The sequence below is a fragment of the Tenrec ecaudatus genome, chromosome 9 (assembly GCF_050624435.1).
Source record: "Tenrec ecaudatus isolate mTenEca1 chromosome 9, mTenEca1.hap1, whole genome shotgun sequence".
In the NCBI taxonomy this organism is placed as follows: domain Eukaryota; kingdom Metazoa; phylum Chordata; class Mammalia; order Afrosoricida; family Tenrecidae; genus Tenrec; species Tenrec ecaudatus.
This window is the reverse complement of record NC_134538.1, coordinates 88,058,382-88,130,470: the sequence shown is the minus strand read 5'-3', so window position 1 is coordinate 88,130,470 and position 72,089 is coordinate 88,058,382. Positions and strand designations below refer to the sequence as shown.

Genomic DNA, 72,089 nt, shown 5'->3' with positions numbered 1-72,089 from the left:
CTTGCCTCTAAGGAGCATTCTGGCTGTACTTCATCAAGCTCATGAAAGGAAGGATTTACAACACACATGACTACATAAGATCAGAAAGTGGGGGACAGTGAAATACTACTCAGAATCACGGACTATCTAAATTGACATGTGATTTTAGAAGGCAAAATGTAATCCATAGGTGTTACCGAAAAAAATTTCTAGGGATGAATGAATAATTCTAGATTGAGATAACAATAATTAATATGAAAGTTGATACAACAGTATAAAATTAATCTATGTTAAAGATTCCAAAACACAAATTATTATTCAATTTCAGTAAAATATATTCAAAGGAAAACTTTTTACATGTCACTCATGGATTTTTTTCTTTGTGTTTCTTTATCTTATTTGTATTCAAAGAAAATACAAATTGTTTGTTATTTCTTTATCTTATTTATATTCAAATAAACTGACATTTTCAAGTCTTGATATGCAATAGCAATAAGTTTGTTAAAGGTGTATTCTAAAATCTTTATATCAGTGTCTAATTAAATAATTTCCAATAAAGCTATTGAAGCGTCTGTGGACTTAAAGGCTTGCCTCCAAACAAGCAGCCATCTAAGAGAGATGTCAACTAAAGACCCATGGGAGAAGGACACCATCATCTGTCATGGACCAGTTATAAATCATATCATTGGAAGTCAAAGGAGGGATTAGTATCAGAGCCTAAATTGTGAGAATCCAGTTTGCAGAAGGCTATGAGTGGCAGTGGGAGTCCAAGTTACATTTGCGGATCTCCAGAGGAAATAAGTCTCCCGTGGTCTCTCTCTATCCATAATTGAGGGATGGGAGGAAAGCGGTTCCTAAACAGAGTGCACTGGAGAGATGAGTATGGAAGATCAAAGGGTTAAACCAGACTTGAACAGTTAAAACTTTGTCAGTTGTTCCCCTTCTGATGCATGCTGGACCTGAGCTGGTGTTTAACATTTTCTGCATTTTTGTTTTGCTTTCCTTTGTGTTTGTTTATATTAGGATTTATCTCAAATATGTTAAGTCATTGGGGGTCGCCCTTTTGAAGTTATGTTACATATTTTTCTGTTTTGGTATATGAAACCCAGGACTGATGAAATATAGGGACAGCAAGTAGAATAAGAGTTTTGGGGGCAAAGGGTGCGGGGGACGGGGCGGGGGGGAGTAAAGGGAGATGATGTCAAGCAATCAAGGAAAGAAAGGAATGCTGGAAAACTGAATGTGGTAGTAAGTGTACAATACTGGTTACATGACTGAAATATGGAATGATATATGTGTTAACTCCCAAATATATATATATACATATATAAATTCACATGGAATGACTAGTGAAGCTATTGGTAAATAGAAATTCCCTGGGTGTATTGGTACATTGTGGTGTTCATGCTGTTTTAAGAATAGATAATAAGTAACTTGGTTGAATGAAATGATAGCCAAGAAAATCATTCTATACCCCACCACAGTTCCCATGCAAGATTTTGGAAAAGTGAAATCTGCCATCATTCATATGCATTTCCTTTTTGAAGAAAGTCCACAGGTTGCCCTGCATTATGCCACAAGAAAAGGAGTAAGTGCTCTCAAGGACAGAGGATCACAGTCGCCCTTGTCATTACCTAGGTCTCTCCCTAGACGACAACCGGCCTCACTGTACACTTACTATACACTGCCTCTGAGCCGTGCGTAAAAGACCGCTCCTTTCACTGCGTAGCACCTCCTAGCGCTGCAAAGCGAGTTTCCTCTAAATATTCCTGATTCACAGTCTCCTTTTCATTTCGCCATTGCGCCCTACTTCCATGTAACACATTTCTATGATGTAAGACTCTTCTTGAAGTGCTCTCTGTAGCCCAACATCAACAACCAAAAGAAGCACCATTCTGTGTGTCTTTTAATGAACACGGTGAGATTATAAACATTGAACATGAGGGAAACTGCACACTCTTTATTTTCCACTTTCCTTACTAAGAGTAAGTTAACAATTTGTTGTTTTCTTTACTAAGAGTCTCTCCTTAAGAGCTAATTAACCATTAAAATAGCATATACATCTGGTACATGCATGGGGCATTTATACTAAATCTGTAAAAGAACTGGATCTCAGCTAGTAATGCTGATGTCATCTGCACCTTTTCTAATGATCTCTGCAGCCTTCTGATGAGCTGGGAGCCTCCCTGCCAATGAGAAGCACTGCTGTGATTAGAACCCAGGCAGCAACATTCAAAATAGAATTGGATGCAGAGACCCGCAGCGCCCTATTCAACGCCATCTTGTTTACACGATTCAAATGGCATTTGGGGGCAATAACAATTTTTAATAAACTCCAGGCAGAATACATTCTAGATGTGGTTCTGTTACAGTTGGATCCCAAAGATTCAAGTCTCAATTCAAGCCCTATCACTTCAATGTAAAAGTGGGGTGCAAAGGGGGTGGGGCAGAGCATGAGCTACTTAAGTTCAGTGAAAGGTTGTTATTGGTAAGTTCAGTTTCAGGGTTCTCATTGGTAACATATCTGATAAAATAGCTATACCTAATAGACTAGGTACTGTGCACAACGAGACATTTCATGGTTCCTCATATGTCTGGTATATCGTCAATGCTTGATAAATGTGTTAGTCTGGGTAAACTAGGGAAACAAATCCACAGCAACTTATTATATATATATAAGAGAGAGTTTTATATAAAAGGTAAGTGTACATTCAGAAAGCATCCCAACCCCATCCAGTCCAAGTCCTTAAGTCTGACTCAGCCCATAAATCCGACACCCTCTACAAAGTCCTCCTCAAACTCAGAAAACATACACAATGATGCCGAATGCATGAGGATCACAGGCCAGTGGGTAGAAAGTCTTTGAATTCAGGGCGGTGTAAGCATCTCAGCGCTGGCAGGGGACTCCACAGGGCTTCTCTGGCACCCAGGGCTGTGTCAGGTCAAGTCCATGTGGCTTCTCCGCAGGGATGTCTCACAGGAAGTGAGCCTTGCCAACTGAGGCAGAGAACTAGCTAAGGCTGCACCCTGGTCCAACCATCAGCGAACAAGAGACAAGAGAACTCAAAAGGCGAGGCTCACCGGACCATTTATCTCTACGCCCTTCAATTAATCCCACATGTGTTCATCGGCCAAGTTGGCACAATCAACCTTAACTGTCTCCAAACACTTTAGTATTTTCTCTTATTAAGATGGCAGGTTATGCAGTTATGTAAACTGGAATTTGGTTGTGGAATCTCTCTCTACTATCATTAGCTGATAGCGAGACCTTAGGGAGCACACCAGTCTTCAGTCTCCTTCATCCTCTATGTCTCCATCGGGACCATTTCAGGAGGCCACCTGCACATCTTAGGTGCTTTAAAAACATGGCTTGTAAGCCGTGCAAGGACACCAGGAGGAGCCCTGGTGGCATCGTGGTGACACACTGGCCTTACATCTGCACAGTCTACACTGCAAAATCGCCTGCTGCTCCCGGGGAAGAGGGAGGGGGACTGGGCTTTCCGGTCCTGTAAAGAGTTACAGTCTTGGAACCTCACAGGGACAGTTCTAACCTGTGCCATAGGGTCACTGTGAGTCAGTATTCATTGAATGGCTTGGGGAGTTTAAAGATAACAAGAGTCCTGGTGGCACACTGGCTGCTCATTGGGATGCAATCCAAAATATAAGCAATTCAGAACCGTCAGCTGCTCTGCAGCTCTGCGGGAGAACAATGGAGCTTGCTATACTCGTACAGAGTCAGTCTCAGAAATTCACAGGGCACTTCTACCCTGCCCTGTAGGGTTGCTATGAGTTGGCAGCGTCTCAGGAAAGGCAACCCTAACATGAAGATCAGCACATGCTTAGGATCACTCTAGGAAGAAGAGCCAAGTATCTGCTGAGAGCCATGATACATGAAGACCATAGGGAAGACCAATATGTGAAAGCAGAAATCCGTTCTTAGTTCTCTATGACTTACATCCGCCCAGGAAGTGCACTCTGTTCTTCCACCCCAAAAGAGGGATGGAAGGAATGTGAAGATGTGACTGACTTTGTGTACAAAGAGCCACTTGAAGCTCGTAAAAGGATGCATATGGAGGGAAGGAAATGGAAAACCCTAATTCAGTTTGGTTTCTGAATCAGATTTCTCAAATGACCTGAATCAGCTCAATGAAAAATCTGTTCATTCAAAATCCTTTTACACCGAGTCAAAAGAGACACGTGAACACAATCTGAGATGTTGGTAAAGACATTCCAAGGCAATAGCAATAGGATGTTGCACTCACCACAGCAATATGTCGATAAATATGGGCAAGCGTGTGGACTGGGAAGACACGCAGTACTTACTCAAGTGTGAAGTCAGCTGGAAATAACAGCATGTGTGTGATTTTCCTCTGCTCACAGCATTCTTCCACTCCTGGGACAATTCCAGTCTTGAGAGTTTACTTTCAAGTCTTTAAATTGCTTCTTTAAATTTAAAAAAGAGATTTCAACTTCTTGTTTTCATTTCCTGGAGAATGAAACATAGTTTGACATGCCACCGATTAATTTTGGAGAGAAAGGTACGGGCAATCAGACGTCTGTACGCGGACTCATGACGCCCTCGTATTAAGCTTCTCTATCCTTTCTTCCCACCAATGTCGTCTTATTCCTGCGTGTTCCACCTGGGGAAGTGCATGTGTGTGGTGGACAAGAATACTGAGGAAAAGGTAGGGCATTGGTATTGAAGAAGTGTTTGGTCTGGCAAAATTCTATCCTGTGAGCTACAACTTTGTTTCTAACATGAAGATACTTTTCAACTACTGTTCTTTCCTCATTTTTCTGAGATCTGCCATTCCAGTTGCAAATGATTCTTGATGCATTTTGACTTCATGTTTGATCAATTTTAGACTGAAGAAGTTGGTAGAATACTTCAGTTTCTTCATCTATAGCTTTAGTGGTTGGCGTGTAAATGTGAATAATAGTTGTATCAACTGGTATATTGACATTATCTATTATATTTCAAGTTAGCAAGTTAGCACGATACTTCCTATTAGATCTTGACATCCTATTATGATAATTAATGTGTCATTCTGGGTATGGGTAAACAGATGATTATTTGATTCAAAATGGCCAATGCCCATCCATTTCAGCTCAGTAATGCCTAGCCTATCAATCACTATGTGTTCTCTCTATTTTTTTTGATTTCTAGTTTTCCTATAGTTATACTTCATATTTTCCATGTTTATTAATGGATATCTGCAGGGATTCCCTTTCATTTTGAGTCATGCACTATACTTCCACATCTACATTGAGGGGGTAGTTCTAAGCCGCTTGTACTTTGCGTGCCTTCCAACCTGACAGGTGCCATGGTGCTTCTGAATTGAACTGCCTCTGGGCATTCGACAATTGGAAACCACCAGCATCTCCGGAGGAGAAAGACTGGGCTTTCCATTGGCAGACACACTTACAGTCTAAGGACCCGATGGGGTCCCTATGACTCAGCACTGACTCCATGGCAGTGACTTTGGCATGGTTTGGGGCTTCACCTTGAGGGGTTCATCCTCCTGCACCATATTTGACAAAGCTCCGCTATTTGTGTGTTTCAGTGGCTAATCCCACAGTAGTGGACATCCTATTTCTTTTTAGTAGTCTGGTGTTAGTCTGAAAGCTCTACTGAAACATGTTCATCACAGGTGGCCCTGCTGGTATTTGGAGAGTAGAGGATACACTATTTGGGGGATTTATTAAAAACCAAACAAAATTCACTGCTATCCAGTCAATGCCGACACATAGCAATGCTTCCAGACAGAACTGGCCCTGTTCTACAATATACCTTCCTATATTGAGCCAATGTACATCATTTAAAAGCAATTTTACTGTTTTGAAGGCTAATTATGTCAACTTTCACTGTTTCTCAGTCGTATGCATACTCAGTGTAAGCACGGGAATTATCTTTTATCAAATAGTAATGTGTAATCAATAATTAAATTTCACATAATTATCACTTAGATTCAGATGAAAGCATATTTCTCAACTTCCAATTATTAGATGGAGAGACAACTACGGGTAATGAATAACTGGAGGTTTTCTTTGGTGGAGAGGCCTGGCAGAAAACACAGAGCTTAGGATTTATTAAAATATATTCATTTTAATTTCCAGAGTTTTTCAAGCATATAGAAGTACAGGAAAGAATGTTTGCCCAAGCGTCCATGTGCAAAAGTAATTAGACAAAGTACATATTAATATTTTACCATATAAGGTACAAAGCTCCACGTAGAAAGTTTTAAAATGCTATGGAGTCCTGATGGTGTAGCGCTTTCAAGTCGCACAGAGATCTGCATGGTCAGCAGTTCAAAACCACAATCAGTTCCGTACAGAAAGATTGGGCTTTCTACTCCCATAAACAGTACCTCTTGCTTACCCACAGGGCATTACTATGGGTCAGCAGTGACTTGATGGCAGTGAAAACGAAGTGACATGGAAATTTTAGATTTCTCAGGTGGGAAATACCTCAGTGCTTGGCTTCGCAGGAGAAAGAATTCACGCTGAAACCTGGCTTGTGATCCAAATGGGTTCTTATAAAAGATGGAAGAAGTTTCAGGATTTATAGTCACTGAACGCGGCACCCTCTTGAGACTGCACACCCGCACGTGGTAGCTGGAGGCCAGAGAAACCGGACAGGAACCAAGGACGAAGGAGGAGACCTGTGGTCTGAAGGTCCAGGTATTTGAGCCCTCTCGCTGGGAGGCGTGGTCCAAGGTATTGGTTGACCCCATTGACTGAATTAAGCCCACTTGGGCCTAGTTTGGGTCATCAAGGTGTATGGCCCAGCTGGCTCGGGTTTGAATTGGCGCATGCCCGGGAGTCTATTGATGGTTAAGGCTGGCTTGATTTTCTTCCAACCTCTTCAACGGGCCTTCAGGCACGGAGGACAACCCTGTCCCTATCCTGCTACCTAACAGAAATAATCATTGCCCCATTACTCACCTGACTGTGGTGACTCATCTGAAATTGCTGTGTATGTTGTCTATCTATGTCTTATATTTGTACTACATATGAATATATGATTACACAGACAATATGTATTGGCCTTGGTAAGTCACTGATATTTATGATAACAAATTGCCTTTCAGCATTAATTACGGTAATCCTTGTGTTCAACAATTACTCTAATGATTAAAAATATATGTGAAAAGAAAGCAGAAAAGATTAAAAATGAAAACAACTTTAAAATGGGTCAAAAGGGAGGTGAATTGATGTGGAATTATATTTTAACTTCACATCTGCCAAAATCAAGTTTGCAGTGCTTTGTGTCTGATATCGAGGCCATTCACACCCCTCAACTGTGGACTGAGGGAGTTCACCTCAGGGTGAATCCACGTGGGGACCCAGCAAACAGATTTTGCCCTTCCACTGTCAGCCACAGCCTTCTGCAAACGGTGTGGCCATTCTTAATATGTCCTGCTTTCTTTTCAGTTCAGCTTTTTCTGCTTTGTGTAGTCATTGTAGTTGGTCCTTTTGTTGGTGTTTTCTCTTCCTGTTTGTGTTTTGTATGGTTTTCGGTACATGAAATCCAGGGTAGGCTAATCTCTGGCCCCAGCTCCTGGATTAGTAAATACCTCCAGGCGCGGCAGTGGGGCTGGAGAGAAACAGGGCTCTAACAACAACGAGTGTGAGAAGGAAATGTTCCGAGATTGATTTTGGTGATGATGGCAAACGTCATTAATGATTAAACAGTTCATTGTGCTATAGGTGAAGTATATGCCAATAAAACTTTTTTTAAAATATGAATGATTATATATTATATAGTCCCTTTTTTATCTTACTTCTTCCCTAAGCTGTACATTCTGTCTTTGTTTTCAGCTTGAAAGTGTTGTCTTTAAGTATATAAATGACCTTCTTGATCATTAACGGATAAAAGGAGTGTGAGTATAAGATTTAATTATGACTGGAAACATTTAAATATCAAATCCCTAGAAGGCAAATGCTATTGCATCTTTTAAATTTAAAAGTGTGCCAGCCTTTGTGTTGCCCATTTGCTTTTGGAAACCAGTGAACGTGGTGTCAAAAAGGCACAAATTAACCCCCCTGGCAGCCACGGTCTGCCTCTGAGTTTGGTTTCTTTGACGTCGGAGCTGCATAGGAACAGTTAAAAGAGAAACAAAAAGTATGGATCTCACAGTCTTCATATGCTCTACAGATAAAGATGAGAAATTAATATAATAAAATCAGAGGGGACATAAATAATGTGAAGCTTTGCACACAAGCTATTACCTATTATTAAAGAATTCAGACAAGTGAGGTTCACCCGGGAAAGGTAGAGAACTCCAAATGCCCTCAGATTCCAGTGTAGTTCAATCTCCAGGCAGACTGCCTCTGCGCTGCCACCCTCCTGTGCACGTCATTTCTTGCCCTCATCTTTTGTGCCTACCAAGCCCTCTGGCTCCTCTCAGGCCAGCGCAGCGTCTTGGCCCTGGCAGGAAATGCCAGTGTACCCCTCCTCCTCCTCAGAAACTGACAATCCTGTGCTAGGAGGCTTGGGTAGCCTCTTAAGTCCCTGCCCTGCCTCTGCAGCTCTTGGACAAATGCCTTCCCTTTGAGGGCAAATTCTTTTGCCCATCGATTTGTTGCATTTTTCACTCTTTAGTCGGTAAAACTCCTCAAGGTAGTTTGCTCCTTATGACATACATTTTCATTCCACGTGCTATGCGACCAAAACATAAGTAATTTAAAAACTCAATGTTTCTCCAGGTTTCTACTGTTGTGCCCAATAAAGTTTATGTTTCCTATTTTACAAGTGGGGGGGGAGATTAATTCAAAAATAGGAAAGTTAAAGGGGCCAATAAAAGTGCTAGATCAACACTAGGAGCACTACCATGGGAGCCAAAATATCAAACCTATAGGAATATGCATCTGGAAAACCCTGCAGCCATTTATTTATTGCTCCAGTAATGTTACTTCTCTGTTTTCTTAACTCAACTCAACTTTTCACCAACCTGAACACCTGTGTCTTTTTTGTCCACCGCAGTGGGAAGGTTGGGAAATCATTGAGAATCCCCCAAGAGAAAGGCCATGCACTGGTGGTCTCTGAATCAGAGGTAGAGCTTATGTTGTCAGAAATGGTATTCTAAACATTTAAGGATTAGGGAGGCACTGACCAATAATGACCCTGAACGTTATATGACAATAATAAGGCATCTTCAAGATAATCCCAAGGCAAACTCAATGGAGGATGAAAGATAATCAGAAATTGTCCTGCGAGACCCCGACATTGCTAGCAACATAATACAATGGCCCTTCCAGTCATCTGAACACCCAGGATCGTGTCAGAGATGTAGTCCCTTCCCTTATTGGAACTTATATCCATTGTGATGCCCTAGACGACACCAGCATCATTCCTTCCTCACTGACACATAGCTTGATCCAGTTGCAAAAACCCTGGTCTTAGTCGTGTCTTTTAAGCAGATGAGTATTTTAGTCTATTAGGCAGGGTTTCTTCAACTAGGTTAGCACCCTTCGTTCAATAATTCCAGAAAAGTTCATTAAGCTCCAAATAAGGTCCAGGAGCTATTTTTAATTTTTTTTTTACTGAATAAATATAAGGGGTCCCCCCTTCCAAAAACCAAATCTTTTTATGATATGTACTTAAATTATTTTACAAAACAATCTTATCCCCTTCACTCTCCATTACACTTAATGTATTTGTCAAATCTGCAATTCCATTCTTGGGAACATTTTCAAACCCATTCGTTTGGATGGCTGACAGCACGTCCCTCATTTCGTTTCTTCACCTCTTCAAATTGCTGTCTTTTCAAGTCCCTCTTCATTTGTGGAAACAAAGTGAAGTGAGGTCAGGTGAGTCAGGTGTGTGGGACAAGAGAGGCATGCTGCTTTTTGCCAAAAACTGGCACACTGCGATGGCTGCATGAGCAGATGCATTGTGATGGTGGCCGCATATCAGGCCTTTATGCTGCATGCTGTTATGCTATCTTTTCAGAACCTCTAAGTAAAAAGCTTGATTAGCAGTCTGACCTACTGGAATGAACTCCAAATTCACTGTCCCCCTCACATCAGTGGAGCTTTTATCCAGTTTTTAATAACATGAATAAATAAGTGAATTAATGCAGACAGCCACTTTGTCCACTAATCCCTATGGAATCTTCAGGATGATCACAAAGCAATCTCAACGGAGAATGAAAGGTCATCAGAAATTGTGCAAATTTTTCTCAAATTATTCTCAAAATGAAAAAATTTAACACAGAAGACAGGAAAGGCAGAATACCCCTCGCAGTTTTTTAAAAAATAGGAGTGCAGGGAAGGGTCATTTTTACTCATGAGATCACTATAATGATTCATGGCAAAGATTCAGGAACTGTCACTACCAGAGAGGAAAAGGAGGTCACAGAAATCAAATGCCATTAGTTCATAATTGTGGCACATATAGATCTCTTTGGTTCTTTCATAAAAATTTGCCTAAATCTTACATACGCAAACTCACAGTGATTGCAAACCTGCTGATTTGCTATAACTTAACACCATGCCTACATGGTTTATGTTAGAAACTGGTCACACTACTTCTCAGAGGTGTGCAGTTGCAAATGGTTCTCATAATGCAGAGATTCTTGGCCACCGGTGAAGGTACATCTGGGACTGCAATCCTTTAATCTAATACAAACAGATGGAGGTAAGTTACTAGCCTACCAACACCCATTTCCTGAGCTGTACGAAACACACACACCACACACACACACACACATACATACACACACATACACACACATACACATACACACACATACACACACATACACACATACACACACATACACACACATACACACACACATACACACACATACACATACACACACACACACACATACAATTACAAAACCCACTTCCATCTAGTCTACTTGGCCTCATAGTGACCCTAAGATTATTTGTGGTGAAACAATACAACTCTGTTGACCACACACACACACACACACACACACACACACACACACACATACACACACACAATTAAAAAACAGTAATCTTATTCACTCATATTGGAACTTGCTTTTAAACATGAACTTCTTGAAGACAGGAATTTGGGTCTTTCACATTCACTTGACACCTATAAAGTATGATGTAACTTCTCTAAATAAACGACTGCGTGAGTGAATGTATTATGGGCAGATTTCGCCAATCGTGTTGGGTCATTTCTGAGTAAATGTTTGAAAAGGAGCTGGGTAAACCACTGTGAATGTGGTATATTCAGGGGTGAATCTGAAAAGCCCTCATCTAAAATGAAAAGAAGAACATGAGACGTGTAGCCTGAAAAGAAAATGTGTGAAAGTCAAGGGAAGGACAGCTGTCTCCAGGAGATGCGTGGAGGAAGCTTACATGGAAGAGGCTTTGGCAGAGCTGTGGAAGGCTTCTCCCACTGACAGAAAGATCCATCAAACTATGTCTCATGTATAACTTGATGCCCAGCATTGGGGCTCAAAGAAGACATTCAATCAGTCTTTACTCAGTGAATAAATATGGTACAAATGGAAGATTTGGGCGCATGTTTAGGAAAACTCATAAAAGAGAAACATTCCAAATGAAATGGTCTGCTATTGTGAATAGAGAGTTTTTTCAATACGTAGCTTGTTGAAATAAAATCTAGATGACCATTAGATGAGTTTCTTCCAATTATAGGGCATTCTGATGTATGCATTGACGTTCAATGGGTTACCGAGTATTAGCTGGGTCCGATGGTTTTGCTCATTAAACCTGAGATAACTTCACCTGATACTCATACAAATTGCTTGAGTTGCTAGGCTTGTCAACCATGCTGGAAATCTTGCTGTTGATCCGGTGGGGGGGAGGGGCGGCAGAAAAGAGGCAATGATAGTTGCGTTTAACCCGTCATCGCTACCAACAGGAAGACGTGGTGACAACAACGCAATATTTAAGCAAGTGCCTTATTCACCTCAGTAAATAAAACACCGCTAATAAATAAGAGGACACTTTTGTTCATGAAGTGAGACTGATAATAAAATTAGAGCAATAAATACTTTAAAAACAGACTGCATTACATGTTTACCCTTCACTACATATGTTGGCTGGTTGACGGGAGATGCTACATAATCATATATAACCATGTTATTTTACAATAATTCATTCACAGATAAGATTCATTAATCTATGGTTTTATATGTTTTAGTATTTTAAGGAGAACTATTATGCCAATCCATCTTGCTCTAGAGATTTTTATAATTATATCATTAAATATTCAGAATAGATTTGTTTTTCAAAATATCCATTATTAAATGCTCACTATTTTTTTCTAAATAGAGGAGTCATGTTGCCAAAGTCATAAATTTACAACTAACTATAATTGGTTTTCTCTTAAGGTCTGTTCCTGCACTAAGAACTTAATCATAGAAATTACTTCCACTTGAGCACTGTTTAGTTAAATTTGTAGTCTTTCTCGGACTTTTTTAAACACTGGAGTGCTTTGAAAATACAATCATTTTTATTAATGTAAGAGTCCTGCCCGTAAACTTGCGTTCATTCTGTTGAGTCAGGACTTACTGATAGATGCCTGAATTTACCCAGAGCTTTAAATGTTGTTTTCCAAGTGTCCTTTGACACCAAGGAATCAAGGAGTGCATTAATGTGGTTGTGAGTATAATATTTAATAAGAAACCTTGTGTAGGATTTTAAAAACTTTCCATTTGAAGGTGGGTTTTTTTTTTTGTTTTGCTTCTGAATAATACAGAAGGTATCACTGAACAAATAAAGCTAAGAAAGTAGGAGAGCTGGTTGATTGTACGAGTTTCTCTGCATTCCCAGAACTTAGGGAAAAAATGAAATTTAAGAAGTAGGGAGTCAGGAAAAAAGAAAACTTTTTGAGTCTGGTGTTTTTTGTGTTTCTACATACAAGAGTTGAAATCAACTGTCAAATCTGCTTAAGTATAATATGAAAAAGGACAATTATGGTTAGCACAGCATGTCTGTTTTTATGCCGCAAAGCCACAGAAGAGCAACAGTGACATGGCACTAACAAGGGGCCTAACTACTCTTCACGTTTGACATAATGTTTTGTAAATCCTTTAAGATAGAAAACAGAATTGTTTTAAATGGCTCTCCATGTAAATTTAACCACTCCCAACCAGTTCCTTTTTTCTGCCCTGTCTATATTGATAGGATGAATGTCCTGCTTTTCTCAATGGAAAATAATTTAAGAATGGAAAGCTTTTCTTTTTTTCCTCTCTTCTCATGTCTCACATAGTACTGCTTTTGCTTTAGACGGGGTTCTGTTTGCTAATGAAAATGAAGAAGAGGAAGAGGTAAAAAGGAGGATGAATGTAAGCAGGAAGAGAAAAAATAGAGACAGACAGTAACTGAAGTGCACTCATTAAAGCAATCAACTAAATTGAGTTGGATCATTTGGTGTCTGAATTAGCATGTTAACCTACTGCTATCAAGTCATTTATGAGTCGGTGGTGGACTAGGATCAGAGGGGGACAGATTTGGGGCGTCCACTACCATCCATAGCCGTCTGCAAGCTGGCTGGTCAGAATTTAGCTCTGATATGGTTCTTTTCTCCAGATTCAAATATTATTGCTAACTCATCTTGGATCCCTGGTGGCATAGCGGTTAAAAGCGGAGCCATGATCCAAACAGTTCAAACCCACCAGCAGTGCCTTGGGAGAAAGACTGGGCATTCTACTCCCAATAACAGTTGCAGTCTCCAAAACTCAAAGGGGAGTCACTATGAATCAGCAGTGACTCAATGGCAGTGAGTTTGTTTTTTGGTTTTGGACCACATATACTGGTGTGTTTTTCTATCTGAACTTAGCTGATGCCTCACTTAGATGGCTGCTTGTTTGAAGACAAGCTTTAAAGACCCCACACATCATTCTTTCTGATAGTTGGGTACCATCGGATTTCTTCATCACACATCAATACAGCACCCATATCTTCAGTGATCTCCTAATGGGGGTGAGTATTGAGTGGAGCCGTGTCTTATGAACTAATTGTTAAGGTTACGGTTATAAGTGTGAGCTCCAATCCATTCGTATATCTATGCTTTATTTCTGTCTCCACTTCACTTGAAAGACATACTAGAAATCATTATAAATTATCCCCAGGGGGCATCTGGCAATTCTGTTGCTGGTATTATTAATTTAGCGAGTGGCATAGGCTATGCCAGCTTTCCAGACCTCATTACATTACTTGTTGATTTGCGCACATTAAACATTTAAGGGACTGCACACTATCTACGTGAACAATGATGGCTGGGGATAGGGCACAATGTTCAATAGCACCTACACACAAATGCAGAATCATGCCTGAAAGACCAACTCGTGTCTCACAAAAGCAACTCACTGCCATCGAGTCAATTCTGACTTAAAGTGACTCTAAAGGACAGGGTTGAAGCTTCTGACACTGTTAACTCTAAGGGAGTTGAACACCTGGTCTTTCTCCCATGGAGCATCTGGTGGCTTCAAACTACTGATCTGTGGTTAGCAGCCCAATGAATAACCACGATGCCATCAAGATGCCTAAAGCCACCAACAGAGAAAATGAAAGCAGCCAATAGAAGTAGTCACAGGCCACCAGTCATTGGGCACCATCAGAGCAAGAGACCCGAATGAAAGTCCAACCCCAAATCAGTAGTATAGCCATGATTCTCTTTACCTATAAAAATAGCCCATGCCCCTGCCTTACCACAGGGCTACTAAGGAGACTATTTGATCTACATACAAAACGCCTACTCATGATTTAAGGTCTTATCCTCCCCTGTTGTGGCTTTAAAAAAAAATTTAACATGGACTTTTTGTGTTCTGCACTTTGGTTGACCATCCAAGTTTGCCTGAGTCTTTCCTGATCTTAACCCACATCTCAGGAAATAGCTCTATCCTGGGCCAAGCTTAAAACCTATTGCCCCAAATTGGACTGAGTGCAAACACGCAATGGGGCAAAGTTTGAACCTTCTCTCTGAAGTAGTAGCTCGTAGTTGGAGGATTTGGGGAGCATGCTAAGCCTCTTCTCTCTAGTCCCTGTTCAACATGAACTATTTGGCTTCTTAGAAGTCCAGGAGGTCCTGCCTTCCTTCCTTCCTTCTTCACTGGACTCTAAGCCACACACCTCGGGTTTTCTGTTCAGTGTCTCTTCCTGTTCCTCTGGTAGGCAGGGTGCCTGCGAAGAAAAATCTAGCAACTTCCCCAAACAACAACCATTGAACAGTGTGGAGTACTGTCCTCCTTTGATACACAGAGTTGCTGGGAGTCACAATCAGCACAACGGGGTTGTGTGTGTGTTTGCGTATGCATTATACACGCTAAAACCCTTCTCTTAGCTCCAAGGAACACAGCTTTTCTAGCTTGTCTGAGGTAAAGGATATGTTAGTGACAGAGTCCCCACAGCATAGCTCAGACATCTCTTCTCTTACACTGTCTCCAGTCTGCTCATTCTGTGGCTCTGAGATGTTACTCCATCCTCAGACACCTGTGTTTGACTTGTGCTAGAGATATATGGGAGAAGGCAAGAAAATAACGAATTGAAGGATGATTTTAAATGTTTTAAAACAAAGTAGTTAAGTTCCTTAGCTCTCAAAATAAACCGAATGGCTGCCTAGCTTAGACACACCGAGGAAACGAAGTGGTGGGAATAGGGCTCCCGTTAGAGTGGTCCCTAAGAGCTCGCATGGGCAGGGCTCTAGGGAGAGTGGATTAATTACTTAAAGCAGGTGTGGGGCTCCCACACGAGAACTGAATCCTTATCCCTAAATGCACATCAGCAAGCAAAACAGGAGAAAACCGTAGAACGATCGCTCCAAGGGCAAAAGAAGTGCTTTCGGTATTTCTATTTTTTTAATCATTTCATTGGGGCTCATACAACTCTTACCACAACGCATACACACATCAATTGTTTAAAGCACATTTGTACATTCATTGCCCGCATCATTCTCCAAACCCGGGCCAAGGTTTTGCTGTCCACTTAAGCCCCTGGCATCAGTTCCTCATTTCCCCCCTTCCCTCCCTGAGCCCCTCCCTCATGAACCCTTGATAATTTATAAATTATTACTTTGTCATATCTTACGCAGTCCAACGTCTCCCTTCCCTCACTTTTCTTTTCTCCGTCCCCCAGGGAGGAGGTTATATGGAGATCCTTGTAATCGGTTCCCTTTTTCAAAACCACCCTCCCTCCACCCTCCCAGTATCGCCACTCTCACCACTGGTCCTGAAGGGATCATCTGTCCTAGATTCCCTGTGTTTCCAGTTCCTATCTGTACCAGTGTACATCCTCTGGTCCAGCCAGATTTGTAAGGTCAAATTGGGATCATGATAGTTGGGGAGGGGCTGCGAGGAAGCATTTAGGAACTAGAGGGAAGTTGTATATTTCATTATTCCTACACTGCACCTTGACTGGCTTGTCTCTTCCCTGCAACCCTTCTGTAAGGGGATGTCCAGTTGCCTACAGATGGGCTTTGGGTCTCTACTCCGCACTCACCATCATTTACAATTTTATGATTTTTTGTTCTTTGATGCCTGATACCTGATCCCTTCGACACCTCGTGGTCACACAGGCTGGTGTGCGTCTTGCATGTGGGCTTTGTTGCTTCTGAGCTAGATGGTTGCTTGTTTACCTTCAAACCTTTAAGACCCCAGACGCTGTATCTTTTGATACCATCTGTGAAAACCTGGAAACCTCAGAGAGAGCTCTAGGAACACGCATGGAACACGCACTTTCCCTTCTTGCTCTCACCATTAGCCTTTATCAGAAACTCTCCTTTACTCCATTCAACCCTGAAAGCCATGACGGTGTGATAGTCCTTCGCGAAGAGCATTCTCCAATACAGAATGCATTGTGAATTTTTCTGAACCTGCATGACCAGGAACCAGGAAGGGGTGCCCTAAAGCCTGGAACTGCTCTGGGAAGAGCCGAGCTGTCGTAGTGCTCATGTTCCCACTAAGCAAGTATCCAGCAACTCGTTCTGAGTCAGTGCACTCAGTGGCATTGCCTAGGAAGGGCTGTCTCTGGTCACACTGAATTTTTTCTTAAAAACAGTTTCGCTTGAACCTCGCTTTTTGTAATGGCTGATTTAAGAGAACAGCTGATGTTGTGAAATGTTGTTTCCTGCTGAGGAAAAATGCAGCAGAAACTTGTGATGTTGAACACAGCTTACAGGGACTGCACTATGGGAAAAACCAAAGTGTGTGTGTGTGGTTTTCATGTTTCAAAAAAGGTGAAATGGCGCTTGATGACAAATATCATTCTGGACATCTGTCAACTACCCAAATAGAGGGAAAGGTTGACTCCTAGTTCAGTTGGAGTTCATTCCACCAGGTCAGACTGTTATCCGGCTTTCTATTTAGAGGTTCTGAAAAGGTTGCACAACAGTGTGTGACAAAAAAGGCCTCATTTGTGGCAGATGGGAGACTGGTTTTGCCACCACATCAATGCACCTGCTAATGCAGGCATCTCAGTATGCCAGTTTGGGGCTAAAAACAACAACAACAACAAAAACCAGCATGCCTCTCTTGCCCCTTGCACCTGACTCACATGACCTTGCTGTGTGTGACTTCTTTTTGCTTCCGTGAATGAAGAGGGACATGAAAGAACAGCACTTTGACAACTTAGAAGAGGTGAAGAAAAACAATGGCGGTGCTGTCAGCCATCCCAACAGATGTGTTTGTAAAATGGTTCCAAAAATGGAATTGCAATTTGACAAATGCATTCAGGGTAATGGAGAGTACTTTAAATGTGATAAGGTTGTAAAAGAAATTTAAATACATAGCTCTGAAAATAAAATCTGGGTTCTTGGGGGGTATCCCTCATACATATCGACAGGGGTAAGGCATATGAGCTCTTAAGAATAGTCCTGGTGAATTGTATTATATAAGAATTATAGCTCATTCGAATTGTTATATAAAAAAGAACAAACATACTACCTGTATCCCTTTCATTTTTCCCTTCTTTTCACTGATAGCTTAATATTTTTAAAACTTACTTGCTCATTATTCCTCTTCTACTTTTCCCTTGGGGGAAGTTTAGAGGTTATTGCTGATTCAAAAGAGGAGATAAACTCCCTCAATAGATGTCAACTGAGTGATAAAGGTAAAAATGTCATTTGCCTTGGACCTGCCTTTGCAACTTCATTCAGCGAATCTTGCAAGGTGTTTGCTCCGAGTGTCTTCCACTGACAGGCCATGCCATTCATTCTTGCTTTTCCATTAGGGAATCAGGAATTCCTTCTTGATCTCCTAATCCACTTCTTTCGAGCAACAGATAAAGTGCATGGAGAAGGATATGGGGCAGTGCTTGAGAGTGAGGAACAAGAGGACGTCCCCTGACCCTGGGAGTCCGGTGCTTCACAGCCTCCCTCCAACCTTAGTCCATCTGCTTTGTCATCATCAACTTATAGAGCCGTATGTCTAAGCAAAAAACAAACTCAATCTCATGAAGTCAATGCTGACTCACAGAGACTGTACAACTACCCTGTGAGTTTCTTGACTGTAACTGTTTAGAGCAGTAGAAAATCCCACCTTTCTCCTCCGGAGCAGCAGGTGGTTTTAAACTCCTAACCTTCTGAATTGCAGCCCAACACATAGCCATTATGCCACTAGCACACCTGTAAAGGTGTATGTCGAGGATAGATATTGTTTGTGCAGTTCCACGTATTTAGCCTTTGGTTTAGTGCACAACTGTGTAGACGCAGGTCCAGTACGGTCTCCTAAAGATCTACATTTGGAGAAAGATTTCCTGGTAGAGGAAATAATTCTGAAGTTCATTTCATTTCAATAATGCTTTTGGCCTCCCTTTCCCAGAACAGATTCTAGGTTCACTTCATGTCCAGTAACTTCCAAAGTCTCAGGCATTGCAGTCTAGGCAGGATACTAGGGATGAAAAGGATAATCCAGGCTCGGACAAACAGAGGAACACTGCCTTTAGTGCTTGGCTGAGGGATACATGTAATGGTTACACTGGCCCCGTCAGAGTTGCTCTTCTTGAGAGGAAAGGATCTTTTACCCTCCCTTATTAGTCCTGCAAAGCAGAACCACCAAGAGCGCTGTATTTGTTCTTAGGCATTGGTGAATCATTTCCAACCCATACAATAGAACTAAACACTCCCCGGTTCTGTGCATCCTCATAATTATTATGTCGAGCTGATTGTTTAAGCTATCGTGTCAATCCATCTTGTTCGGGGACATCTTTCTTGCCGACCAGATACTTAACCAAGTATGATGTCCTTTCGGGGGCCTGTTCCCAACCATTAAGATGTCCAAAGTAGATGAGACGAAGCCATGGATCCTCTCGTCTAAGGATCCTTCGGATGTTACTTATTCCAAGACAGATGTGCTTGCTTCCCTGGAGTCTACAGAAAGATGCAGGGCATCGATTCACTTGTGAGAGCTGGTAAACGTAGAGACCGGTCTCTTCTCTCTTTGTTGTAGCTACTAATGTCATCGGGAACGTGGAGGACAGAAAAGATAGGTGTGGAGTGGCCGTGTTCAGGAGCAGGAACGTGAGTTTGTCAGTTACTCACCCCTATGCGTGCGGTGGTGGAGGGCATTCCTGCCTGACCCCAAACGTCTCATCTCTTACCCTGGGTGGCATGCACGAGAGCTGGTGCTCCAGCTACAGCCGTTTGAAGAAGCAGAAGGGCGAGATCACTCACGGGAGAACGGAAGTTGCAGTCAGGCAGCCGCTGCCCCGCAACAAGGAATCGTGAGCAACAGCAGGCTCTGGCCTGCACCTTTCACAAGGAACTGGGGCAACCACGACACGTGGCCTTTTCACATCTTCCACTGCCATCTCTGCTGTCCAACTCTAACCAAAACACATTCACTTTAGAGAATTCTGAGAAAGATAGGCTATCTTACACTGCCAAATCGAAAAGCCTGGTGGGAAAATGTGAGGCCGGCACTGCTTGTCAGCACCTTGATCCCATGCAAGGAGACCCCCCCGACTGCTGAGCCACTTGGTGGGGCCCCAGACTGGAATTCGTGTATTCGAAAGCAGGGATGAAGAGCAAACAAACTGATCACATCTACAACACCGGTCCCTGGAATGCCCGGAGCTCTCCGTTGGGAGAGACAATGCGTTCTTTATGCTCAAGCCAGTTTGAAATTGGTTCGGTGACACTAATCCAGAAAGGCAGATGCATGATAATAGTTAGTGCTGTATGCAAGCTCTGGCAGCGAGAGTCTAGCTGCAGTTTCCTAGTAATTTTAATGAGCAGTCTTAAGAAGCAGGAAAATCTGTCCTAAAGGCTGCCAAACAACTGTTAGTTGGTATATTATTATTGTTCAGATCAAAAGAATGAGTGAAATATATTCTCTACGTTAAAAAAAAAGTCCCAGCACAAAGACCGAAGACAAAAGGTTCACTTTTTTTTACACAAATCAATGAATTTCATCGGAAAAGCTGGTAGTTGGAACCCATGCAGAGCACCTCAGAAGCAGAGCCTGGGGATCCGCTGACAGAAGCTCTCAGGCCTGGGAACCAGGCGGGGCGTCGTTGTATTCTGCATGCTGGAATCAACCCAACAGCAACTAACAACAAAATGGACCAGCCCTTTCTCTTGCTCCCTTTGACATGCCACCCCCCCACCTCCTGCTTTTCACCGTGGGGGAGGGGTCCGGTAAGCACAGAACATATGGTCCTGAGAGTGAATGAGGGCTTTTCTTGGTTTCTGTCTTCCCTGTAGAATGAATTTTTCTACTCAGCTAAGAAGTGGGTGTTAGCTAATTCAATGGTTCAGTTTAAGCTAATATATTTAGAGTCAATATTACAACAGATTGGCAAATCCAAAATTCTGCTTAACGGAGTGAGCTTGACTGAACCAAATTAAGTCAAATCAGTAATTTCATTATGATTAAGTTGATTTGACTTAATCTGGTTCAGTCAAGCTCACTCATGACTTGTTTTTTGATTTTTCAACTACTGATCATATTTCCACGACTACATTAGATACTCTGGTACATTCCATGGTTTAGCAACAGCATTTAAAGTCTCCTTTCAGGCACAGAATCACAGTCAAAGTATCTTTAAGAATAGAAAAGGATGGCATAGTGGTTATGCATTGGGCTACTACCAGCAAGGTCATTAGTTCAAAACCACTGGCAAAGAAAGACTGGGCTTTCTATTCATATGAAGAGTTACAGTCTTGGAAAATCATAGGGACAGTTGTACCCTGTCCTGTAGGTCACTGTGAGTTGGCATCCACTCAAAGGCACTGAGTTATGAGTTAGAACAGGTTGTCTAGAGAAGCAAATCCATGGATGCTCATCTACTTATCTTAAAAAGTGTTATTATCAAGAAGTAATTATATATCAAGAAGACATCTCAGCACAGTACAACTCAAGTCCATAATTCAGATACTAGTCCATAAACCCCTCTTCCGACTCAAGTAGCAGCAGGCAGGTGGCACAGAAAAGTGACCCAGGACGGTGCATGCAGAGTCAAATGGATCCAAGATCAGTGGGAAGATGGTAGGGCACTGGTAGCTTTTAGAGTCGGGCAACCCACATGGGGTGCCCTCCGGTGGCAGACACCAGCCTCAGGGAAATCCCAGTGAAGAGGAAGGTGAAGTGTGTGTGTGTTAGGGTGTTAAGAAACAAATTCATAGACACCCCCATGTGGCTAAGAAAGATGTTTATATGCAAGAGCAATTGAATATTGAGAAAACATCCCAGACCAGTCCAGATCAAGTCATAAGTCTGATATTTGCCCCTATGTCCCATACCAATCTATAAAATCCTCTTCAGACTCACAGAAAACATGCAATGATGCTGTATGCAGGAAGATCACAGGCCAGTGGATGGAAAGCCCTGTGGATCCAGTGGTGGTAGAGGCATCTCAGCGCTGGCAGGGTTCTCCACGTGGCTTCTCCAGCTCCAGGTTTTGGCTGCATTAGTGTCACTCCATCAGGCTCTTTGTCAATAATGTCTCCCAGGGAGTGAGCACGTGTCCTGCCTCCAGGGAGCTAGTCATCTCCTTAGTGCCTCCAAATGAGGTCATCAAGCTGCGACCTGATTGGCCAGCTAAACTCCACCCCTTCACTCCTAGTCTCAAATTAACAACAGATTATGTAACTACCACAAAGTGGTTGAAGGGCAGTTCCAAATGGCCACAGTTGATTGACAGGGGTGTCTAGTTGAGAGAAAATCATCCAGCTACCACAGCATAGATTTACCTAATCTTCCAGTGATAAGGTTGCACACACTAATGTCAAAGTGAGGGTGTTCAGCTCTTTGCCTCTTCTGTCATCATCCTTTAAGTATAAAACTATCATATTGGTAAAAAGAATATCTGATTACCTTATTACCAGATGATTATAATGATTTTGTAATTTTACAGTGAAAATAAGATATAAAAACAGTTGGTATGGATTGCATAGGTTAAAAATAGTTTATGTTAAACTTACTACAACACCAGTGTTTGCTCTAGAATTTTCTCTTTGGAATTACCAGTTTCTATCTAGTATGAACCTCTCCATTTCACGGGGTCAAATGTAAATTAACTCCATTATCCAAAATTGAAAGACCATTTATTATGTTAAAAACCCTCTGAATTTACCTAAATGGGAACATCAGTGTAACACATACATGCAAAAGTCGCAAGGTCTTACAGCACTCCGTGAAATCTTGATACTGAATAAAATAATATAGTAGATGTTAGAGATGCAGAAATCCAAGTTTCTTGTGTTATGTGGTAAAGTTCAATCTTCTCCTATGGTTCAGTAAATATATAAGCAAAGAATGACGAAATAAACCTTTTCTCCCTCAGCACATGCATGGATCTACCTCAGGAAGACAGTAGCATGCAACCTTAGAAAGTTCACTCTGTGACCTGTACGTTTGGGTGTGCCAGACAGCATGGGAGTGAAGCGTGGAGGTACAGACAGGGGAAATGGTGCACACCTAAAGCAAAAGGAGGTCTGTCTTAACGAGAAAGCCTCCAGTAACATAAGCTTTCATTATTGTCCTCTCCTTTATATTACCTCATGCATCCCTTCAGCATTAAACATTTACAGAAAATACCATTTAGAATAGCATAAAATGAAAACTCATGTCTTCCTTCAGATAACTTCCAATTGTTACATCGTATGGTTTTGACTGTATTTTCTTGATTATATGTTCATATTGCATATTCAAACCTAGTTAGTAGCAAAGACATTTCTAACTCCACTGCTATCTATAGGGATACTGTATTCTATTTTTTCCCTAAAACTCTGATCATCCCATAGTTGTCTAAAGCTCCATGCAGCCTTTTAGACCTTACAAGGCTTGTTATGTCATGGCTGGTACCTGCAGCGAATGACACGCAAGTGAAAACAGGTCCTGAGTTGGCTTTCACATAAAGGCTGTAGTCAAAGGAAGTAGAGGACCGGAGACTTACAGAAAAATTGACATTGTAAAGGGACCGCCAGACTCCCCAGACTCGAATCTCCCCTCATGCATCATTAGTCAGAACGCCCGAGGCACAACTGAAAGGGCCGTCTGTGCTTTAACCACTTTTGAGAACACTTCCAGAAGTTTTCGACAAATGGCCTCTGACGCTTTTACTGATGTCACGGATAGGTTTAAAATGCTCTGTTGAATTCCTTTGACTTGGTGCTGGTAAGCTATCAACTGCTAAAGCCAATTTATCATGACCAAATTAATCTTTTCTGATTGTCCAAACCCACTATCGGGGAAAATACAAGATTTCAAAAATAGAACTGATGTATTAAGTTATTAGATTGAAATTCTTGCAGAAGGATTTGTTACAAATTTACAAAATGCATTTAAACTGTTGCTTTATCTTGAAATACAGAAATTGTGCTTTTCAAACTAATCCTGAAATTTCTGGACCACCATCACCACATCCGATGTGGTACAAATCTAAAGCGCTTGATTAATCTTACTGCTCTAAGCAGCCAAAATCTCTGTCTTCTCTGATTGGGGAGCCTGGGAAAACTCGGTTATTTGTTCCTTCTGCTCCTTGCCCTAAATTCTTTGATTTGCTGACTTATTCATAAGATTCCAAAAGTACTCTAAGGAAAGAAACATCCCCACTCAAAACAATTGTGTTCTAAACTTCCAAATTGTGGGTTTCTCTCTGAATGTGTTTTCCACTAAAAATAAACCCTGTCCTTGAATGTGTGTACATAGCTCTTGAGCAGGCTCTGTTCTCGGATCATCAAATATAAATATTGAAAGCCTTAAAGGCTGTTCTTAAACTTTTATTCAAATTACCCTTGCCAGTACACCAAATACCCCTGGGATGGTGTATTAAAAGCTCTAAAAAGATTCTGCTTTTACTTTTTAGCCAAATGGACATGTTTTATTCAGGATCCTGAAACGAAATCTTTATTCAGCTCCTCTTTGTTACTTTTGAGGGCGTGTCTCTCCTTCCCACATTCAAGCACTTGTAATGGCCTTAGGTGGATCCTTCCCACCTCTGGGCCCAGCCTGCTGGCTCCCTGGCCTACGACTGAGTTTCCCTCCTTCCCAAGGGCTTCCATGCAATGAAGAGACACCTCTTCCACCCACTCCAGACGAGCGAGCATGCCAAACATGCCTTTGGGGTCATTTCTTCTCCGAGGAGGAAGAATTACCGGGCTGTCCTCCCGCTGATGCTACCCCCCACTGTCAGCCCCCAGTCTTGCCGCCCCAGTGCCCTGGTTCTTAATCAAAGGACCCTTCTTTAGCAGCTGATAATAATGCCGTCCTGTAACATTTACCTTAAACAAACCAACAAACATTTTTACTAAGACTGGGATGACGATTTACAGAGCAGAAGGACCTTTCTGTTTAACAATTTTTATACCTTTTGTTTCATGTCATGATGGTAATCCCAACAATGAAAGTAGATTTTCCTACTTCTTCCCCGTGTTTCCTAGTTCCATTTCTCCTTCTTTCAGAACCTTCTGAACTTTGCCCTTGGGGAAATGCTGCCCTTAATATCTCAATTCGTTCATTGTTCTAAGTTGTAGTATTCCATTAGTGTTGTGGTTCCCCTTCAGTAGAATTGTCTACTACGTGGCTGAAAATTGAGCCATGGGAGTAAGTTCATTTTCAGACCTGAAAAGTGGCAAAGGGCGGTAGCCTTAGGTACCCATCAGTCTCTATCTAATCATTCAGACCAGTCTCTTATATGATTTTGAGTTTTGTTACCTATTTCACACTCGGATTCAATGAAGAGTTTCTTTTTATAAAAATATCATTTTATTGGGGGTTCATGCAACTCATCACAATCCATACATCCATCCATTGTGTCAAGCATATTTGTAAATTTGTTGCCATCATCATTGTCAAAGCATCTTCTTTCTACGTGAGCCCTTGGTATCAGCTCCTCGATGCAGGGCCTTCTCATGTGTTCCCTTTCAGAGCAGTTAGTTGGTGGTGGCCGGGCACCATCTAGTCCTTCCAGTCTCTGGGTCATGTGATCCACTAAACAATAGTTCCGAGGCTCTTATGCAACTCCTGTTTTCATCATTCTTCTTTCTTCCAGACAGGGAAAGGTTAACAATTGAAGTTTAGTTGGCCATTCCTGAGCACTTAAGACCCCAGTGACACTTCATCAATGTAGGATGCAGAACATTGTCTGTGTGGACTGTGTTCTGCCAATTGAATTAGATGTCCCCTAAGACTATGGCCCTGAGTCCCCAGGCCCTGCAACTCAGTATGTCAGGTGTTTGGTTATGTCTAAGCAAGTTTCATTACTCGACCACCTACATGCTTTACCACACCCATAGATATACTTGTAACAAAGGCAAATACCTATGTACAAGTACCCTTTGTTAAACCTACATATATTCATGGGCATACACCCACTCTAACCTCCCATTGCCATCCAAGCTGCATGCCTATCCATGCATCTTCTTATATATAACCTTCTTACAGGAGTACGTACTTAACCATATTTACCTCAGATACCTTTAATTCTTACCCTCCTCCCAATGTCTTCTCTAGAACTGTCATTTTTATCAACCTCCTTCTTATTGTATGTTACCTTCCCCTTTGCCCAAGTTAGCACCTGTCTACCCTATAGCCAGTAATTTACTCTCTTTTAAAAATATCAGTCATTATCACTAATTCCTAATAAAGTGTGTTAGTTCCAGGTTGAATAGAGAAACAAATTCAGAGACACTCATAGGTGTGTATAAGAGATAACTTTAAATCAAAGAGTAATTGTATATTAAGAAAACATCCTAGCCCAGTCTAGATCAAGTCCATGAGTCTGATATTAGCCCATATGTCCCATACTAGTCCATAAATTCCTCTTTAGACTCACTCAGCCCTACCAGCGCTCTGGCTGTGTCATCAGCTTGACTCCCTGTGGCTTATCAACAGGAATGTGCAGCAGAGAGAGAGCATGTCCACCTCCAGGGAGGAAGAGGAAACAATTCCCAGAATCCTCATGAGAAGGCCACACCCACAAGAAGGGATTACTAGACTGTGACCTGATTGACAGGCTAAACTCCACCCCTTTATTCATAATATCCTCAAGTTGATGTGTGATTATGTAACTACCACATACAGTCAGGATTCATGTTGTTTTTTGACATATTGATTTCAACTACCTATGACTTCTATCTTCGTTAGTCACCGATGCACATGTGGATCTGTCAATTTAATACTTAAATGAACCACTGCCCCAAAGTTAGACGCACCAGCAAACGACAAGAGGAATGAACATGCCAGCAGGCACAGGTCACCTCTTTGTGTGCCTGGACAGCAATTAGCATTTATATCGACATGGATTCCTATCCAATCTTTTTCACTTCTAAAGGCTTATAAAGCTTGTCACTATAACCCATCCCCTCCTCTTTCTCTCTGTCACACACACTCACACAGCCTACTGATTTCAGATGTTGACAAATCCATGCTTTGTTTTCTATTAATAACTCTTGGCATTAAAGATCTCCAAGAGTTAAAGAAACACTCTGCCTTATGATCCTGCAGGTAAAAACAAAATAAATCAAAGTTCTGCAGGATTAGACAGGCCCCAAGATGCTAAAGGAGGCTGGTGGAAACATCAGGCCCATGTATGCAGACGGCAGATTTTAGGTAATAAGTCATATTTTCCTTCTGGCAGTCTTTTAAGAGATGGTGAAAAAAGAGCAGCAGCATTCAATTAAGTGAAATGGCTATAGTTTCCCTATGACTCCTGTCTTTGTTGGTGCTGCTTTACCAGAAGGACCACAAGTGGTTGGCTTTAACCAACAGACATTTATTTTCTCACTGTTAAGTAGACCAGAATGCCAAAGTCAGGGACTAGGAGAAACTGGATCTCGGGGGAGGCTTCATGTGGTTGGATATCTCTCTTTTCCCACTTAGGCTTCTAGCTTGTGGTTTAATCTCTTTTCAAAAAAGAAAGAGACTCAAAATATACCCTACACTACTCCTGTTACATGAATATAACAAAGACAACCTTATCCCAAATGAGATGAGGACCACAGGTAGTGAGATTAGCATGTGCAACACATATTTGGGTGGGGAGAAGGCATAATTCAATCTCTAACAAGTTCTAAAACGCATTAAAACTTTTTGTTTGCTATTCAGCTATATGATAGATTGTAGGGAACTGCATGCCTCCCCACCCTGGATTTAAGCCATGAATTTACTCTCAGTTTCCTGCCATACAAACTGCCCTGAGGTTTTACTGCCCTTTGTCTCAATTCCGCCAGAGGGTGGCTGCCTTGACCCTTGCTAGGATTGGTGCTCTTTCACTAACAGCTGCTATGCTCATTGGTCAATACCTGACTGAAGGCATCTCCCCCCAGGCTCACCAGGAATGCTTCATTAGCATACTTACCTGTTTGATCAGTTGCCCGCCATTTCTTCCTTATTTAGAGATGCACGACTATTGGCTACCTCAGCTGTACCTTATTTTACATGTGACTTAATGGTGCCAGCCCTTCACTGGCTATTTAAACCTCTGCTCTCAACTCAATAAATAAGGCGTGATCAGATTCCTGTCTTGCCTCCATATCTCCGCACCCTTGCCCATCTTCATTCCCAGTCCCTCTTTCAGGTCCACGTTGTTGATGTCCCCCTGGTCGGGACAATAGATAAACAATTAAATAAATAGAAACACATTATGCCAATCCAAAGTATACTTCATCTGACCTGTATACCCTTGGACCTCCTCTCTAGTCTTGTGTTTATGGGAAAAATGGAAATAATACTCGGTAATTCTGATGAAGGATAAAAGCTATCAGGCCAGGTTGACTAGAGAAACAAATCTAGTGACACTCATATATGTATAAGGAAAAGCTTTATATCAAGAGTAATTATATATCAAGAAAACATCCCAGCCCAATCCAAGTCAAGTCCATAAATCCAATGCTAGTCCATAAATCCGTCTTCAGACTCACATAGCAACATGCCAGTGACACAGGATGCAGGAAGCCCGCAGGCTGGTGGGTGCATAATCATGTGGATCCGGGGTTGGTTGAAAACATGCAGGACTCCAGCAGCCCTCCTGGTGGCCAGTAAGCAGGAAGGTGAAGGCAGAGGGAGACACCAGCCTCCAGAGAGCTACAGATCTCTCAAAGCTCCAAGTGAGGTCATCAAGCTGCAACCTGATTGACAGGCAAAACTCCACTCCTACACTTTTATACCTCTTCAAATTAACATGAAATTATGTAACTGCCATAGGTATAAAAAACCCCATGCAGCCCTTAAGTGTATTTGTGCTTGTAGGTCTATGCTCCCCTGTGCCCTATCTATCTGCAAAAAACTCCAGTCATTCCCAGAGAACTTCTCATGTATTTGATGAGAAAAACAAACTCTCTGCCAGGGTTGATTCTAATTCATAGTGACCCTATAGAACAGGGTACTCTCCAGGGGAGCAGAAAGCCTCATCTTTCTCCCTGGGAGGCAACTGGTGAATTTAAACTACTGACCTGTGGTCAGTGGCCCAATATATAACCCGTTTTGCCAGCCGGGCTCTTCACAGGCACCGTGTCATGTAGTTATTCCAATAAGCAAATAGTTTAAATAAAGGACATTGAAGTAACTTTGACAGAGGGTTTTCCTTTCATCCATCAACAACAATGTAGTCCAATGGTTGTACATGAAGCATACACAAAAATGCATTAAAGTTTCCCCCTATAAAACTTTCACTTGGATATTGTTTCAGACTGAGCTTCCACATGATAAACGAAACTAGTATAATACTTTTCAGAGGCCAGTGCTCTGTCTTTCTTAGACACACACATGCATTGTCCCCTTCCTACCTTTCCTTGTCTTCAAATCACCCACACACACACCTGCCATTTCTATACTTCCTCAGAAGCTGAGAATGCAGTTGCTCTCAGAGTCTCTAAAGAATTGACGAGTATTAATGCTCCAGTTAAATCCCGCCACTGCTTGGTCACAGGGTTTCTCATTCTGTCCAAAGCTGATTGAAGGTCTTGTAACAGGTCTCTGTAGCTGCTTCCATAGCGAGCACTCCAAGTATACAGAAAGTCATAGGCTGGTTTCCACATCATCTGAATAGGAAAAGAAAATTAAACCAAAGTTGTGTGGGAGCAGAGCGAAGAGATTTATTTCAAGATAAAAATGGCCCTCCAGACTTAAAAGAAAATAGAACACCAATTGTACAGGACTTATTATATCATCAATCTTTTAGTAACATTTCTTTTGTTATTTATAATTCATCTATTTTAACATTCTTTTATTATTGCCCTGCAGTTCTAAAACTAGACCCCTTAAAATTATGATTATAAATAGACACTCTCCCACCCATTGGTCTATCATTTATTATTTAAACATTGCTGTTGTTATGAAATGAAATATAAGTCATTGTTCAATAATATTTCATAGTAACAATGTAATTGAAATAAACTTTTCACTCTGATAAACTTTTAAGGCTAGAATAATATTTCTTTTCAAGCTATGTGCCTGTGAAGATGTCTATGACTGTCATGCGGTGTGGTAAAATGGCACATGGTCTACTTAACACTTAGTAGTTGTCTTCAAGCACATCTATAAACAAGGAAAAGATTAGCTTCATGATCATGCCGGGGGAAGCAACAAATAGTGCTCTAATTAAAAATACTTTAATAATATATTTTCTGACCAAATGAAATTTCACTGTTCAACTTCTTCATTATGCTCTCCCTAAGCATCTAACCATAAAAATGACATCATTGTTTCCATAGAAATAGATGTACGTCAAAGGGGAACTTCACATACAAGCTGTATGTAATGGTAACCAAGGCAACCAGGCTCCAAGAGAGAGAGCCAAAGACAAACCAAATAAGAGACAAATTTTAGAACACACACACACACACCTCAAAAGGAATTTTCTCAAGGGAAAAGACCACACACACACACACACACACACACACACACACACACACACAGAACTATCTAAGTATAATTGGAATATAAACATTATTTGCTACTTTTCTGAGAATTCAATTATGATTCTATCATTTGCAAATTGTAGAAACACAGACTGAGCTAAAGAATATGCAGCGCTACCTACTTAAAAATAGAATCTCCACGAACAGTCCTATCACATAAAATAGAGACTAAGGATATAATTTATCACCTTTTCCCTACAACATTACAATTGAAGTTAAACATAAAGGATAAAATGCATATGTAAATAGTTTCTAAACCAGTCTAGACAAAAGGCTAAGTAGTCAGCTCAAAAGAAGATTTGATGCTTTGGTCCAACTTGTCATTTGTGAATAGTCATAAACACCTATATCGAGACCTCTCTTGGCAAAGCTAGATTCCACCAGATACAGAACTGAAGGAGATACAACGACATCACACCATGGTTCTTTTTTCAGCAACAGAAATCATTTGACATCTTTCTATATAGACTTTATCCTTAGCAATTGGATCCATAGAGAATTTGAGAATCTATCACGGAGAGAATATGAATGTAAAGGAGTCTCTTTTTCTATAGACTTGTAAACAAAGGCAAGTCGCACAGCAGTGGATTGAGAAGCATTCAGAGAAGCACTTTGTGAGACTCCATCCTGCCTGTCCCAATCTGATGGAAAGCAGCGCCACATGCATATGCTATCCTACAGAGAGTGAGTCTAGATATCTGTAAAAATATTACATCCTCTAGTCTATGTTGCAGTTACATCAAAGACTGAGGTACTACTAGATGGCACAGTACTCTCCCTTTTCATAGACTGTTGAACACAGTGGTGTTTGCAGTTAGAAGCTTCTAAGACCTTGTCTGAAGTCCTTAGAGAAGTGAATCTGATCAAAGAAGCATTTGAAGATATTTTATGACGAACAACAATTGAGAAATGTTCAATACCTATGTGATTTTATGCTACATTGGCATCAAGTGTTGCAGAAACCAGACCTCTCCTAAGAATCACAGTCACACACACACAAATTGTGCACTGCTCATAAAAATACTTTCCTAGAATCCTGCTCAAAATGAGAAAAATACTGAACAGAGTTCCTGGAGTCAGAAAGAATGGAAGAACCTCTGAAATGATTGCCCTGGTATATTTTTTTTAAAACATAAACCAGAAATGTCCTCTGAATATTTAAAAGATGAAATTATAGTTTTGTATAACAGGTAACAAATATGACTTGTGCAATATATTTTCTTAAGAACTTTTCTTTTCTGGGACAGCTAGTGAATTTGAACTTCAGTCTTTGCAGTTAGCAGCCCGAGATGCATTCCCAAGGCAACACCTTTCACAATTGAAATATAGTCCTAAATTCACTTTCATTACTTCAGTATTTCTTATTATCTTATATCATTCTATTTTTTCTTCCTTAGCAAGTGACCATGAAAAGATAGTAGAAGTAGCTTGCATCAATTGGTAAACTCTAGACGGATGGAGCCTGAATAGAGCTATTGGGTAAGCATTAGCCTGCGAACCGCTCTGTGGGAGAAAGATCGGGTACCCTGCTCTCTCTGAGATTTATGACCTCGCAAACACTTCCTCGGGTCATGATGAGTAGCAGCTCCCATGACTTCAGTGGGTAGGTATAAGGAAATATGCTCCAGAATTGGGTGGCATTAAGGCCACAATGGATTTTAAATACTGCCATAACATAAAGTGAAAATGGAGTCATTTTCTCTGGAAATGTTTGAAGACATAAGATAGAATAAACAATTTTCTTTCCAGGATGGCTTAAGGAAAATTCTCCAGAAGCTAGAAAGGAGTTGAGAACTGCCAAGATCTCTCTCGGGTTCATGTTGTCTATCTGGTCAACTTTTTAAAAATAGTTGCGCTGCTCTTGCTTGATGTTATGATTAAGACAAGCTATGCAGAAGCTCTAGCGTTATGCATTGCCCAATTGAAAGGAAAACATCCTCCAAAGGGCTTATTTTTCTTGAATTATTCTTAACCACTAAACAATCTGTCTTCTAATCTCCATTCACAAATGTCTGAAACACTGACATGCCGTCACTCATGTAGTGTTGTGGATTCATTCCTTGAACAGGAAACAGGAGGCCTCTAAAATATAAAGTTGTTCATTTCTCACTTGTGTGTCTGGGTCTTTTTCCATATAAAGGGCAGCATCCATAAGGGCAGCATGTAATCCACCAAATTGAAATTCTCCAAAGTCCCAGCATTGATGTGAAAGTAATATTACTTTGGTTCATCTTCTTGATATTAGATGATGAAGTAAAATGGAAGGGAGCCATGACAGTAATAAATGTGATGCCAAGAGAAATGAAAAAAGAAATAAAGTTTTCCAAATTTAGACTGCTTATTCCCAGAAGTCAATAAGACTCATTAGATAATGCACCAGATAATGAGCTGCAACATGCAGAAAAGCTGTTCAGGTTTGACTGTCATTATATGTCTTATTTTAGTTCATGATATGAATAGCATAATGAATCCAATTGATTTAATTACCTTTGCATAATTACATCTTGATACATTAAAAGATTAATAATTTAAAGAATTAATTCTCCACCTACTTTCCTCAAAAAAAGTATAAGAGGAACATTTTACTTTAAGCAGCATTTGATGAAGTAGTACCAAGGCCAATATACTTTAGTCATGATTATTATGTAGGGCCTATCTTTAGTTACACTTGTGGGCGACCTTACTGTGCCAGTGATGGGTAGCAATATAACTGCTATTGAAGATGAGGCTGTTGCTATCTTCAGGGAGAGGGAGGCTATCACGGGCTCTTATGTATTTGGAAGGGGATGGTGCTTACTTAGATGGGAAGGTTTTCTAGGAAAAGTCTGTCTGGGCATAGTCAGCTCTATTTGCTCTGGAAATAATCACTGCAAGTTACAAACGAGCCGAACGAAGATAGACAATGCATCTCTTGTTCTGCTATCTATTCAGAATTGCCTATGCCAGAGAAAATCCTGTTAGTCACACGATTCTTCCTGATTTTTAATTAAAAGGACACCAGTTGCCTCCTCACCATCCATTGCTCCTGAATCCTACCTCCATGCTAGTCCTCCCAATCCCAACCATGTATCAGTGAAGACATCTGAATGTTGAACTTGACAAAAAAAAATATCACACTTCTTCAATCCATCCTTTCAATGTAAATGCTAACAAAAAATAGAGAAATAATACAATGGTAAGAGTTTAGGATTTGAAAGCACATGTAGTGGGTCCAAATTCAGACCCTGTATTTATTTAATCCAGATATTCTTGGTTACTGTAGAGTACCTCTCTGGATCCATATTCCCCACCTCATTCTACAAAATAGTCTGGGCATTGTACATTATATCAGCACCCGTGATACTGAAGGAGAATATCCAAACTGTATCCACGGCATTGGAGCAAATCAACACTTCAGGGATTGACAGAATAACACGATGATTCGTCGACCAGTTGCAATACCAGAAGGAGAGAGCTGGCAGCAGGCACTAGTTTATGTCAAGACTGTGTGGAATACATCTGGGACAACTGAATGGAAGAGGTCCATCTTTATGCCCATTCTGAATGAAATTGATACAGCAGAATGTGAAAATCACCACACAGTGATACTAACAGCTCAGGTAGCTAACAGTATGCTTAAAATAACAAACAAGCAAAAAATATTACAGCAGGGATTTCCAGCTGAATTCCAAAGAGGGCATTGTAAGACAGATATCATTGGTGATGTGAGATAGATCTTTTCTGAAAGTGTGGAATACAATCAAGACATTTACCTATGTTTTACTGACTATGCAAAAGATAACATTGTGAAGAAAAGGATCCCAGAATATTTAATGCTTACGTGGAACCTATACTTAGGCCAAGAAGCAATTGTTTGAACACAATACGGGGAATTTTTATGGTTTACAATCAGGAAAGGTTGTATCCTTTTACCATATTTACTCAACAAATACTTATTCAGAGAAACTGTACTCGATGTAGAAGAATCAGACACCAGAACTAGAGGGAGACTCATTAACAACCTGTGACACGCAGATGACACAGCCTTGCTTGTTGAAACCAAAGACAGACTTGAAGGACTTACTAATGTAGATCAAAGACTATCCCTTCAGTATGAATTCAGCTAAATATAGGAAAAGAAAAAGACAATGGAATCAATATGCAACATTACAAAAAACATAGAAAAGCCTAAAATTGTCACGAACTTCATTTTGCATGCATGCATGGGTTGCCCAATGCCCACGTGGCAGCAGTCGGGAAACACGGTGCTGGGTTCCATGGAGCACATCTGCTACAAGAGGCATCTTCGCTGTGCTAACAGGCAGAAGTCTCAGCTGGAGGACGGAGGTGTACTGGTCAAGCCAGAGTGTTTTCTTTTTTTTTTTTTAATTTTAACAATTTATTAGGGGCTCATACAACTCCCATCACAGTTCATACATATACATACATCAACTGTACAAAGCACATCCGTACAGTCCTTGCCCTAATCATTTTTCTTCTCTTTTCTTTCTTTACATTTTATTAGGGACTCATACAACTCCCATCACCATCCATACACATACATACATCAATTGTATAAAGCACATCCATACATTCGCTGCCCCAATCATTCTCAAGGCATTTGCTCTCCACCCAAGCCCCCCGCATCAGGTCCTCCCTTTCTTTTCCCCTCCCTCTCCTTTCCCCCCTCCCTCATGTGCCCTTGGTAATTTATACCTCGTTATTTTGTCGTATCTTGCCCTATCCGGAGTCTCCCTTCCCCCCTTCTCTGCTGTCCCTCTCCCAGGGAAGAGGTCACATGTGGATCCTTGTAATCAGTTCCCCCTTTCCAACCCACTCACCCTCCACTCTCCCAGCATCGCCCCTCACACCCTTGGTCCTGAAGGTATCATCCACCCTGGATTCCCTGTACCTCCAGCCCTCATATGTACCAGTGTACAGCCTCTATCCTATCCAGCCCTGCAAGGTAGAATTCGGATCATGGTAGTTGGGGGGAGGAAGCATCCAGGATCTGGGGGAAAGCTGTGTTCTTCATCGGTACTACCTCGCACCCTAATTAACCCATCTCCTCTCCCAAACCCCTCTATGAGGGGATCTCCATTGGCCGACACTTGGGCCTTGGGTCTCCACTCTGCACTTCCCCCTTCATTCAATATGGTATATATATACATATACATATACACATATATACACATACATACACACACTTATATCGTTGTTGTTTTTTTTTTTGCATGATGCCTTATACCTGGTCCCTTGGCACCTCGTGATCGCACTGGCCGGTGTGCTTCTTCCATGTGGGCTTTTTTGCTTCTGAGCTTGATGGCCGCTTGTTCACCTTCAAGCCTTTAAGACCCCAGACACTATCTCTTTTGATAGCCGGGCACCATCAGAAGCCAGAATGTTTTCAATGGCTTCGTATGCACACGTAAGCGGAAAACTGAATAAGGAAGGCAGAAGAATAGATGCCTTTGAATTTTGGTGTTGTGAAGAATATTGAAAATACCACGAAGTGCCAGACACAAACAAATACGTAAATAAATCTGTCATGGAAGAAGTCTAGTTAGAATGCTCCTTCAAGTTGAGGATGACAAGAGTTCATCTCCTGTCTTTAGGACACGTTACCAAGAGTCCAGTCCATGGAGAAGAAGAGCAAACAGAGTAAAGTAGAAGGCGGCGACAACGAGGAAGATGTTCAACAAGATGGACTGACACAGGGGCTGCAACAATGGACTCGAACAGAGCATTGACCCCAGGTGTTTTGTTCTGTTGTACACAATGCCAATGTGAATTGAAATGGATGCAATGGCACCTACCAACAACAATTGCGTACCTCGTGCCAAAATATATTTCCAATTACACAACAGAATACATAGGAAGATTTCCACTACCAACCTCAAACAAAAAATCTCACTGCCAACCAGTCAACTCTGAATCACAGTGACCCTACAGGACTGGGTAGACTCTTTACGCGAGTAGAAAACAGCAACTTTCCCCGGGCAGCAGCTGGGGTTTCAAACTTCCGACCTTAAGCTTAGCAGCCCAACATATAACCCACTAAAACCACCAGGGCGCCTCAGTTAATGCTGGTCAGTGTGATGCTTGTGCTTTCTGTTAAAAATAGGTTACAACCGTCAAACATCAAATAAAAGAACCTTAGTCACCCGGATCTTAATCTAAGACTCTTTCACTACCATATTGATGCAAACTTATTTTATTATTAATCAGTTTGATTACATACTGGTTCATCTCTTAAACTTAGCTGGACTTTAATGTTTCTGTGTTGTTTTTGTTTGTTGTTGTATGCTTTCTACACTATAAACCATGCTAGAGAAAGTCTAAATTCCGACTCAAACATTATTGTATCTCGATCCATTGACACAGTGGCTACAACAATGGGTTCAAAAAGACAAGAACCGTGAGGGCGGCTCCGGCCCAGGCAGCATTTAGTTCTGTGGTGCATAGAGTTGCTGTGAGCCAGAACTGACTTCCGGCACCTCACAGCAAAGCCACCCTCAAAGATATTGATAATTTATCTAAATTATACATCAAAACATAATGTACACAGTAATTAAATATCTAAATATGTACTCTAATGTAATAACTATTTTTATCAATTTTAGTATGCTATTGGGACACATGATTTGGAATTAAAGCAAAGATCTTGGGAATCAATGTGCTGCCTCAGGAAGGGTAATTGTCTTGCTTTCTTCAATCATGCCAAAAAATGTGAATATGCTGTCAAATTAAACATTTCAGAAATTAGTAATCTAGTCTAGTACAAAGTCACAACCATCAAGTTAATACTGACTCACTGTGACCCTATAGGACAGGACAGAATGGCCCCTGTGAGTTTCCAAAACTGTAAATCTTTACAGGAGTAGAAAGTCTCATCTTTCTCCTGCAGGTGGTTTTGAACTGCTGATCTTGCAGTTAGTAGCCCAACTCATAACCATGAATATCATGGTCTACCAATATAAAGTAGACTATGATCATTTAAATATGATACATCTATGCTGCACAATGAAGATTTGAATACTTTTTTCTATATGTTTTACCATAGGTAGGTATATTTCCTCGTGATACATATTTTTTCTTTCTTTAGGAAACTGTATATAAACTTCTTACTGCTTACTGCAAAAGAACAGCCACCTACAGGTCTAATATCAAGGCTAGAACTAAAGCAGGCCCAGATACATCAATGGACAATGAGGCAGCCCATTAGAGAGAATTCAGGAGTTGTCACGTGAGACTGGAAAGCCTGACAGTCCCAGAGCATTTCTTTGACCTTCACACCGGAAATCTTTCAAAGGAAATAAATGCTGATAAGCTAGTGAGCAAGTGCTGATCTATCAAGACTTTTTCCTTCAATGTTTTCCATAGATTACTAGTTTCTCAGAAAACAGGCTTTGAAATCATGAGCATCTGCTCCCTTAACTACATTCTTCCTACAGTTTTCCTGAATCATATGAGAAAAATGTCACTCTACACTTACCCCCCACTTATCACCTCTCTCATTAGCCAACATTTCACAGGTACAGAAACAGTAAAATATCTACTATTTGACTTTTGCACATTAATGATCCGTCTGGCAATAATGAATGCCAAGACATGAAACAAGAGTAATGTTGGCTGTAATGCCTACAGCTAAGTGTCAACTTTTTAAGCCATGATTCTTAACGGCATGGAAGTTATACAATGCTGCACTCGTCCTCCATTTTCATGTTATCCCCAATTTCGCATGAAGGCCTGGTCTTTGGAACCTAACGATGTTGCTAAGTGAGGAGTGGGCGCATTCTAGTGATTTTTCTTTGATCACTCCATGTCATTCAGCTGCCAAATGATCTCTTCCTCCTCTTCCTTAACAAAGTAATATTTAATTTGTATTTGGGGATTGACAGTGTGTAAAGCAGTGTGCCAAATAGTTTATTCATTTACATGATCTCAGTGAATCCTGTGAACATCCAATCAGCCAGATACTTTTATTGGTCTCATGTTACATATATATATATCTCCACCTCATTGCCATCCAGGTAATTCTGACTCATAGAAACTTGCTCAAGGGAACCTGGCTAATAAATAGAGAAGAATTGGAACAGGAGTGAGGACAGGGTTCTTAGTGTCTATGTGTGGCAGTCATTAAAAACTTTCCTTTATCAACCCCCACGTACACCTCCAAACATCTCTCTCAAAAAATATTAGCATAAACCATCTCCGCCGGTCCACACCTTCTCATCAATATTATCCAGCAATCGCTGATGTCAAGAAGCACCGACATCTCTTCCTCGTCCTCTCAAATCAGGGAAATGTTGATCATCCTGGAGGACTAGAAAGTGCCCCTTAACTGCTTTTGTCAACTTTGAATTTTCTTCCCTTTTGTTAATTTTGAGAAGGCTCATTAGCATGCTAACTTGGTTAGAATTATGTGTAAATACATACAAACAGAAGCGTTTCTTATAAAAAAGAAACCTAGATTCAAATCGTAATTCTGTTGCTTAATAACCATATAATTCTGCATAACTTGCACAAATACATTCACCTCATTTGCTGATCTGTTAAAAGTTCTAATGGGTTTGTAGAAATAAAAGGTGCTATAATGAACACGCTCTCACATAGCTGACACTCAGAAAAATACTGAATAAGTGACAAAATGTACTGTCATCTTTCGGCCTTGGGGTGCCCAGGCTCTCAGTTGCTAACAGAAAGGCACACAGGGTAAACCCACTGGTGACTCCAGGGTGGAAGGTGTGGCAAGCTGCTGCCACGCAGAGGTATGCAAGCCCTGGGGCTCAGCGCTATTCTGTCCTGTGCACTCACTCATTTGGGATCAACTCAATGGCCATAGGGATTTTAAAAATTATGATTTAATCAATATGTTTCATTTATTTTAGAAATTAACCGTATGTTTGTCTAAAATGTTGTAAGTTTCAGATATGAACAATTTGTCCCCACCACCAGGAAAATGAAAATTAATCTTCAGAGGGAACCAATGCTAACAACAACCACAAATCTCATCTTCGGCTTGATTTCTATCTTAGTAGCTAATCATTGTGGCAAACTGGGAAACCTTGAAAAGCTCCTCTGTGTGTGTGAACGAATACCAAACACTGAAGCCAAGGATACACAGCAAAGATACCACACAGTTTTTAAAAATCTTACAGAATCATGTACGAGTGTAAGAAGAATAACATTTCCTATTAGAGGATTACCTACTTTCTCATCTTGAATCTGGATTTACAAGAGTGGCCTGAACCCTAGAGCTGCCATGCAGAAAAATGAGCAGGAACAAACGTTGCTGCTAGAACACTACAAAAAAAGACAATGTAATCTCAATGGTTGAGTATTCATTTAAAAATTAAAATATCTTGTCAATCCTAACTTTCTACAGGGCAGTGGTTGGGATTAGGGATGTTAACTTCACTGGGCTTCTGTGAAGACAATAGCCATTTGGGCCATGGCCGGGTCTGCTAGGAAATCAGCCTCAGGCAGCCCAGAAGGCCTGGGGAGAGGTGGAGTCCAGCAGCTCGCATAGATAGAAGGTAACTTGAAAAGGGAAATAAGGAAACTTTAGTGTCTTCAATGAATAGGTGGCCTTCTAGAATAAGGAAAAAGCATCATCCTTAGTGGTAGGTAGTGACCCTAATGGGAGACAATAGCTAGAGAAATTGTTATGCATGATAATCATTTCCAAAAGACTACAGGAAGCCCATTCTGCTTAGGTCCATGTGTGTCATAATACCAGGGTCCCTGGGTGGCGCAAACAATTGTGCTCTCAACTATTAACAAAAGGTTGGTTTGGGGCCTTGGTAATACAGTGGTCAAGTGTTGGGCTATAATCTGAATGGTCAGCAGTTCAAAACCACCAGCTGCTCTGCAAGACTGCCTATTTCCATAGAGAGTTAGAGCCTGAGAACTCACAGGGGGTGTTGAGTCAGCATGGACTCCGTGGCAGTGAATAGAGAGAGACACAGACCTGAAGTCTGCTTTGGAAAGCTCTTGAAACCCATAGGGAGCAGTTCCTCTCCGCACTGGGGGCACCGTGAATAGGAATCAACTCCACAGCAACTAAGTGATAAACGTGTCCTCGCGCCGACATTCCCAGGGTGTCTCCTTGTCAAGTGTGAGGTTTAGGAGATGGTTGGTTCTTCTCTTCTAATAATTTACTGATCCCTGTTACTAATTTGATACTATGCACATCGCTGTGTTAATAAACAATGAATTTTCACTACCTGTCATAGGAAAACATTTGCAATGATCACATTTCATAATGTGTAAGTGCAATTTTTTCTTTCAAAAGATATGCTCCAAAAATTTTTCTTGCTTATAATCAGATTTTAATCTTCATTTTTATATGTCAATGTCATTTACAAATTTGAATGGTATTTTTAAAATTTTAATTTGGGAAGATTTTTTTAAATTTATTTCAGGAAATGCCATTGTCAGAAACATCCAAAGAGAGACCTTTTCTTCTCTTTAGAAAATAATTTCTTACAATAGTCAAAATTATTCTAGAAAACAATGGTGAACCATACTATTAGTATTGTCTATATTTTAATTAGCTTGAGCCTTGGTCAGCATGTTGAGGCTGATCACACCTCCTTGAACAGATGCCAATTTGGATTTTTTTTTCAGGGTAGAAATAGGGTATTATGGTCAATATTCAGGTTCTTGAGCCAAAACAAGAATTATGTTTCAAATAGGCTTCCATGACTCTCTAGCTATATTCATTTAAGCAAGTTATTTAGCATCTCTGGGTCTCAGCTAACACTCTCTGCCCAACAGGTTTTTGTTGAAAGGATTAGATAAGTTAATTTTAGTACAAATTTTGGATTCCTGCCTGACCCAGAGCCAATGCCAAATCACTGTCTGTTAGACACAATAAAAATAGAGCAAAGGGAGGGAAGAGAAGTTGAAAGGATAGAGAATGAGTGAAAGAGCCTGATTGCAGGCATTGGCACAAGTTCAGGGAAATGTCTGTTGTGTACCCCCTCGGAGGAAAGCAAGCTAATGGAAACAAAAGCAGCATGGGAACCACTGGGCCATGTTATCTGCCTGTCTCCATTCCAGTTCCCTCCTCCTCACCGCCCACCAGGAGCTAAAGCCAATGGGTTTTGAAGTCAGCTCCTTGACTTGTGTGTAAGTTGATCCTATTTCACAATCGTCTGCTTCTGAGGGGGCACAATTTTACTCCCGAATTATAGGAATGAAAACTAGTGTACCTTTTTCTTTAGCTTAAATGGTCCCCCAATAAAAATTTCTGTAGGTTGTATGGAAGAGACATTTAGACCCAACATACGATGGATCCTTCTTCGGTATTTCATAGCCTGCATCAGAAGGGTAACTTCATATTAATCACAAGAAATCAAACTCTGGCCCCTTGAAAGACACCCGGGGGCTTTATTTTATGCTTCTGAGAGTTTCTTGGCCTCAGGGGTGGATTTAGTCATTTGTGATGGGGACTGGGCAGTTGTAAGTAATGGAAAAGCAGGCTGCTTACTGGCCTCCATCAAGATTTAGGGAGAGGAAAACTACAAATAACCACAATGAGAGAGAAACCAGATGCTTAAACAAGCTGACCAAATACGTAACTCTTTGATCACTCTCTCAACAAAACCTTTTTTGAAAAGCAGAGCCTATGAAGAAAAGCAAAAGTATGGAGTTTCATTAGAGAACTTTTTGATCAGTTTACTGAAATATCTGAATATAAGAGCATATCCCTGAAAATATATATAGATTCTTTATGAAGGTCTGTCATCTTTCAGCTCACTTTTTATACATTTGAGTTAATGGTGAGTACCCTGCCCTCTATTTTACGTCATGCTGACTTGTGTTTTACCGTGCATGTCTAAGCTTAGGGAGGTGAACCTATTCTGTAGGGTCATTATGCATGGGGATCCATTTTCTGGATTCTAGAAAATGAAGGCTAAGATTTCCAGTGACTTGATTTGACTTAATATTCTTCATTGAGCTGTTATCTTGTCCTGCAGAAGGTTGCCTCAAGAAAGATAACAGTTCTGAAAATAGGAATGTCAAGTTCAATGGTGGAGAAAGAAAGGAAACCCACTGCCATCAAATCAATGCACAGTATTATATATATATTGTTTCTAAGATATAAATCTTTAAGGGATCTCATCTTTGGTCCAAGGAGTCACAGGTTTTAAACTGCCATCCTTGTGTTTAATAGTCCGAGGCTTATCCAACAAATGGAATCCACTTCTTCCCAAGTCATCTAGGTGGAGAGATTTCCGGCAGATGACATACCTTGAAAAGGCCTGTGCTCATTTGAGAGAAAGGTAAAGACTACATTGCAGGATGTCTCAAAGTCATTGCCATTAGGTCAATGCCAACTTGTGGTAACTCTATGTAACAGGACAGAAGTGGCGTGTGAGTTTGGGAGACTAACTCTTTATGGGAATAGAAAGCTCTGTCTTTCTCTCACAGAGCAGCTAGTGGTTTTGAACTTCTGACTTTGCAGTTCACAGCCAAATGCATAACCACTATGCCACTTGTGGTCCTCGCTGGAATAGTTTTTAAGTTTGAAATGGGGTCACCTTTTTGTATGGTGATCTAAAGAAAATATCTAATTAACTTTTGCCTAAAAGTATAGATTTATTTTAAGATCAATAAAAGATTTAAAGTTAATATTTTGTATTAAGAGCTATTATTTAGTACTGCACATGATGTCTGTAATTCTTACTGTAAGTAAAACTGGAAGAGAATAATGATGCTGTGAGGTATCTCTAGCTCCCATCTCCACTCCCTCTTGATTGTTTAGGCTTCCTGGAACCCACGACTTTGTCTTAACTTGAGCCCCATCTCTTCCTTTCAAAACTTACATTTCAATGACCTCTATCTTTACAGTCATACCTACTAACTAGCTACCTTGCTGATGTTATCAGTGTATTCACATGTAGCCTCATACTACAAACCTAAAGGTACTTTGAAGGGGGTCAAGGTCTTTGAAGAGTGGTAGGTGCTTATCTCAATCCGTGGGTTCACAGAAATCCGCTTTGGTGCGTGAGTGGATCCTCAAGTGTTCCATATACTTACATGTGAAGCTGGTTACATCTGCTTTATTTGATCTGTGAGCTGACTATCAAATGAGACAAGTGAACATCTTACCTCAACAGCAACTTCGCCAGTTTTCCCACGGTGAGGAACTTCATAGGCCTCCATCTGTTGCTTTGTGAGTCTTACTAACTTGTCAGCTAGCTCCCTCCAGCCTTTCCCAAGCTTGACGGCAGAAGTAAGAATCACAGCCTCTTGGATGAGACGAGCTACTAAGCTTTGGCAATCCATCTTCAACAGAGCCTACAATGAATGATTTTTTTAAAGGCATGTAAGTATTAAGAGAGTCTAAAGCTCGATTCTATAAATTCAAATGTTCATATGTATATCCTAGAGAGAGGCCCCTTTCTTGCCTCTTTTGTTCCTTTCGATTTTGTAAAACCAAACAGTTGACTTCAGTTTTAACAAATCAAGCACAGCAGACCTGGCCAGATCACAATGAGGGGAGGTGTGGAAGCAACTTTGTGGTTAACTAATCATGGCCAAATCTAACCTCACTAAGCCAAACTCATTAAACGAATGAGCTTCTTAATGTGTTGATTATAAAAAGAAGTTTTACTAGACATTTCCCAAAATAATCATTATTCCTGAATTGTTTTCACTGTCTCTGACTTATCAATCCAGGAATGATTACTCATTCGATAAAAGATAATTTCTCATCTTACCAAATGATTGGTCATGAGATTTCTGCAAGTAGTGGACACAGTGTTCCAGGGAAACATTTTTTTTCTCATCAAAATATGATTTAAAACATCTGAGATCTACGTCCTTTGCACAAAGATGAGACATTCCTGCAGATTTGAATGAAGCATTCATTTCTACAATTTTAAAAATGCATCTCTTCCTCTATACTATTAGTGAAAGTATATTAAATTGAACTACAAGGTGCTACAAATAAAGCACTTTGTGTTATCCAATGCAAAATCATCGGCTTCTTTCTTCCTTAATAAGGCATCTGAGCTGTCACTCACCAAGCATGTGACAAGCACAACTGAGTTTCTCTTTTCCCATGAATAACATATCAAAATCGTGCATGTGTATATTGTCTGTGTTTAAAGAAGGAAATAAATATGTTTGATAACCTCTCATAATTTACTGGTTGCTATACGCTCATCTGCTAACATTGGACAGTAGAGAAGAGTGACTGAGGAAGTAACGAAATGGAGAGGTGCCCAGAAGAGTGTTTGTTCCCACGGAGGCTTATGAAGGGGTTTCAAAAAGTTCAGGAGAAAACTCCATTATCTTTTCATTTCATTTTCCTAGGAACACATAATGAGGCCTACATGGAATCTACAGTTAAGATTACATAGACTATACTGATTTAGCAAGACTCTAAATCACCATCTACTACTACTAATTGGTAAATTACTATTTTCTTATACTAAGTTAGGGGATGTTTTACCTATACTTACTCCATTTTCTTGTTTTAGATAAAGGAAATCTGCATGTTAAGTCACAAAATCTGAGTGAAAAATCCAACTCTTCAAGTATAAAAGCTTAAGTGAGCCACAAAATACTTCTATGTACTAATTTATAGAATGGATACAATGATAATAACTCCTAACCTAAGCCTCTGTGACCATGATGAGTCGGTAGAATCAATTGCTAAAGTGCTTTAAAGTCGAAGGTTTTTTCCTATTGTCAAGCGCATAAGGACAGCCAGTGTCAATGTCTAGGGATGGTTACATTTAGACCCCACAGTCTCTGATACCCTTCCTCCCCCCTTCAAGCCACCTGAAGTAAATACATGGCCTAAGAGAAATGCATACTTCCTGTGAAAGGTAATATCAAGGGTAGAGCACCATTGCCCATTCTTTATTGCCTCTGGTCAACTAGCCTGAACTAAGCCCCTTCCACACAGAGATCCAGACCCCTCCACTGAGGCATGGAGTGAGTTGTTCAGCTGTCTTAGGACGCCCCCCTTGAATCAGTTCTTTCACCACCACTGTCTATTTAGCCACCCACAGCATTCTATCAATTATTGTATCCCAACTTCCCTTAGCCATGATCAATCTGAACCATTAAAAACCATTTGGCCAATTAACTTTTTTTAGGCCACTAAGTGAAATAAGGAAGCAGTTTTATTTCTCAAACCCATATATGAGTAGGATTCTTGGAGGTATAGTAGGGATACATTTGACTACAGCCTGCGGAGTCAGCAGTTTGAAACCACCAGTGGCACCTCTAAAGACGAGGCATTCTGTTCCTATAAAATGCTACAGATTCTACAACTCATAGGGCAGTTCTATCCTGTGGACTATGAATTGACATCGACTCAATGGGAGTGAGTTTGTTTTTTTGGTATTTTATAGGTACGTACGTGAACATGAACTCTGTAAGATAATAAGATTACAACAAAGATTGTATAACATCTACCCAGTTGGCGATGACACTGAATGGCCAGTAGGAAGTGAGACTCTAGCATGATAGTCTTGTAGTCTCAGACATTAACTCTGAAAGACACACGTGCATTTTTGTGAATGCTTATTAGCTTGGAGTCTCATCCTAAAGCTATCCACTTAACCGGATGTTGGAGCCATTGCATTGCTTTCATGGTTGGTTCCACTTTTAGTAACTCTGTGGGACAGATCGAAACTCCCTTCTGGTTTTCTAGGCTGTCATCTTTACAGTAGCAGGTGCCCGGTCTTTGCTTCCGTGCAACCTCTGGTGAGTTCCTGCCACAGCCTTTGGGTTAACAGTCAAGTGTTCAACTGTGGTACTAGCAGGGCTCCCTCAATGTCCTTTAGCCTCACAGGATTATTGAATAAAATGCCCACTTATTGCTTAGTTATCTTAATAAATGTTAATACCCTAGACTGAATCCGTCCCCATAATTTCCTTTGATTAAAACTTTCTTCTTCCATATGATCTTGCCCAGGCTCACACAAACATGCTACACACACACGCATGCGCAAATGCAGTCATACAGGTAAACTTAAATTTGTGTCAGGAAGACAGAGGTTTTTGAAGACAGAACCTTTCCAAATCTCATGACGGCGACAAATTTCACAAACTTGAACAAATTACTCAAACTCAGTTTCCCCTCTGTGTACGATGAAGGTACTAGTTTTACTTACTTAGTACTAAGGCAGACAGTAATCAAAGAAGTCCCAGCACAGGGAGGGGTGGCACACATGTGCCCACCATGAGATTGTCAGCTCTCATGTTTACTAGGGATTAACTAACATTGAAGTTATTTTCATAAATATGTCCTAGATGATTTGGGATTTTGTTTTGTTTTGGAAAATATATATTGGTTTTTATACTTTAAAATAAAAAACAATTGTTTACCTTTTTTGTAACTCTCCACTAATGTTACCCCATGTTGAGAAAAACTGACCCTACAAATCTTACTAAAATATTAGGCATAAGAGGAGAATCAGGGTATCTTATTCTGGAGCATGATGCATTCAAACAGAAGAAAAACATTTATTTGTTAAAAGAAAAGACAAAGATTATATTTTAAAAGACCACTGAAAAGTAAACCTATAATAATGGCCAAGTAAATTGTCTTTGTTTGCTGCTATATATTTAAGTTATTGAAACTAATTTCAAGAAGAAGAGATCTTTTAACTATGATATCCTGCACAAATTAAAAATTTCCTTTTCCTGTTCAAGATGATTGGGCTAATTCCTAAAAAAAAAAAATCCACAAATACAAGAAACCAAGAATATGATTTTGTCAGAAAAACTGTATGTTTGCTTTGAAGTAGCTTCCATTTCTTTGAGATTGTTTGTTTTTAAGTTGTGTCCTGTATATGTTAATAAACAATGCCAAATTAATAGACATTTATTCCTTATGGTAAATAAATTACCATGAGAAACCAATACTTACCACAATAAGCTCATATAGAAATTTCCTCGTATTTTTATCTGAATGACAATCTTCCTTAAGCTTCTCTACAATGTAAGAAACTTTGTCTGCTTCTTTCTCTGCTTGCATCTGATCAAAATCTTCCAGTGCCCGACGTGAGTAGCCCAGGATATCAGCTAAAACTTGCCCGTCATAAACTTTTTCTGACACCAAGGTCAATACCACCGAGTAGACATAAGTCAGTGTTTTGAAAGGCAGAGAGATCTGTTCGAGGAGATTTCTACATGTGAATACACTATCTGACATGCAGATGACTTGCTCCTTGGAAATCACCTTGACGTTTTTGCAGTGTACAAGTCCGACCTTACCTCTCAGGACGCCCACATACCAATCTTTCACTTTGGAATGCCCAAGGGCTTTTATCTTAGTCTCTCCCAGAAGAGCTATTGTGTCCCCTTTGAAATATTCATGCAAGTAGTCGATCTTGCTTTGTCTTAATACTGTTTTCAGGGTGACCCCATAACTGGTAAAGTTCAGTTTTTTATCCTGAAATGTAGGGTATTTGACAAGCAGGGCTGATGCTAATGGAGCCAACTTGACTTCTTTCTCCACCAACTGGGCTGGCAAATGGGAGCACTTCTTTAGGTTTGGGGCCGGATCCGGCGTCGTGATAGAGAACTGTGCAACTGGTCTACCATTGGGGGGCTCCACTTGAACACTGAAAGCAAACCAGTGTATATCTCCAGGGTCAGCTAACGAAAACAAAACCTGTCGGTGGATGGCTTTACAAGTCTGTAACTCTTTCTGTTTAATTTCCCTCCTTGCGTCTTCTACCTTGACTTCAAAATCAGCGTCGCATGAAAACACAGAGATACTTAAATCTTGGGGCTTGTCAAGTAAAAACGAATGCTTTCCCCAGAGCTGAAACACAACTGGAGACATGTTTTTCCCACCCCTCTTAAGATCGGAAATTGTGAGCTTGTCTGGCATATAGCTGTGGCCACAAATTGTGAAAATGGCAGTGAAGTGGGGATGGATATATTTGGGTCCATAAATTCCAATCGAGGTGGTTTTGTGGATATAATCCCAAATGGTGACCGCTGGTGACTGAACTTCTTTGACTTGGGCAGCAACCACAAAATACATCACCTTGCTCAAGTCCGCTAATTTCACTTGGATGGTGTCTTTATAAAGGTAGCCGTGGGTCAGCACCTTGAAAGGCCCTTCTCTGGCCCGGCTGTGCAAACACACCACTTCCGTCATGACTTGGCTGAAAGGATCCGCCCTCACTTTGGCTGCAATATTCATCTCCAGCAAAATGGCCTCGGTTGTGTTAAGGTTGCCTAGCATGATTTCCAGCAGCGGACTCGCTGTGCAGGAGTGGTCGTGGTTGAGCGTTTGGGGGGGGTCGAGGAACACTCGGAGTGATACCTCCTGGAACTCCCCCACAGCTACATGCCCTTGGGGCACATGCACTGTAATATTGGATCCGGGCAATTGTACTGACCCTCCTTGGTGATCTAATTTACAAAAAACGATGGTGTCTGCAGCTTGCGTTTGGGCCCATCCAGGGCTCTGACTGGTTAAATTCAAATCCAGGCAGGACCGCGCCAGCTGGCGTTGACTCAACCACGCCATTCTGTAAGCCTCGCGGTCATTCCGAAGCCATTCCAAGTCCTGGAGCAGGATCTGCTCAGAGTCCAGTGCACGCTCAGAGACACGCACCCTGTCATCCAAAATGCCCAACAGTTCTGAGACACTTTTAGATCTTCCAGATTTCCTCGAGTCAGGCTGCTCGCATAAGTGATGCACCTCGAGTTCATCACCAGAGGAATCCGGAGAAGTGCCCGTTTCTATGTCTCTGTGGAAAAGGAAGGGATCCTCTTTCAAGATGGAGAGATGACCACTCTTCTTATTTCTCAGCTGCGTGATGTCATCCAAAAATGGGTTGGAAGCGGCCAGTTCCTTCCAGAATGGATTCGTGGATTTGGAAGCATCCTGGCCACGAAGGGTTACAGCATCTGGCCAATTGGGAAGCGCAGGATGGTCTTGACATTCTTGTCAGAGAAACAGGACAAAGGAAAACAAAGGTGAGATGGCACTCCCAGATACTCTCAAGTCTAATTTGAATCATAGAGTCAAAAGCTCACCGTAACTTTTCTTTTACTTTGTAGTTCCAATCAAATAACTACTACATAGCTAATGACAAATACGATTGCATTTGCATGAAGTGACAAAAGGAACATTGTTGTACCATGTTTTGAATAAATGTAATGTTATTGTAGCTTAAAACGTAATCATCACTTTAAAACTAAACAAATAAATGCACCCTAGGTGGGCAATAAGGAGTTTCTCGTATTTTCTTGAGATTGAACTAGAACAACATGCACTTATATCATTTAAAAATACTTCAGTTTTGCATAAGCATAGAATTATTCTGAGCAAACAGAATAATTCAATTATAGATTTTTCGAAACATAGAATAGTTGATCTCACTATATCTAGATTATGCCTTTAACTTTTCTTTTCAGATAACATTCAATATGTGCAAACCTCAGGCACATGTTAACAACCAAAATGTTCTTGTTAACTATAAATGAAATAAAAGAATCATTATGCATTCTTTAGATTATTTCCTAATAATTCTGCATTGACAGATTTTAATATGAGCCTGAAAAATAAATTCATTATTGCAAGCTCTCCATATCTCAATCAATTGCTACAAGCAGTAAACTCAATGTGATCTGAGTATTTTAAGGATTAGCACCCAACATACATATATACATACATATTTATATCGAACCCATATTTTATATGAATAAGGATATATTTTTACAATTAGTAAGAATTTCCATATGTTGCACAATACATGGAATGCATGCTTTTTTTATGGTTAAAGGAACTCATAGTTGACTTTTGCTCAGTAAATATTGGTAGTGAATCTTTGGATGTTGTGAAGTCGATGCTGCTCTAGAGGAAATAGAAGCGTATGTGACCACCTAAGTAATCAGGTGTCCGACAGAAGTTCCCATGTTCACTGTCAGATATTTTTGTTCACTATATGTAGGACTGAACTCTTGATTCTACATAGCGTGTATTGAATATTTTAACACACATTAAAAAAAAATAACATTTCTCTTATTTCCTCACTCTTAAATCTAGTTCTATTCAAATGTCCTAAAAGTTATTTTTCTCCAAGGATCAACTCAGTTCTTACATGCTCTGTGAAGATTTTGTAGGCCAGTCCAACCACTGGATACCTGGTTGATCTCAGACGTCTTTTATATATCTTCTCAAGGAAGATGTCACTGATTTACTCATGAAATTTTGCACCTTCTGATATTTTTCGTACTCTGTTGGCTATTTTATTTCATCCTGCCTGTCTCCACAGTGACACATATTTCTATGAAAGGGTTGGGATTTTGTCATGCCTTTAATAATCTGTAGCACTTTTCATATTGAGACCTTTAATCATTACCAGTTATGAATTTGCTTTTCCATTATAAAAATACAGACATTATAAATTCCTATACCTGTAAGATTGCAACTTTTTGAGAATGTCCGAGTTTCCATATCAACCAAATTTCCCTCAGATCTACTCAATGAAATTCCTCTTGACCAAAAATGGGCTCTTTCACTGGCTGTCATTTTTTTCCACCTATAAAACAAGTGTATATATTTGTTAAGTATAAATATAGAGGTGTCAGAGAAAACAAACTTAAAGTAGAGTGCATATTCACATGAAAAAAATTTTATGTAAAATACTGAGTTTCTCTAATTATAGTAGGATGCTCGATTAGATATTTTAAATATGTATTAGCACTCCACTGAAAAAAACATTCCAATCCTAAATTTATATCAACAAGCACACTTAGATAAATTAATTACTGATCCCATAGCAAAATAACAAGTGACAATTCCGCAGGAAAAGAAGAAAAAATAGTAAGTTGAAACTCGGTGCATAGGCATTCTGTGATTAGAAGTCTTCGCATCACAAAATGGAAAATGTCCCCAATTTGTATATTCAAAGTAATCCCAAATCACAACAGGTATATGTGTGTGTTATAAGCTCAGCAGTTTTACAATTTATAACTAAGAGCAAAGGGTTAATATTTGGACAATTCAGAAGACGAGCATAATGGGAGTGAACGGGTGCGTGCCTCAACCAGGTAGACTGACAGAGTGGCGTCCACTGTGGCCTCACGGGTAGCATGATTATCAGGATACGCGGGCCCGGCAGCGCTCCAGGCGGTTGCACTGAGGGTCACTCTGAGTGCGAACCAAGTTGACAACACGGAGCGGCAACTACCAGTAAGGCAGTGTAGACTAGGAGCAGATTTCGACAAAATACCGGGACGGATATCTGAAACACAGACCCATTCTCACATGATAACTTGACACATGACAGGGGTGAAAAGTGGAAAAGAGTGATCAGGGAATTAACCGGCATAGGGCAATTGGCTTGCACTGCGTTACAAAAATTACATAGAAACTAATATGGTCCCCGTACAAAAATCAACTTCAAGAAATTTAACACCTAAAAATGAAAAGCAAAACATCAAAGCTTGAGAACCTACCAAATCCTTCTTCTGATTCCTTGAAATAAAGAGTTTCTAAGCAAGGCATATGCAAATGGAACCATAAAAAATAAAAATAATGAGACATCAATGAACATCTTTTACAAAATGGAAACCAACCAACCAAACAAACAAAAATCTCACTGAGATACAGTTGATTCCAACACATAGTGACTCTTTAGGAGAGGTTAGAACTACCCCCTGGGGTTTCTGAAATTGTAAATGTTTATACGCCCAGAAAGCCTCATCTTTCACCTATAAAAATACAAATCATAAACTAGAAGATATATTTCTGTTACATAATATATATATGTATATTCCACAACACTTTGAAGACTCTCACAAATCATTAAGTAAAATGCAAACAATTCAATGGGAAACAATTTCAAAAATCTGAACAATCAATTCTCAGAAAAGGAAACAAAATAGACTCCTAAACATGTAACATTTTCCTTAATAATCAGAGAAAGACAAACAGAATAACATGCGACACATTACCACCCAACAAATTTGCAACCATTTACAATTCTAGCAACAAGAGTTCTTGGCCAAGATGTAAAATCCTATACACATCTAGTGTGTATCTAGCAAAGGAAAATCATATACACTGCTATTGTGTATCCGGAAAAGGAAAACCCTATACACTGCTAGTGTGTCTCTAGCAAAGGAAAACCCTATACACTGCTACTGTGTACCTAGCAAAGGAAAACCCTATACACTCCTAGCACAAGTGTAAAATTGTACTGATTCTGAAATCCACTCAGTATTATCTAGGGCCAATAAAAATTAGGAAACCCTGATTGAGACACAAATGATTCAGTAGCCTCAGCAATAGACTCCCACATACTAATTAATAATCATGAAGGCAGTACAGAACCAGGCAATGTCTCCTATGTGGCATATAAAATTGTCAGAAGAAGGGGCCATCCCCACCCCAGGGACTAAGTGCGATGCTCCTGCCTTTGAATTGGAATGGATTGCAACTCAAAGAAACCCCATAGGGGAAAATATAGCTGCTCCACAGGATTTCCAAGGCTGTACATCTTTATGGAAGCATCTTTCTTCCCCGACAGTAGGTTCAAATCTCCAAACTTTCACGCAGTAAGCAGACTAGTACTTAACAGCTACACCACTGGGGCTCTGCACTTACAACCTGGCACCCCAAATACCAATCCCAGTATTTTCCTTAGTAAAAATTGACACATATGTATCAGGAGAAAAGTGCCCTGGTAGCATACTAGGTTACATGCTGGGCTGCTAACTACAAGGTCATCAGTTTGAAACCAGCAGCTGCTCTCCAGGAGAAATGATGCTAGAGTCCTGTATATCCAGTTTCAGAGACTCACAGGCTGTTCTACTCTGTCCTACAAGGTCAGCTTTAACTTGATGACATTGATTTTTAGTGGGGGGGTGGGATTGGTTTTGTTTTTAGTATGAGGGGATATAAACCTAAATGCCTATCTATCTATCTATCTATCTATCTATCTATCTATCTATCTATGCACACACGCATATATGTATGCCATATATATGTGTGCCATATATATGTATATATACACACATATATGGAATCAACCAAAATATTACAAACCATAATAATAGGTAATTTATGGTACTTAATATAATTTAATATAACTATGTGAAACAATGGAACATAATGCAAATATGAAAGCCGATCAATTGCAACTAAAATCACCTACATGCACTTGTAAGGATCCCATTGCTGAGGCTCAAAATTCTTGACAAGTATTAGCTCTCTTAGCTTTCATCTAAACATAGTAGATCAGGTTTTGAAATTAGATTTTGCAGAGTATGAAACCACATCTCTGCAGTAAGACACAGCTTACTGAACAAAGCAAACGAGTGGTGAAAAACTGGCCTCAAATTATGACTTGCGCATGTTCCACTTACCCCACACAGCCTGGAACTCAGGACACCACACAGCCCACCCAGGCTGAAGGCTCCAGTGGCATATGCTGAAATGGTCCCTCCTTCCAGTGGGCATTCCCGGGGCTGTTAATGCTGTGGAGCAATCACACCCTCTTTGCCTTTGTTTTGTTTTTTTTCATACTCTTCTTCCAAATCCTTGACATATTTTTTGGCCAAGTTAATTTTTTTTTAAAAAACCCACCTCTTTTTCTAATATAAGAAAAGAAAGGAAGGAGAAGAGGTGGAAGGAAAGGGAATTAGAGGACAGGAGAGTGAAAAAAATCAGTTTTCCAAACATGATTTTAAAAATGCATTAACTAGCTCATCAGGCTGATTAGGATAAAATCCTATTAAAAAAATAAATGGTAATAATAAGAATTTCTTCCCTGATAGGAAAGCCCATAGAAAGGTAGGGTGAAACCCTCAATTATGCAATATGCAAAATACACTCGACCTCAAGTTTCCTGGTCGGTCTTCAAAATCCCGTTGTTGATTTTACCAAACATAATGTCCAAAATTAAAAGTCCTTAGCATGCATACTACAGGTAGCCACATCTTTGAGGTAGGAAATCAGAGCTTAAGTCCTTCAGCAAAATTCAGCAAATCAAATTAGAATTTTAAAAAATGCTTAAACGAAAAAGTATTTTCCAAACAAGCAAAGTAGAGTTGACAAGGAAACCCAACATAGCCAACGGTCGACATGAGCTCTTTAATGGCTTGTGGGACACAGAACAGAAAGAAACAACTTATACCTCAGGAGTCCTTCGAGGCCAATAACTCCTGATGTGAAAAACAATTATAACCATGTGAAATGTAGTGAGACATCCTCAGCCACATAAAACCAGGGAGTAGAAAGTATTCCGTGCCTGGTTGGGATAAACTATTAACTCTACTGTTAACCCAAGATTGGAAGTTGCAGTCCACCAGAGAGTGCTTCTGGTAAGGCGTGGTGATTCACTGTCAAAAAATCCAACCCCGGAGTACGGTCTGCTTGGAATGTTTTGTAGATTAACCATTTGTCCCCATCATTTCACATGTCTTCACTGTCCTTTAGGGCAGTGAGTCTGAACTTCAACAATTCTGAAGTCACCTTGAGTGTTTGGTAAAAGAATCCAGTTTGCTGATCAGACCTTCAGGGCTGCTGATGCAGACAGTCTGCGGATAAGCCCTCAAATCTGCATTTCTCTAAGTTGCTAGGTGAAGCTGACCCCAGTTCTAGGGAGTACATTGTGAGAACCCATTTTGAAAACCACCACATTATGGTCCCTTTGGGCCAAAGCGTTCTCTCTCACACCCCTGGACCCCTATGTACAAACAGATCGCATTCCTTTCCATCTCGCTGTGCGCGCGCGCACACACACACACACACACACACACACACACACACACACACACACACTACACAGTATGACCTCCCCGATCAGGATTCCTTTAACAAACATGAGAGAAGGTGCTTTGGGGTGTAGGGGACGGCGGGACTGGAAGGAGGAAGACGCTGCTCTGTGAAGGGCAGAGCTGGTTTACACAGGTGCAAGTCGCAGGCGCCGCATTTGTCATCTCTCGGTGTGTTCTTCCAAGAAACCCCATAGTCAACAGGAATGTCTGTGCAGTAACTGGAATTTTAAAACTTCATGTGCAGAAGCAACATGAGTCACTTTGTTGGAATGAATACATGGGAAAAGAGTAGGCTACGACCCACTTAATTTGGGGCATCGCCTTCTCAAAATGCCTTTTTCAAAACTTATGAATTCTGCATCATTCATTATGTGTTCCTCAAAGGGCTGATGAACAAAGAGTTTCTCTTCCATTGTGCTCCTGTATGAAAGAGGCCCTTTGTAAGGGGGAGAATTTCAAGGTGCACAGAAGGTTTCTTTGAGGGTCTGGGTGTGTGTGGGAAGGGTGGGGGTGGAGACACGGGGGGGGGGCAAGGAGGAGGTTTTGTAAAAGAATAATCAGAGAAGCAATATTTTAAATAATTATAACTTTCAAATACATTTCCTTATGTTGTCTTTATTAGTCATTGTACTAATTGTTAGCAGCCAGTATGTTCCAAGTGTTTTTTTTCTTCCTCCCAATGGATTCTTGAATACCTGAGACGTTCGATAAGTTTTCACGCTGTGTGTTGTACCACACTTAACTCTTGGGCTCTGCCGTCTGAGAACACTTTCATGGATAGTATAACCCATGTAAGCCCCAAACTAAACCAAACCGTTTCTGCGGAGTTGATTTCGACTCACAGCGATGCCCCGTGTGTCAGAAGAGAACTTCATTTCTCAGGGGTGTCAATGGTTGGATGTTCAGATATGCATCATCCCCTTCCTTGTGAGGAGCCTCTGGCTGGACTCAAACCGCCAAGGTTCAGCTAGCGGCCGCATGTCCCATGAACTTTGCATCAGCCAGGGACTCCAAATGGGCCCTGTTGGGGCTTGCTGGCGCTGAAGTCACTTTAGACTCACAGCAACCTGTGCAATGGAATGCGTGTGACACAGCAGAATGCCCGATGCCCGGAGTTCTCTAGGCGATTTTCTTCATGAGAGTAGGTTGGTAAGCTTTCCCCCTCATAGCCACTGGGGGGCTGGATTCCCCAACCTTTCAGTCAGCAACTGAGAGTTTAACCACTGCACCACCAGGGCTCTTTTGAGAATTCGCATGAATCACAGCAAATGCTAAAAGGTCAGAATCCTTTAGGGGTGGGCAGACTTCCCTCCAAAAAGGCTAATCCTGCGTATATTACATTGCAATTATAACTGGCATCACAGGTCTGAGTGGCTCATTAATGAACCACACTCAGCAGGTAATACTGCGCTTCTGGGAGCGCCATATGGCCATACAAGATGTTAGTCTTAGGACTCTCATCAGTAGTGTGTGTGTGTAGGTCCGACCACCACTTGTTTGAGGCTTACCCGAGATCACTAGAGACAAATATTTAGTCAAATGGCTCCACAGGCTTTTCTAGGGAGAATGGCTGGAATTCTGGTGAATGAGACATTAATAATTTCCCCCATCCTAGTAACTCAAAACATCCCATCAACATGTTATCTGTCTACTGTACCATGCCAAGAAGATCATCAATTTCCTTATGCCCTATTTCCGCTTTAGAACGAGCTGAACTGAAATGTAGGAAGGCTGTTGTGATTGCGCGCGTAGCATCAGTTAGTGGGCAGATTAGTAGCAGAGCAAAGAGTACACCAGAAATTGTTTCCATGTCCAGTTTGAAGATGGAGGCCAGGGCTTCTTACTCCCCGGGAACCTCAGTTTCTAAGGGAAATTATAAAGAGCACAGCAGAGAGATGGCAGGCATCGGACAGACCTGGAGAAGAGAGCAGCGTGACCGTCAGAAAAGCGAGCATTTACTGGCAATTTGTTGAGTTCTAGGTATCACACATGGGCTATCTCATCTGTCACTCGCAATATCTATCATTATTTTCATTTTAAATGTAGGAAAATAGACATTTAGGAAGTCTTTTTTCTTTCTAATTTTATTTCTTTCCTGCAGAATTATTTCTTTCAGCTCACAGAGCAAATTAGCAACATTACAAAAAGAAGAATGAGATCTTTCTAAAACACAGTGGGTATTCCATGGAAAGAGTAGTGTTTGAGAGTGTTACAAATCTTTGATAAATATTCAATGTGAATTAGATCAATCCAACATATAGATATATATGTTTGAAATCTATTCTATTGTCTTTATATATAAATATTGGACTGGTACTTTGAATTCTCTCCAGTATGTTCTTTTAAGACAGAGAATAGACTTTAAACCCTTCCTTGGTTTAAAACAAATGTGCGCATGCTCACAAGTATTTAAGCAACACAATGAGTTTAAACAAGTAATAACCAAACATCTAATGGTATCTTCTCTTCTACCTCCTAATTCATTGCACAGTGAACCAGAAAGTGAATGAATGCAGATTTAACTAAGTTAAATTTTAATTCATGTGTTTGTAGTGGTTTTGCATTTGGTTGCAATCTTCAGGGTCAGCAGTTTGAAACCACCAGCACCCCTGCGGGAGCAAGACTGAGCTTTCCTCACTTGTAAACAGTTACAGTCTCAAAAGCCCACAGCAGGGTCGCTGTGAGTATGCCTTGAGTGATGAGTAATCTCTAAGTAATCAATGAGTAAGCATTTTTTTTAGTTATCATTTGTTTTCCCTTTTGATCCATTTCTAATTGGTTCTGGTTGTTATTATTTTCTGCTTTCTTTTGGACTGAATCTTTTTCAGTGTTTTCTTTTTTATTATTCTTGGGTGTTTTAGGGGTTTTGCTTTGATATGGTTTTCTTTATATGAAGTCCAGGATAGATAAATCTATAGAGACAGCTACTAGTTTAATAGTTACTTAGCGCTATTGGCAGGAGAAGGGCAGCTAATGACAATAAATACAAAAATGAGGAAAATCTAAACTTGATGGTGGTGATAACTGAATTACCCCTTTAAATATATTCCCACAATTGAATTATAGGATACATGAATTATGTCAACAAAACTGTTCAACAATTCTATTCTAAAAGTATTCTTTTAGCAAAAAATATTCATAAATCCCAGTATCCTTGTTAGCAATGGGTGACAAATTTGACATTCCACTTTTTAAAAGTGACTGAGTACACACACAGAAAACACATGATTAGTTACCAACTTTGGAATGTCCTTATGCCACAAATGAACCAGGGTCATCAGGAGTCCAGCGGAGCCTGCCGCTACAGGGACAGCATCCTAAATGTTTCTTGGTACAGGAGTTTAACAGTGACTTGCTTGCACATAACTCGTTTTTAATGTGCATTGAGAGGTTCCCACCCAAGGACAATTCTGTCAAACTAGATTGAGAACAGTAGGTTCAGAAATGCAACACCTTGTCAAGCTGTCCTAATACAAATTTGGAGTCCAAGTCACAGTCCCCAAAGACCTTGCTAGATCACCCAGTTGAGCACAGAACCACCCATACTTCATTTCTATTCTTGCCATTGGGGAGGATCCAGAGGGCAGCTCTTTCCCTTGCGACACAAGCTCTCTTGTAATCATCAAGCAAGCAGAAGATGGGAGTTATATTCTCTTGTGAAAGTTAAGAAGAGTAGTTAAAATGTAAGCCCGAAGAGACAAACATTCTACATCAGTGTTTTGTGGCTGTGATATTATGACTTTTAGGCTTTTGTCGACTTGGCTGGGTCAGGACTCTCGGTGCTTTGGCAGGTAAGGCCCAGTCATCCCTCATCATGTGGCCTAATATAATGTAATCAATTCCATGATGGGTTATGATTGAGCAAACAAGCAGGTACAAGAAAATTAGGGTGAAGTACACCCCCTTTGTGAGGCCACTGCCCTGAAACAATGGAAAGGTTTTCTAGGGATTGTGACCTACCCCTTATATAAAAAGAGACCGTGGAAAGCTTGCTTACTGCTTGCTAGGCCTGGCTTCTGGCTCTGGCTCATTGACCTTTGGTTCTATGGACTTAAGCTAATGACATGCCACATTGCCTGACAACACTGGTAGCCATCACTGGCCTGCTCTCCGGGGACAACCTGACATTAATTGGACGCCATAGTCACAAGCTTGGCATTTTGACCATGAATCCATCTGCATTCACTTCCCTGTGCTCTACTTGCTGCATCTTCCTGCTTCCGGGTTGATCAGCCCCCACAGCTCTGTGAGTCAGGAGAAGGCTCCCGTTTAAAATCTGACTCATGGACCTGAAACATACTGAACCCACCCAATTCTAAAATTGTGTGAGCCAATTTCCTGATATAAATTTATCTTGTGATATCTAAGAGCATTGCTGGTTTTCCTTCCCTAGAGAACCTATCCTAGCAGAAATCTGAACTGTAATTTCCTCAGAACACACTCCCAACAAAAGCAAAGGAGGCTTTCTGGCCATAGAAACATCTAGGCCATAAAGTAAGCTAAGTATCTTTATTGTTAAAAAATTAATACATATGCTAGCATATACCCTCTCTAGTCATAAAACATTCCCAGTGCTGTGTCACTGAAACCTTATTATAAATATATGTCATAGTAAACACTAAACTAGTCTACAAAACCTGTCCCCACTAACCACACAACCAGTAATTGAACAAGTATATGTCTCCCTGCAGCCGGTGGGGGTGCGTTGAGTACGTATCAGGCTGCTAATTGGAAAAGTCATTCAAACCTCCCAGCTGCTTTGCAGGAGAAAGATGAGGCTCTCTGTTCTTGTGTTGTCTTGGAAACCCTAAGGAAAGGTTCTACTTTGCCTTATATACAGTTGCTATGCATTCGAATCCACTTGATGGTAGTGGGTGTAGTTTGGTTTGACGATGCGAGGATGGAGTATGACTGTGTCTGGGTAATAAGCTCTAAGAACTCTCCTCAAGTAAGTTGATTCTGACTCATATCAACCCTACAGGACAGAGTAGAACCGCCCACAGGGAGTGTCTGAGAGCACAACTTTCTGAGAGTAGAAAACTCTCTTTCTCCCATGGAGTAGTTGGTGGTTTTGAACTATAAACCTTGAGGACCACTACCCAACTCCTAACCACTGTGCCATCATGGTTTCTCCTTAAACACTACATAAGCTTAATGCCTTTTTTAGCTTACCTGATCATTCAGTCCCATAATCCTCCTTTTGCTTCTCTGAAGAGGATAATTTAAAAATGACTGTATGATACTTCAACTTTTTCAGGCTTTTTGTAACAACACCAACATAGTCTAATAACTTTTAGCCACCTCTTTCCCACTATTATTAGATGGAATTACTATAAGATTCCTAATATTATCTTGCAAAAGAAAAACTCCCACATGAACAAAAATACTTTGTCTACACCCACAGCCTTCTTTGCTGGACATTCATGTGAGTCATTTGCGTATCATTATTGTTGGCCTGCTTGACAGAGAGTAAATATGAATTTCCAGTCACTGTTAAGTAAGAACAGGCTGTTCAGGTGCTAGTATTTACTGCACTGATAAAATGTGGAAGGATGGAGAAATTTTTCTTTAAAAAGGAAGTCTTGGTGTGCCACATCGTCCAATTCACATGGGAGTTTCCCTTAAATTCTCACTGTTTTATCATGCCTAATTTTTAATGTTTCAGGGGAATCACAGTGTTTTTATCTGTCATTTTTATAAATTAACACTCATGTGCAAAGTATGAACTGTTTATTGAAGCATTAACTTGTTTCCATGAACGGAAAATTATTTTGTTGTCATTATATAGCTCCACTGCCCACTGGGTACTGGAAACTGACAAACATTCTCTCCCCTAGAGACAATTATGACTACAAATGTTTACTTAATTCAAGATAACACCAGAAAGCGATGGAATATACAAGAAGCCCAAGGAAAGCAACTGGGAGGACAGACTCTCCTGTGTAGGAAACGGAGGCTAACTTCACCACCTACATCTTCACGGCACGTGACTGCTGACTTAATAAGCAGGAAGACGCAATTAATGAGGGTAATGAATAATGAGGAATTTTCAATGGTGACCCTACAATCTCTCCTCTCCCTCCCTACACACACACAATAGCCCTCAGGGATAAAAAAAATTATGATGCAGGAAAAGTTTATAGTGACTAGTAAGAGTTGTTGAATCCAATGTAAACAGAGGAACAACAAGAGAACATAACTGTCCACTTGGATGTATGGATTGTAAGTGGGACGGGGGTGTCAAAAGTCTAACTAGGTTTGCCTAAAACATTCTCATTTTAAAATTATATATCCAGTGTCCTGGGAACTCTCAATCCAAAGAAGTAAATCACATGCTGGGAATAAGCACATATCCCACCATGGTAGATGTGAAATATTAAATGTAAATTCCATCTACATGGACAAAAGTATCAAAAATCATCATATATGTGGTGGGGGGAGCACATTTCGGAGCTGTGCAGTGGGTGCTGTTAGGTGCCGTGGAGAGGGACCCGGTTCACAATGACCACACATACAGCAGAACAAAACACTGTCTGGTCCTGCGGCATCAAAGTGGTTGTCACGTTTGCGTCCATTGGTGTAGCAGTTGTCTCAGTTCATCTCATCAGGGGTCTCCCTCCTTCTGTGGGCCCTCCAGCAAAATATCCGATACCAAGCATGTCCTTCTCTAGAGAGTGGTGTCTCCTGAGGTCATGACCAGAGCACTTTAAGTATTTGAGAAGAAGTCTAGATGCCGAGGGGCAATCAGGCGCTACTTCCTATGGGACAAACTTGTTTATTCTTGGCTGAAAGTAGAGAACACCAGGAAGATGTTTACTGTGTTTTATTGACCATGCAAAGGCCTTAGACTGTGTGGATCTTAACAACCTATGGACAACATTGAGATGGGAATTCCAGAACACTGAATTGTGCTTGGTTAGGTGGATCCTGTACATAGACCAAAAAGCAATTGTTCGAACAGAACAAGGGTTCAAAATAAAGAAAGGTGTAAGTCATGGTTGAACCCCTTCAACACACCTATTCAATCTAATTTCACATAATTCAAATAATCCTGAATTATATGAAAAAGATTGTGGCATCAGAATTGGAGGAAAGATCATTAACAGCCTGTGATACGCAGATGATACAATCTTTTTCTTCCAAAAATAAAGAGGACTGAAAGCAGTTATTGATGAAGATCAAAGACTACAGTCTTAAATAAGGATAATAACACAACGATCAGAAGAAACATCACAACTGGACCAATGGACAACAGCATGAGAGAGAAAAAGTAGATTGAAGTTGCCAAGACTTCCGTTTTATTTGGCCCCACAACCGGTGCTCATGAAAGCGGCCATCAAGAACTCCAGGGGCATAATGCATGGGGACATTTTTCTGCACCAAACCTACTGAACACATCCAAGATCAGAAATGTCACCACCAGCACTAATGCACATCCAACCCGTCGTAATATTGTCAATTGCCTTATGAGTCTGTGAAAACTGGGCATGAATACGTAACACTGGAAAATTAATTCATGTGAGCTACGATGGTGGCAAAATATTGAAAGCCCCACGATTGCCAGAAGAACAAATCACTCAGTTAGAAGAAGTGTAACCAGATTGCTCCTTAAGTGAGGATGTCGAAACGTCATCTCATGTACTTGGTGCATATTATCAGGAGATACCAGTTCCTATCAAGGGACACCAACCAAACTTGCTGACAGAGTCAATGTCAATGTTTCCGAGACTGTAAATTGCTTATGGGAGTAGAAGCCCCAATCTTTCTCCCATGGAGCTGCTGCTGGTTTCAAACTGCCAACCATGTGGAACGCCGCCCAACATGTAACCACTACACCACCAGGGCGCTAGAGGGTTAGCAAAAAAGAGGGACATACTTCGTGAGAAGCATGGACACAATGGCAATTATGAGAATGGTGCAGGGTCTGGCAGAGTTTCATTCCACTGTGCTTAGGTTTGCTGTGTATCAGGTTAGACATGGTGACTCCTCACACTACAGCATAACTCCTAACAATACATGGCACTTTCAATATTCCTCAATAACACCCAATTCATGTTCATCAATTCTTTTCAGTCTTTCTTATTGATTTCCAACTTTTGCATGCATATGAGGTGACTGAAAATACTATCGCTTGAATCAGGCACATCTTACTCCTCAAAGGGACATCCTTGCTCTATAATACTTTAAAGACATCTTGTACAGCAGATTTGTCCAGTGCAATTTGTCCTATGATTTCTTGACTGCTGCTTCCAGGAGCTTTGGTTGTGGACTCAAGAAAAATGAAATCATTGACAATGTCAAATCATTCATCTGTTTATCACGAGGTAGTCTGTTGTGAATAATTCTGTTTGCTGTACATTGAGTGTACAGGGATGGCTTAGTTTTAATGTTTAAATTATGTTTTAAGATTCTGTGTCTAATTTTAAGGCTTCATTTCTTTTTTTTAATCTTTTTATTGGGGCTCATAAGACTCTTATCACAATCTGTACATATATCAATTGAGCAAAGCACCCTTATACATTCGTTGCACTCGTCATTCTCATAATTCACCTTCCACTTGGGTTCCTGGAATCAGCTCGGTTTCCCTTTTTTCCCCCCATCCCCCTCCCTCCCCGATCCCACCCCTGGTCCCTTGATAGTTTATAAATAATTATTATATCTTATCTTATACTCCCCGGCGTCTCCCCCCACCTGCCTCCCCATTGCCCATCTCCCAGAGAGGAGGTTACACGTAGATCTCCGAGATTGGTTCTCCCTTTCTACACGCCCTTCCCTCCTGGTGTCGCCACTCCCACCGCTGGTGTTGAGGGGTTCGTCTGTCCTAGATTCCCTGTGCCTCCAGATCCAAGGCTTCATTTCTAATCTTGTTGCTCAATACCTCTGAGCCAATTCAGACACACCATGACTCGTGTTTACAGAGGTGAACAGCTGCAGGTCTTTTCTGCAGTTGCACTGCTGAGTGGGTTTGAGCGGTCAAGTGCAACCCGTTTGTGCCACCCTTCATTTATAATAGAAGTAAGACATTTCATACAATGGAAATAATCCCGAGTGGAATTAATGGAACGAGCAGCCTAAAGCAGCTGTGAGTATTTCCAAGAAGCACCTCTTACTTGCCATTCACTTCAATTAGAGCAGGTGAACTCTCAAGATCAGGAGTTGTGTTTCTTTCTACTGAGCCTCTCACTACTCTGAGGGAGATGGTGGGTTCTTGATCAACTGGGGGGAATCAGGGAGGAGGCTCAGATCTGTGCCCACAGCACCACCTGGTGCCAGGTCTGTGTCTTCCTGGAGTGCTGCTTTGAGCTGTATTCGGTTCTTGCCTCTCACCTCCTGACAGTCTGCATTGCCGCGTTTGCTCTATGTGTGTAATGGTCGTTCTCGTGTCCTGGTTTTGGCATAGGCATCTACTCTGGAGCTTAAAATAAAAAGTGCAGATGCATTCTGAGAGTCTGGGGTGGGCAGAACCTAAGTATAATTATTTTTATAGTACGTTTTTCAGGAGACAGTGCAGTCAAGATCTACTAAGCCTAGTTACAAGGTAATGATTTTTTTTTTTTCATTTTACTACAGAGAAACAGGTTACTTGACATAATGAAATCTGGGGCACCTCAAAATGTCAAATAGAAAGTAAATGTTTAGAAAATGATGATGGCAACTTATGTGCAAAGATGCTTAATACAACTGATGTATGGAATGATGTAAGTGTGATAAGAACCCCCGATAAAATGATTTTATAAAAATATAAATTCCATTTTAACATATATTTTTTAAAATCTCTTCTTTTGTGAATTTTTTTACTATCATTTGCAAAATTTTCTGTTGAAGCAATTCAGACCTATCCTACTAAGGATAGCAACCCTTTGTGGTTTATATATTATGTATCACGAAAATGTTCCCCCAGTCATGTGTACATTCTTTTATTTTATTTATGATAGTTTATGTGGTATATAGTTGATCTCCATTATTCACAAAGATCCATATTTATAAATTTGCCTACTTGCTAAAACCTGCCTGTAACTTTGAAATCAGTTTTTGAGATACTGTGGTGGCCATGCATGGACACATGCAGAATGTCTCCAGCAATTTGTGTCACCTGACACGTGTGATCTCAACTCAGGCGTCACAATGACATCATCTATATTCTTGTCACCACTCTCATAGTGTAAATAAGTGCCTTTTGAGGACTTTTTTTAGTGATGAAATTGTGTTAAATGTCCCTCAAGATTGTTTCATAAATTGATTTATTTGAACTAAATCAATTTAATGATTAGGGTGGTGTTAGTTGTATTTTCGCTTTTAGCTGGCACTGCATTTACTGTTTCTTCACCCAAGAAAAGAAGAATGTGACCTGCTAATGGAGAAAGTTTGTGTATTAGCTAACTGCCATTCAGGCATGAATTATACTATTGTAGACCCTAAGCTTGGTGTAACGGAGCTGTGATATATTAAATAAAAAGTATTTTAATAGGAATGCTCATGGAAACCATGTTATATATTGATCTGGTTGACATGAATGTGTGCCCTGGGGCTCAAAGGAGCCTAACCAATCTCCTTTAGGAGCAATGCTTCAGGATTCCCAAATAGAGCGTTCACAGCCACCTCATAGAAGATAAATACCATAGTAACCAAGCCTAAACTGTAGTAAATTTTTAAATGAATGCAAATCTAAAAATATTTCCTAATTTGGACTTCAATTTGGATTTTCCACCCTATCATCAAATAAACAGCAAATTTTATTCACTTTATTCCTATACAATTTTATTTTATTTTATATATTTAAATATTAAATATATTATATATGTTTAATAATATATGTATTAATTCCAAAATTGATTGGAATTAATACATATATTAAATCATTCCATAGTTCAATCACGTTCAGCAGAACTGTATATTTGCTGCCATAATCAACTTTTTCCATATAGAAAAAGTTTCAAACATTCTTTTTCTAAATGAACCCCTTGACATCGTCACCCTTTCCCCCCCAGTCCCCACCTCTGTTCCTCTCTCCCGCCAAAACCTTTATTCCACTTGCTGACTCAATAGGTCCATCGATCCTGGTTTTCATGCACCAAAAAATGCAAAAAACATACTGCAACTTCAAGAGGCTAACTCTGAATGTTGTAACACTTCTGAGATACCACCTCCTAATATACACAATCAAAAACCAAACAACACAACCCCCAAATACATCCATGCTTGGAAAGCAGATCAGGTCCAGCGTGCATCATCAGGAGCTGGCATGCTTTACCTACTCAAGTCAGGTGAGCGCCTTTGACTTAATGTACTCAGCTCCTCAGTGTGCTCCGTTTATTGCACGTTTAATGCAATGAAACTGTATTTTATTATATGATGTAAGATTGAGGGCAGCAGGTATGGTTTTTTACCAACTACATTGTTTAATGGGCTACGTATCCATTGCCTAAACCTCATTAAAACAGTAACACTATAAAGGAGACTAATCAGTCATTGGATTGCAAATGAAAAAAGTGGAGATACATACACTACTGTATATATTTTCAACAACAACAAGAAGGATAAAGTGAATTATTTTTAAAATGTTATCATTGATTTCATTAAATGTATGTGAATACAATGTCCTAAGTGTGTCCATATACTTAATGGATTTGGGGTCTTTTTATCCTCTTATTCAGGTTTAAAACAGGTTTTAAAATATGGCAGGCAGAGACAGATGCCTAAAAAGAAAATCATGTGAAAAGTAATGACACTTACTGTAACCTATTCTCAAAAATAGCTGCATAGCTATACAGTTATTTATAGTTATTGTATAGTGTTTATACTGCCTATTGTATACTACTATTAATATCAGTACCTAAACATGTATTTATATATAATTATATTAGACATTTCAGCAATTTTAGTGCTGGTAAAGACTCAAAATTTTCAAATAAGATTTAATAATATTGGAGCAACCTATCATCTGGAAGTCATGCTTTTCCTTTATAGGTCCCTCTTAGACCTTATCTAGAGAAAGAAATGTAATTTTAATGTGATTCTTGGGCCCAATGATAAAGTAAAACACTAATAAGTTTAGTAGCACTGAAACCTGGGTAGTCTTAAATCAATTCCCGTACAGCTGGTTGGAATGTAGCAAAGATTCAGATACAACCCTGATAACAATCTTTTAAATGTGAACGTCAGGGAAAATACAACACTGGGCTTAAAAGATCAGTATCAGAATCAGGTTTTACAATTATTCTTCAGGTTGTTTAATACTGTGGTGCCTATATAGGACATGTGTGCAAATTAAATAAGAGGGTGATTTTTAAACTGTTAGAAAAGTTAATAAATACAACCCATATCGTTTCTATACAGCAGATTCCGACTCTCAGAGATGGTAATAGCTCAGAGAAAAGCTGCTCTCTCGGGTTTCCTGAGGCTGACCTTCATGATGGAAGAGGAGAGGCTCCCGTTTCTCCCACAGAGCAGCTGGTCAGTTCCAGTGCTTAAGGCATGGCACCGCCAAAGGACCTTCATTAGGTATGAAATGGTGGATTTTTATCTATTTATTATTTAGCACATTCACTGTGGATTTTTTTTCTTTAAAACACATCCACAAGCTGGAAACAATGGATATTCACCTGTAGAAAAATGAAGCAAGATGTTTACCTCACCCCATGCACAAGAACAAACTCTAGGTGGATCACTGACCTAGACGTAAAACCCCAAACAATCAGGACCATCAATGAAGGAATCGGGACAAGCCTAAGAACCTTGACCCAAGGAATACAAAGGCTATCTGCAATAGGGCAGGGTACACACATGGGGGAACCTGAAACCAACAAGTGGGGTTTACTAAGAATATAAAACACCTGTGCACATGAAAAGACTTCACCAGGGGGGTAACAAGGCAACCCACAGATTGGGAGAAGATTTTTAACAACCACACAACAGACAAAGGCTTATTACTAAAATCTACAATAACCTCCTGGCCTGCAAAAAAAAAAAAGAAAAACAGTTAACCCCCTGACGAAGTGGGCAAAAGAACCGAACATAAGTTTCACTAGGGAGGAGACCCGAATGGTCAATAAACATATGAGAAAGTGCTCCCAATCATTAGCCATCAGGGAAATGTAAATTAAAACAACCTTGAGGTTAGCCCAAATCAGAAAATCAGAGAGCAACAAATGTAGGAGGGGATGTGGCGAGATGGGGACTCTTCACCACTGCAGTGATCGTGTAGATACGCACAGCCCCTGTGGAAGGCGATCTGGCAACATTTAAAGAAAATGGACATTATTCTTCCTTATGACCCAGCTACCCCTCTACTAGGCATATACCCAGAAGAGGTGAGAAATAACACACGACCAGTTGTCTGTACTCCAATACTTATTGTGGTGCAATTCACAACACGAAGAGTTAGAAACAACCAAAATTTGCATCAATAGATGAATGGATTAGTAAACTCTGGCACATATACATAATGGAGTACTACACATCACTAAAAAGCATGGATGATCACATGAAACAGGTCATTTTATGGAAAAAGCTGGAGGAAATTATGCTAAGGGAGGTCAGCCAATCACAAAGGGACAAGTGCAACACGAGTCCCCCGAGGTAAGTATAATCAGCATATAATCAGCACAGTAGGTATAGAAGAAAAGACACTTACCTCACAATATAGGGGTGGAGGTACAAGCAGTCGGGTGTAGGTCAGACCATACCTGAGGAGGTACATGTGAATCTAACACAAAGAAGGGGGAAGGGGGAAGGGGGAAGGGGGAAAGAGCAAAGAGAGGGGGTGGGAAACTGAGATGATGGCATTGGGGGAGAAGGGCACTAACCCACCCAGGGGGAGAGTATTGGTTATGTCTCCACATAAATGAGAGTGTGCATACAGACCACCACCGCCCCCCCCCCCACACGGTGCACCAAACCATGAGGGCAATGTAACCACATGGAGGACAGCATGAAAAGATTGGATTACAGGGCAGACCTCAACCAGAGCCAAACTGACCCCTGCCCTAAAAGTATGTGTGACAGAGAACAACACTAAACCTTCAGGTTGGGGAAAGGGGCCGATTTGCCATGCCCACCCCAAAGCAAACCAAGAAGGGAAAAGAGAAAGGGATGGTCCACCTAGACCCCATATGGGCACACCAAGCCCCGAGGACGACGTCCCTGCACAGAGCTGCTAAGGCACAGAGAGGACTGTAGGGCCGACAACACTCAAGACATGTTGCCCCCCAAGTCGAGCGTACTGCAGCAGAGGACAATGCTGGGGACCCACGGCAGGAATACAGTGTGGTCTGGACTCCCCACAGAGGGGCAGACCAAGAAGGGAACATATCAGATCAGAAACTGGAGCAAAGCCAAACCACAAAACCCCTAAAGAGCCCCCAGAACTCCAAAGAACCAGGGATGAGATAGTCAAAATGGCCAGTGGACAAGCCTGGAATTATGTATGCTTTGTTTGTTTTTCTGCTTTTCCCCTTTTTTCTTGTTTTCTTATTGTTTGGTCTATGATATTGTTGGTTTGCCTACTTATATAAGACAGGTATGGGAAGCAAGCTCAGGGAGACAGCATTGGGGCCAAAGGCCCCAGGGGGTTTGGGGAGGAGAAGGTGGTGGTGGGGTTGAGGGAGGAAAGAAGGATGTGGTGAGCAAACAACACCATACACAGGGAAACAACTAGGGAATTAAAACCAACAACAAGAAGGTTGAAGGGATCCTGTGGGTGTTGGAGCAACAGCACTCTAGCTGAGAGGAAGTACTAAAAGGTGGAAGAAGGTAGAATGTGATGGCGGGACAGGAGGAAGGGTAAAGGAAACAGAGAAAGGTCCTAGGAAGTAAAGCTATAGGTAGAAGTAGAAGCATAGGTATGTACTTTTGTAAATTTATTAATCCATAAAAAATATAACCATTGGCCTATGTACGTATATGTATAAGGGAATACACTGAGGTTGTGAATGACCTTGGGCCTCAGCTCACACCTTCCCTCAATATAAGAACACTTTGTTCTAACAAACTGGCATCTTGTGATACACACACACACACACACACACACACAGGCACAATCACTGAAAACAAAATGGGTGCCCGGCTATTAAAAGATATAGTATCTTAATGGCTTGACGTTAAATAAGTGGCCATTCAACTGTGAAGCAACAAGCCCACATGGAAAAAGCACACCAGCCAGTGCAATCACGAGGTGTCATCAGGACCAGGTAGCAGACATCAGAAGATTCATAAACAAACAAACAAAAACATGTTGTTGAGAATGGGCGGGATGGGGGGTGTCAGAGCAGAGACCCAAAGCCCATCTGTAGACAGTAGAACATCCCTCCATAGAGGGGTCGCAGGGAAGGGATAAGTCAACCAGGGTGCAGTAGAGCACCGATGGAACACACAATACTCCTCTGATTCCTTGAGGCTTCCTCATCCCCAACTATCATGACCCCAGTGCTGCCCCTCCCTCTGGACTGGACGGAAGCAGGTACACAGGAAGAGATAAGAGATAAAACTCACGACACGCAGAATCCAGGAACAGGAATGGGCATAGCGATACCAGAAGGGTGGGGGGAAAGAAAGAACAGGAGTGGAGGAAGGGAGACCCAATCACAATGACTGTCACATAACCATACACCACCCCCCACCCCCGGGGGAAGAACAACAGAAACCATGGGGAAAGGAGACAGCGGTCGGTGTGAGATATGAAAATAATATTTTATAATCTATCAAGGGGCCATGAGCAGGGGTGGTGGAGGGGCAAAAAAGAGGAGGTGATACCAAGGGCTCAACAGAAAGTAAAGGTCTAGAATAGAATGATGGCAATATATTACAAATATACCTGATGCAATTTACATATAGATTATAATAAGAGTTGTAAGAGCCCCCAATAAAATGATCTTTTAATAAAAACAAACAAAAACCACATCCAGTGTTTCTAAGCATATGGGAAGTACACCAGTATAGTTGCTTTTTAAAATGTATTGAAACTTCCTTTACTATGTATCAACGTGCTATGCATAATTGACGATCACAGACTTAATAATGCATCTTCCAAAGTCCCAGGAGCCCTGAAGCGTGGCAGCTCAGTTCTTGGCTGGCCATCCGAGAGTCGGTAGTTTGAATACACTCCGTGGCTCCCCTGGGGAAGACCTGGTGATGCATCCGTAAAGGTTCCCAAACCCGCTGCATGTGAATAGATTCTGATTCATAGCAGATCCAGACAGCATCATCTTTCTCAAGTGGAGCTGCTAGTAGGTTTGAACCGCCAATCTTGTGATTAGCAATCCAACGCTTACTGGACAACCCCTTCAGGGCCTGCGAAACCACGTGGAGCACAGCACGTCTACCCTCTGTGAAGCTGTTAGGATTTGAAGTGACTTAAAGGCACCTTCACAAAAATTACTCCAGAGAACATTTCCTATTGACAATTTTTTCCAAAGAAGCTTTTTAGTTTTCAATACACACTTTCCATAGAATGTATGTGTTATCAATAAAACTTTTAGGTAGATATTTCTCAAGGAAAAATATTTATTTTCTCCAAGTTGTTTTTTTTAAATCATTTTATTGGGGGCTCGTACAGCTCTTATCACAATCCATACATATATCCATTGTGTCAAGCACTTGTGTACATCTGTTTCCCTCATCATTTTTGAAACATCTGCTTTCTACCTGAGCCATTGGTATCAGCTCCTCATTTTCCCCTTCCCTCTCTGCTCTCGTCTCCCCCTATGAGCCCTTGATAATTTATAATTTATTGTTATTTTGTCCTATCTTACACCGTCTGACATCTCCCTTCACCCACTTCTCTGTTGTCAGTCCCCCAGGGAGGAGATTATATGTAGATCCTTAAAATCGGTTCCCCCTTTCTTCCGCACCTTCCCTCCACTCTCCTGGTATCGCCACTCTCACCACTGGTCCTGAGGGGTTCAACTGTCCTGGATTCCCCGTGTTTCCAGTTCCTATCTGTACCAGTGTATTTGCTCCAAGTTTAATATATTTTCATAGTGGTAAAAATATTCAAGGAAGCCTGAAGTTTCAATTCAAATCCAACATTATAAAGGTATGT

The 72,089-nt window shown here is 40.7% G+C and overlaps 1 protein-coding gene and 1 non-coding gene across 2 annotated transcripts; one reads left to right on the top strand and one right to left on the bottom strand.

Annotated features, from left to right (window-relative positions):
• The first annotated feature begins 7,955 nt into the window (after positions 1-7,955).
• On the top strand, positions 7,956-8,088 carry LOC142457581 (small nucleolar RNA SNORA13). The gene has a single exon (XR_012786288.1). It is a non-coding gene; the product is annotated as a small nucleolar RNA SNORA13 (small nucleolar RNA).
• Positions 8,089-28,717: 20,629 nt separating this feature from the next.
• On the bottom strand, positions 28,718-50,798 carry MACC1 (MET transcriptional regulator MACC1). The gene is made up of 4 exons (XM_075557583.1): positions 50,684-50,798; positions 47,172-49,207; positions 43,391-43,579; positions 28,718-29,410 (listed from the first exon to the last, which is right to left on the bottom strand). The coding sequence occupies exons 1-4, from the start codon at positions 50,796-50,798 to the stop codon at positions 29,198-29,200; spliced, it is 2,553 nt and encodes an 850-aa protein (XP_075413698.1). The 3' UTR covers positions 28,718-29,197.
• Between the last annotated feature and the right edge of the window lie 21,291 nt (positions 50,799-72,089).

What these genes read in the sequence shown, in the direction of transcription:
- MACC1 (XM_075557583.1), bottom strand. Translation starts at nt 50,798, where the DNA reads ATGACAGCCAGTGAAAGAGCCCATTTTTGGTCAAGAGGAATTTCATTG. An exon ending in AAAAAGTTGCAATCTTACAG is followed by an intron (nt 49,208 to 50,683) that starts GTATAGGAATTT and finishes TTCTCTGACAAG; the next exon opens with AATGTCAAGACCATCCTGCG. An exon ending in TTCTATATGAGCTTATTGTG is followed by an intron (nt 43,580 to 47,171) that starts GTAAGTATTGGT and finishes CATTCATTGTAG; the next exon opens with GCTCTGTTGAAGATGGATTG.